The following is a 63,579-nucleotide window of genomic DNA, read 5'->3' as shown; positions in this document are numbered from 1 at the left end:
TGCGGACCTCACCGAAATGTTGGCCCGAGCTCGCAAGTACGCCAAGGCTGAGGAAGCCATGGCCTCTCGGCGGGAGGAAGCCGAACAACCTGCCAAGATGCAGAAGAAGCACCAGGAGCACTCCCAACCAAGTAGCAGATTCCCCTGGCATGAGAAAGAGCCTCCTTGGCCCAAGAGCCTAGCTCGCCCGGGGTCTCCCCTCCAAAAATTTCAGACGTACACTCCTCTCACATCCACCCGAGCAGAAATCCTCATGGAGATTGAGGGTCGGGGCTACCTCCGACCTCCATTGAGAATGCGTCCGACAGAGTCGCGGAAGCACTCGAAAAAGTACTGCCGCTTCCACCGAGATCGCGGCCATGATACGGAGGATTGTTACGAGCTTCGTGATGAGATCGAGGCACTTGTCCGCCGAGGTCGGTTGAGTTATTTTGTCCGTGATCATGCCTACAGGAGAGAGCCCGAGGAACAAAATCCAGTGCCGCATAAGGAGCAGAATGACAACTGACCTCTCACGGGCATCATCAATACCATCAGAGGGCGGGCAACTAGAGGCACCAGAAGCTCCGAGCTCGGAAAAAAGAGCTTCCTCAAAGCATCCGTGCACTGTGAAAGTCACATCTCCTTTTCTGATGAAGACCAAAAGGGTGTTGAGCCCTCTTTATGACGACGCTGTAGCTATTTCCCTCATCATTGCAAGGCTTTAAAAAAAGGATTTTAGTACATAATGAAAGCTCGGCTGATGCCTTATTTTGTATGCCTTCCAAAGGATGAGCGCTCCTCTGGCTAGATTCATAGGAGATTCTACCCCAAGAAAGTACTATGAAGCTAAATCCCTTCATGGTCCAGAAGGCTGCCGAGCTCAGAAGGCCGAGCTCCGTAGGCCGCCGAGCTCAGAAGGCCGAGCTCCGAAGGCCGCCGAGCTCAGAAGGCTGCCAAGCTCCGAAGCCCGAGCTCAGAAGCCCGAATGCAGAACACCTCCCCCAGAAAATCGAGCCAAAGAAAGCTAGTGCCAAGCTAAGTCCTAAGGGACTTCGAAGCTCGGAAGCCATCAAAATATCTCCAAAAGGTACAGGACGCCACTTTGGCTTCAAATAATTTCAATATTTTATCTATTTCCAGGTCGGAGAATCCAAAAAACGACCAAACGTCGCCCCGAATAGGGCGCACGATCGCTAAACGGACGAAGTCCGTCTCCTGTATGCGTCTCCAATGATGCTCTGGCTAAGCTCGGGACGCCGATTCGACGACACTTCGACGCCATTCGACGACACTTCGACGACATCCAACGCCATCCGACGCCATTCGACGCCACTTCGACGCCATTCGACGCCATTCGACGACACTTCGACGCCATTCGACGCCTTTCAACGCCATTCGACGCCTTTCAACGCCATTCGACGCCTCCTACGACAACACGCCCCGATCTGAGTGGGGGCACCCTGCTGAGTCGACCACAACCCAAAGAAGGCCGCTGAGTCGACCTGAAGCACTTAACTCCAACTGCATGAGAGGTACCCATTTACTTAATGTTTCTACATTAATGTCTCTACATTGTCTATCCTATTCTTGGATTTCTCTGCCAACGTCCCCAAAGAACGGATTCCGAGCAGAAAAAGCGTCTTCAGTCGCCTTGAGTAGCGGTCCTCTCTGACCGGACGAGCTCGGCTCGTGCTCCATCGACTATTGAGTAGCGGTCCTCTCTGACCGGACGAGCTCGGCTCGTGCTCCATCGACTATGAGTAGCGGTCCTCTCTGACCGGACGAGCTCGGCTCGTGCTCCATCGGTTATGAGTAGCGGTCCTCTCTGACCGGACGAGCTCGGCTCGTGCTCCATCGACTATTGAGTAGCGGTCCTCTCTGACCGGACGAGCTCGGCTCGTGCTCCATCGACTATGAGTAGCGGTCCTCTCTGACCGGACGAGCTCGGCTCGTGCTCCATCGGTTATGAGTAGCGGTCCTCTCTGACCGGACGAGCTCGGCTCGTGCTCCTACCCCGGCCTCGGCCGGGATGCCTCGAGACGTTGAGATTCCCCGATTTGCTGGGATGCCCCGATACGTTGGGATGTGGTCTTTATTGGCCAAACGAGCTCGGCTCGTTCTCCATCGTCTTCAGCCAACGAGCTTAGCCCGCTCTTCTATTTTTGGATTTCTCTGCCGACGTCCTCAAAGAACGGAGTCCGAGCAGAGAAGCGTCTTCAGTCGCTTCGGCGTAAGGACGCACACGGTACAAGGTACCCATTCATTTAATGTCTTTACATTATTTTATTCTTGGACTTTTCTCTGCCGACGTCCCTAAAGAACGGAGTCCGAGCAGAGAAGCGTCTTCAGTCGCCTCGGCACAAGGACGCACACGGTACAAGGTACCCATTCATTTAATGTCTTTACATTCTCATTTATCTTTACTTGGATTCTTCTCTGCCGACGTCCCCAAAGAACGGACTCCGAGCAGAAAAAGCGTCTTCAGTCGCCTTGAGTAGCGGTCCTCTCTGACCGGACGAGCTCGGCTCGTGCTCCTACCCCGGCCTCGGCCGGGATGCCTCGAGACGTCGAGATGCCCCGATTTGCTGGGATGCCCCGATACGTTGGGATGTGGTCTTTATTGGCCAAACGAGCTCGGCTCGTTCTCCATCGTCTTCAGCCAACGAGCTCAGCCCGCTCTTCTATTTTTGGATTTCTCTGCCGACGTCCCCAAAGAACGGAGTCCGAGCAGAGAAGCGTCTTCAGTCGCTTCGGCGTAAGGACGCACACGGTACAAGGTACCCATTCATTTAATGTCTTTACATTATTTTATTCTTGTACTTTTCTCTGCCGACGTCCCCAAAGAACGGAGTCCGAGCAGAGAAGCGTCTTCAGTCGCCTCGGCACAAGGACGCACACGGTACAAGGTACCCATTCATTTAATGTCTTTACATTCTTATTTATCTTTACTTGGATTCTTCTCTGCCGACGTCCCCAAAGAACGGACTCCGAGCAGAAAAAGCGTCTTCAGTCGCCTTGGTGTAGGAACGCTCACAGCACCAGGACGATCGATGACTGAACTACTTCCTTCGCCCGAGCCAAAAAGCAGCTCGGACTCAGAAGTCGGGGGGTAGTGTTGGTGGAAAAATGGACCACCCCACAAATGTAATTATAGCACCCAAATCCATCAGCAAGCTCGAGCTCATCCTAAGTGATCGGGCTCTTCCGCTCTCGAGCTCATCCTAAGTGATCGAGCTCTTCCGCTCTCGAGCTCATCCTAAGTGATCGGGCTCTTCCGCTCTCGAGCTCATAGACCAGAGAGCCGAGACCAGAGAGCCGAGACCAGAAGGCCGAGACCAGAGAGCCGAGACCAGAAGGCCGAGACCAGAGAGCCGAGACCAGAAGGCCGAGACCAGAGAGCCGAGACCAGAGAGCCGAGACCAGAAGGCCGAGACCAGAAGGCCGAGCACAGCAGGCCGAGCCCATGCCTTAGCCAAATATCCAATTTCCACCTAACCCTCTAAGGGACCTGACAACTCCACTATAACCTGCCACTATCTCCAAGCCATCAAGGCATAAGATCTTCGCAGGTATTCGGCACGACCTGCCATTAATGCACGAGACTCTCTCAAGTCTCCGATGCACTCAGTCATTTAATGAACACGGCCCAAGACGATCTCCGGATCACTGAACCATCAGAACGTATGGCTCTCCCTGACCGCCGGTTCATTCGGTAATAAATGCACTTACCATCCACGGACCCCAGGCCCACCACAGCCGGTGGTTCAACCACTCCAACAGGTCCGATCGACCGTGACAACTCCCTGATTCCGGTCTGATTCGGTTCCGTTCTCCACTACGCCATAAATGGGCCAAATCGTGTCCAATTATTACAGACAGGGACAAATCCCCCGGTTACCTCCCAAGTAACGTAATCCCCTCCTATAAAAGGGAACCTGGGAGAACCAAAGGGGGGGAGGGAACAGAAACGGAAACAGATCCCCGGGACCGAAAGCCCGAGAGAACCCTCCTAGGCCGGGAAGCACAGACACAATTGAGGACATCATCCTCTTCGTCTTCTTTATCTTATCCAAATGTTCTTGCTGTCTTCTCCATATACTCTCTTCCCTGCTCTCTCCACATACTTGCCCCCTCTGACTTAGGCATCGGAGGGCCGGCGCCGGGGAGCCCGGCCACCGGTTTTCCTTGTAGGACTTGCGCACCCCACAGTGGAGGACGCCACCAGCCGGCGCACCGTCGACCACCCTTCCAGCGGCGGAGCTCTGCCCCTCCAGGAGGACGCCACCAGCCGGCGCTCCGTCGACCACCTTTCCCGCCGTCGATCGCCGCCCCCGCGGCGGAAGCCCCTCCTTCCCCGGCTTCGCGGTGGCCCCCGGGTCCAATTTCCAGCAACAATTATCATAAGTAAAAATGCAATTCCAGACACATGTATGTATGTATATTGTCACGACCCCCGCCCCGTTCCCGGCGGGCCGCCGCGACGGTCCTAGGGTGCGGGTAGGCATAAGGCCACCAGCCACCGCGTAGAACCCTACTACCTATCAATCATCAATAAATCTTGAAAAATTTGGCATGATACATGCACAAAATGATCACTTTTTCTATAGTGACCTGTCAGGATTATTTCAATACATACAACAACACTACCTGTCAGAGCAGCAATCACATAATCTGTCACATAATGAACCTGGACAATATATATCAATACATCATCTCAGGCATATAACTCATCTATATAAAAATCTGGTTCCCATTCCATCCATGGTCAAACCCATATCCACAACAGGATTTATGACTGTAACTATACACTATATACAACAGAAGGTTTATAATACACCAAAAGGGTATAAACCTCTATCTACATTGTACTATACTATGGAGCGGCACAGCTAGCAGGCAATCTCTAACCCTGCTCCTCTCTATACAATACCTGCCCTGCAATCAAAAACACCAAACTGGGGAGTGAGTATATAAATACTCAGTGAGTGGAGTAGAGAGTACTATGCACATGAGACAAGATATAATCACGGCTCGAGGTAAAATCTCAAGATCAATAACAAGATGAACATGAACTCAACATAAAGAATATGGAGTAAATCATCAATATCACCACAATCAATATCAACTCATCTGAAGCATATATGGAATAATCAAGTCAACATATATGCTACTCATGAATATGCTCAACAGATCATAATGCTGGAACATACAAATCAGGTGTCAATATGCTGAAATCATCACTAGACAGCTATCGGGAGGTGGGTTTTACGCCCCAGGCGAACCAGCAACAACTCTCTACTGCCATATGCATACATCGAATATGACACCACACCAATATGTAAATCATCACTAGACAGCTGTCGGGAGGTGGGTTTTACGCCCCAGGCGAACCAGCAACAACTCCCTACTGTCACATGCATATGCAGGATAAGACACCATACCGATAACATAAATGCTAGACAGCTGTCGGGAGGTGGGTTTTACGCCCCAGGCGAACCAGCAACAACTCCCTACTGTCACATGCATATGCAGGATAAGACACCATACCGATAACATAAATGCTAGACAGCTATCAGGAGGTGGGTTTTACGCCCCAGGCGAACCAGCAACAACTCCCTACTGTCACATGCATATGCAGGATAAGACACCACACTGATCATATAAATGCCGGCCAGTATCCAGAACAGAAATCCATCTCACATCTACATACTAAACGGCACCTCGCGGGAATTCTACATCCGCGGAAAGCCATACTGCACCTCGCGGGGTCTTACTATGCCCAGCGGCAAGCAGAATATAAGTCGTAGGACCGGCCGATCCTACGCCTAGGGCCGTGTCCCCCCTAGGAAGGGACTGGGCTCCGCCCACCCAGAAGGCTACTATGTGCACAAAGGCCGATGTTCAACCCCATCGACTATAGGTGTCCTGCAGATACTGTCAAGCCATGCATAAATGCCATAATGCACCCTCCCAATACTCTACTAAAAAGGAGCATAATCAAGACTACCACTCACTCGGCCACGACCCAATTATAACTAACATCAGGGTTGGGAGTGAGGAATCACGGGAGTACAATGCAACTCAATATACCATGAGAAGGGCTCTACAAGTCTTTGAAATAGAGGAAATGAAATCAATTTATAAAAGAAGTCATTTCACAATTCAGATCCAATTTAATTACTCATAAAGGAGTATAATCAAAGCTACCACTCACAAGTCTTTGAAATAGAGGAAATGAAATCAATTTACAAAAGAAGTTATTTCACAATTCGGAATCAATTTGATTACTCATCAACCCCTCATAATTCCTCTCAATGTTCCCTCAAATGCATGTACAGAATAATCAAGCATGGAGAATCAAGATTATAGAGGAATCTACTACAATATCAATCAATATGCTCAAGTGGAATCAATTCACACTTGGCGACATTCATGAAAATGAATTAAGGATGCTCATGGTGCAAAGTACATGACTCCCACTCACAAGTCTTTGAAATAGATGAAATGAAATCACTTTACAAAAGATGTCATTTCCCAATTCAGATCCATCGTAATTCCTCTCAATGTTCCCTCGAATGCATGTACAGAATAATCAAGTATGGAGAACAAAATATAGAGGAATCTACAACAACAATTAATCAATAGGCTCAGGTGGAATCAAGTCACACTTGGCAACATTCATGAAAATGAATAAGGAATGCTCATGGTGCAAAGTACATGACTCCCACTCACCTGTCAATCTGGCACAGCCCTGATACGCCTCCAAAAATCTACAGCAGGCAGTGGGAAACTTCTTCCTCTTGTTCCCTAGCTTCTTGCCCAACTGTGACATGCATTTACAATACATTTAGTCTTGTATCAAGGGCCATAATCTACGTGCCAATTATAATATAGGGAACTTTAATTGATTCAACTCCCCCGTTCCCTAAATCTTTTCTTTTCTTTCTTCTTTTCCTTTTTAATTAATTAACTCACTATTTATGTGTATTAGGGACTCCTTTGCATGAGTACAAGGTCCCTTTTAGCTTGATCTAGGCTTAATACTCTATTATAGCATGAAATCCCCTATTTTCCATCCGGATGAACAGTAACCCGAACTGACAGTGGGTTACTTCATCCCGGTTTTGATCCACTTTCAGGACTCCAAAATTGATGAAATTTTTACCTAGCATTCTACACTCATAGAGGATTCCAAAGAGATAACATGCATCATCATCGGAGGCCGTTTGACCCCCTAAATAATTTGTCGAAGTTGGGACTTCGACACAGTTTTTCCGTAGTGCCGGAAAAATTTGTCAAAATCCGATTCTTCTTCTTTTAACCACCTCTACAACCCTTATCCGACCCCTCTAGACTATATCCACCCTTTGTATAGCCTAATGTCATCAAAAGACTAGATAGGGATGGATATTTACCTTTTTCTTTTTGGAAATCGAGGTCCTTGCGTAGAGGGGAAGGAGATCTACGTTTTTTCCTTCAGCTGGAAGTGCAACCGGGATCCCTTTCCTCCTTGAATCCCCTTCCTCTTCTTCTTTCTTCTTCTTCTTCTTCTCTTTTTCTTTCTTTCTTTCCTCTGTTTCACGCCTGAGAACCCCCTCCCTCTTTCTCTCGGTTTCACCAGCTCAAACCCTCCAATTAAATCACATCAAAACACTATTCACCCTTTGTTTAATATTATTAAATTCCCATTTTGCCCCTAACACTTCAACATATCTACCGTTATGCCATTAACTTTTGATTCCTTCCAATTTTACCCTTACCACTTCAATGCATCTACAACTATGCCATTATCTTTTGATTCCTTCCAATTTTACCCCTTATATCAATTTTAAAGGACTATTCTATCCCTTTTTATATATAAAAAAAAAAAATTTGGGGTTATTACATCCTCCCCCCCTTATATAAAATTCGTCCTCGAATTTAAAAGAGTAAATTACCTGTCATAGCTGCATTCGATGTCTGTGCCTCCTGTGGATTTACCGTGAACACCCTTCCTTGCCCTCTGCCTACTGGAGCTGACAGTTGAGATGGTCCAGCACTCTGCTGTGATGTTTGTGCTTGACCTCTACCTCTGCCTACAGGCTCCCTACTACTAGGCTTGTCCATCTGCACAGAAGGATAGGATGCCAAAGGCACAAACTGCTGGGTGGCACCCTGCGGGCATTTTCTGACAAAATGACCCGGCTGTCCACATCTGTAGCACACTCCCTGACCCATTCTGCATCTGCCAGGGTGCTGCTTCCCACATATGCCACATACTGGCCATGATTGGAACCTAGATTCAGTTCTGGCCATAGTGACTGGAGGACGAGGTACTGATGGTAGAAAAGTATCTTGTGATTGACCTCTTTCCCTCCATTTCCTCTTACGTGGGGCAGGTGGAGCTGAGCGTACAGACTGCTCCATCGGGCCCTCCGAGAGATCTACTCCCTCAGATCTATCTCTACTGCTTTGCCCTTTCCCCATGCTCATTTTCCTCTTTGTTTCTGGTCTCCCACTGTTTTGCTTTATCAATTAGCCTAGACAAGGTGGGGACCTCTACTGCCAGTACTGCATTATAAAGCGGGGAAATCAGACCCCGCCTGAATCTTTCTATCCTGGCAGCTTAAGTGGGGATGATGTAAGGAGCATACTTCCCCAATCTAGTGAACTCACGAGCGTACTCAGATACGCTCATTCCGGGCATCTGCTTCAGCCTCTCAAACTGAAGAGCCCGATTCTGCCTCTCAGCCGGAGACAAAAACTCATCCATCACTGCTTGCCTGAACTCTTCCCAGGTTGGAGGATTCCTACTGTACAATCTGTCCTCCACGTGCCTCTGGTACCAGCCCCAGGCATCTTCTTTCATTGTGAGCCCTACAAGTTCTATTGCCCTTGCATCAGAACAGGGCAGTCTCCGTATCATCTTTTCAGTCTCCTCCAGGAATCTCTGAGGATCTTCACCTTCTTCCCCCTTAAACTCGGGGGTTCTGAGCCTCAGAAATTTCTGTACAGTAATCTCCTCATCATCTAGAGCCCGCCTGGCCAAACTTCTTGGCACAGGTACAGGAGGTGGGATGGATACTACTGACGGGGCAGGAGATTTTCCCCGAGCAATCTGCTCCCTCAGAGCCTGATTCTCCGCCACTAACTGTTCCATCAATGCATCTCTACTTCTTACATCTCCTTGATCATCAACCCTCCGTCTATCAGCAGGAGGAGGTTTTTCTCTTTGGGGCTCGACATGTGCAGAACCCGCATCCAATGCTATATCTGGCTCCATCCTCCTTCCAGGACGAGCAGATCCTCTCCTTGGAGGTATTCTTTATATGTCTCTAAAAGAATCAAGAGAGATGGCAGTTATTACACACTTAGTCATAATATATTTTACTGAATTATAAATGACTCATAAATTAATATACAGAAAAATCCTATGCTCCATAGTATAATCCTATACTTAATCCTGACTCATCCTATTGCTCTGACAGGACTCTTGTTTAACCTTTGCTCTGATACCAAGCTTTGTCACGACCCCCGCCCCGTTCCCGGCGGGCCGCCGCGACGGTCCTAGGGTGCGGGTAGGCATAAGGCCACCAGCCACCGCGTAGAACCCTACTACCTATCAATCATCAATAAATCTTGAAAAATTTGGCATGATACATGCACAAAATGATCACTTTTTCTATAGTGACCTGTCAGGATTATTTCAATACATACAACAACACTACCTGTCAGAGCAGCAATCACATAATCTGTCACATAATGAACCTGGACAATATATATCAATACATCATCTCAGGCATATAACTCATCTATATAAAAATCTGGTTCCCATTCCATCCATGGTCAAACCCATATCCACAACAGGATTTATGACTGTAACTATACACTATATACAACAGAAGGTTTATAATACACCAAAAGGGTATAAACCTCTATCTACATTGTACTATACTATGGAGCGGCACAGCTAGCAGGCAATCTCTAACCCTGCTCCTCTCTATACAATACCTGCCCTGCAATCAAAAACACCAAACTGGGGAGTGAGTATATAAATACTCAGTGAGTGGAGTAGAGAGTACTATGCACATGAGACAAGATATAATCACGGCTCGAGGTAAAATCTCAAGATCAATAACAAGATGAACATGAACTCAACATAAAGAATATGGAGTAAATCATCAATATCACCACAATCAATATCAACTCATCTGAAGCATATATGGAATAATCAAGTCAACATATATGCTACTCATGAATATGCTCAACAGATCATAATGCTGGAACATACAAATCAGGTGTCAATATGCTGAAATCATCACTAGACAGCTATCGGGAGGTGGGTTTTACGCCCCAGGCGAACCAGCAACAACTCTCTACTGCCATATGCATACATCGAATATGACACCACACCAATATGTAAATCATCACTAGACAGCTGTCGGGAGGTGGGTTTTACGCCCCAGGCGAACCAGCAACAACTCCCTACTGTCACATGCATATGCAGGATAAGACACCATACCGATAACATAAATGCTAGACAGCTGTCGGGAGGTGGGTTTTACGCCCCAGGCGAACCAGCAACAACTCCCTACTGTCACATGCATATGCAGGATAAGACACCATACCGATAACATAAATGCTAGACAGCTATCAGGAGGTGGGTTTTACGCCCCAGGCGAACCAGCAACAACTCCCTACTGTCACATGCATATGCAGGATAAGACACCACACTGATCATATAAATGCCGGCCAGTATCCAGAACAGAAATCCATCTCACATCTACATACTAAACGGCACCTCGCGGGAATTCTACATCCGCGGAAAGCCATACTGCACCTCGCGGGGTCTTACTATGCCCAGCGGCAAGCAGAATATAAGTCGTAGGACCGGCCGATCCTACGCCTAGGGCCGTGTCCCCCCTAGGAAGGGACTGGGCTCCGCCCACCCAGAAGGCTACTATGTGCACAAAGGCCGATGTTCAACCCCATCGACTATAGGTGTCCTGCAGATACTGTCAAGCCATGCATAAATGCCATAATGCACCCTCCCAATACTCTACTAAAAAGGAGCATAATCAAGACTACCACTCACTCGGCCACGACCCAATTATAACTAACATCAGGGTTGGGAGTGAGGAATCACGGGAGTACAATGCAACTCAATATACCATGAGAAGGGCTCTACAAGTCTTTGAAATAGAGGAAATGAAATCAATTTATAAAAGAAGTCATTTCACAATTCAGATCCAATTTAATTACTCATAAAGGAGTATAATCAAAGCTACCACTCACAAGTCTTTGAAATAGAGGAAATGAAATCAATTTACAAAAGAAGTTATTTCACAATTCGGAATCAATTTGATTACTCATCAACCCCTCATAATTCCTCTCAATGTTCCCTCAAATGCATGTACAGAATAATCAAGCATGGAGAATCAAGATTATAGAGGAATCTACTACAATATCAATCAATATGCTCAAGTGGAATCAATTCACACTTGGCGACATTCATGAAAATGAATTAAGGATGCTCATGGTGCAAAGTACATGACTCCCACTCACAAGTCTTTGAAATAGATGAAATGAAATCACTTTACAAAAGATGTCATTTCCCAATTCAGATCCATCGTAATTCCTCTCAATGTTCCCTCGAATGCATGTACAGAATAATCAAGTATGGAGAACAAAATATAGAGGAATCTACAACAACAATTAATCAATAGGCTCAGGTGGAATCAAGTCACACTTGGCAACATTCATGAAAATGAATAAGGAATGCTCATGGTGCAAAGTACATGACTCCCACTCACCTGTCAATCTGGCACAGCCCTGATACGCCTCCAAAAATCTACAGCAGGCAGTGGGGAACTTCTTCCTCTTGTTCCCTAGCTTCTTGCCCAACTGTGACATGCATTTACAATACATTTAGTCTTGTATCAAGGGCCATAATCTACGTGCCAATTATAATATAGGGAACTTTAATTGATTCAACTCCCCCGTTCCCTAAATCTTTTCTTTTCTTTCTTCTTTTCCTTTTTAATTAATTAACTCACTATTTATGTGTATTAGGGACTCCTTTGCATGAGTACAAGGTCCCTTTTAGCTTGATCTAGGCTTAATACTCTATTATAGCATGAAATCCCCTATTTTCCATCCGGATGAACAGTAACCCGAACTGACAGTGGGTTACTTCATCCCGGTTTTGATCCACTTTCAGGACTCCAAAATTGATGAAATTTTTACCTAGCATTCTACACTCATAGAGGATTCCAAAGAGATAACATGCATCATCATCGGAGGCCGTTTGACCCCCTAAATAATTTGTCGAAGTTGGGACTTCGACACAGTTTTTCCGTAGTGCCGGAAAAATTTGTCAAAATCCGATTCTTCTTCTTTTAACCACCTCTACAACCCTTATCCGACCCCTCTAGACTATATCCACCCTTTGTATAGCCTAATGTCATCAAAAGACTAGATAGGGATGGATATTTACCTTTTTCTTTTTGGAAATCGAGGTCCTTGCGTAGAGGGGAAGGAGATCTACGTTTTTTCCTTCAGCTGGAAGTGCAACCGGGATCCCTTTCCTCCTTGAATCCCCTTCCTCTTCTTCTTTCTTCTTCTTCTTCTTCTCTTTTTCTTTCTTTCTTTCCTCTGTTTCACGCCTGAGAACCCCCTCCCTCTTTCTCTCGGTTTCACCAGCTCAAACCCTCCAATTAAATCACATCAAAACACTATTCACCCTTTGTTTAATATTATTAAATTCCCATTTTGCCCCTAACACTTCAACATATCTACCGTTATGCCATTAACTTTTGTTTCCTTCCAATTTTACCCTTACCACTTCAATGCATCTACAACTATGCCATTATCTTTTGATTCCTTCCAATTTTACCCCTTATATCAATTTTAAAGGACTATTCTATCCCTTTTTATATATAAAAAAAAAAAATTTGGGGTTATTACATATATATGTGTATGCGTGTGTAGAGAGAGAGAGTGAGTGAATGAGAGAGAGAGAGAGAGAGAGAGAAAGAGAGAAGTGTGGAAAGAGTGGAGCAATAAGTGGATTAGGATGCTGTGAAGCAATATTGGAGATATAAGGAAGAAGGGAGAGATGTGGCTTTGTTTGATATAGATTGTGTTGAAGGGCACAAAACAGGTCAATAACTGATGTAAAACAAAATATAAGCTAGGAGAATCCTAGTGAACTGTTTTAAGATTAACAAGCAAGAGCTTCTCATGAGACAGATTTTTTTTTCCAAGGATTGGGTGGGGATTCCTTAGACATTTTGATTCAGTTAATCAAACCACTCCTCAAAACATCTTGAAAGCATGTTCTGTTGCCGTTTGAAATGATGATGAGGTACCCTGCTTATCTTTGTTCAACAAGGGGAGCAGAAATCATCATAGGCCATCTGTCTATTGATTCCAATCTTGCTTCGTCGAACTCAGATATCTACAACCGCTAAGCAAAATTGACAGCCCTTGTCATGGAGGTTCACTCCATAAAATATTTGGCATAAGAAAGCCAAGGGTTTTCCACATCTTGGGTCGCCACTATAACAAACTGAACTTCTATGAAAAGACATGGAAGGAAAGCCCTGGAAGAATAATGAGTTTTTGTAGGTCAAATATAGTATAAATCAACTTATAGTATGTCAAAGTTCCACAATATTTAAATCCCAGCCAATATCATCCTATCTCTATGCTCAGCGAGTGCTGCGGTCAAGTTCAGTTCTACTTAAGAATGACTTAGCCATTGTGATTGGATAAATTCAAGGTGGCACCGGCGGTGGTGGCAAGAGTTATCTCTTGCTTCAGAATATTTGGGCCATGACGAGTGACAATGTGACCTTTCAGACTAAACATATATTCAGTGTGGCAAATGGGGTTACATGCTGAATGATTTTGTATGTGGCCAGTCACTCCGAAGATACTCTATAGGTTGGAAAAGAAGAGATATCTAGAACACTCCAGTATTTGCTATTTTCCTATTCGTACTAAAATTAAAATTATATGGATTATCCATTTTAAAATATATATATATATATCATCCCATCGCTTTTTTATTCACCGCAGCGTAGAAATAATATCCTGCACCATATGAGCCATGCCGGAATTTATTCCTACAGGTTTTATTCATCTTGTATTTATCTCGCGGTCCATAAAAAATATATCTCGATGATCAGCGTAGCGTACGGCTATGATGATGCATGAGGTGCAGAAGATACCATTTACCGCATCCACGTGTTAAGAAATGAGCATTAACTCCGCCAGTAATTTTGCCAAGAAATAAAAGACAACCCGGTAATTCCAAGTGCATATCCCATCCATTTTGATCGAGCCTCCAAACGGTAACAAATGACGGCAATATTTATGACAACTCCACGTGCGAATTCACTGAACCGCGTAACGGGCCGTACCCGGACAAATATAAAATATAAAAAATACCTTATAATAATTATTTCTATTTAGTTAGAGGCCGGGAGAGGTGAGGGAGGTAGGTGGAGAAGCGAATAAAGGTTCTGTCTTTTCTGGTCTCCTTCCCCCTCGCTCAGTGGTAAATTCTCTCTTGTCCTCCGATTTTCTCCTAAAAATTAGTGATTCCATCTATAATTCATCGGTTTGAGATCTAAGATCGTGGTTCTTGAAGCAGCCGATGGCCGCCGATCCCAAAACCTACAACTTCGATGAAGTCGCCAAGCACAACGTGACCAAAGATTGCTGGCTCATCATCTCCGGAAAGGTCTCTCTGTTCTTGGTCATCTACATTTTTTCACCTTTTTCAGTTTCAATTTTTAGATAGATCTTGCCTTCAGATACCGTTGTTTTTTCCCGTGCTTTGTTTATTTAATTTGGTAGTAGATTTGCATGCATAAGCTTTGATCAGGTTCACTGTGATGATTTCTGTGTGGTGATAGGGGAGAAGCGAGGTTCCTTTGGGACTTGAATCGGTCGAAGTAGGGTTTTTGATGAGGATTTTGGAGGGGTTCTTTTATTGACCATTGATTAATTGTGATTAAGGGTTTTTTTTGGCCCCTTCTTTTAATTTGGATTTAAGCCTTCTGAATGGAGCTTCTTGAATTTATTTGTTCTGATGTCGAGACTGGTTTTTAAAGAAACCTGGGTATGACTGATGATAGGTTAAACTGCTTCGATTTCTTTTGCCATTGCTGTTTTGATCTCAAATCTGTTCTTCTTCTTGGAAACTTCCACTTATGGTTTCCAGGACCCAGGGTTGACTGGTGAAACTGAAAAATTGGGATCTGATTATCGAGTGGTTGATTGTTTCTCTTATATATTTAGAAGGTTTGATACTTTCTATGTTGTCTGTATAAAATCTTGAAGTTTTATCATATTTTGGCATTGAAAACTAGACGGTGATTGTTGGTGGAACGGGGATCAACTCAAGAATGTTATAGAATCATGCACATATAGATATAGGACCATAGGGAGTTTGGGAGGACCGGTCGCCAGAAGATCATTAGACTGGAATGAAAATAAAGTTAGAGCTACTTTATGATCAACCTTCAATAATATAATATATAATACTAGATCTTGAATGTAGTTTTCTTTGTGGTAGGAAGTTTCCTGCCTGATTAGATTTGTATGAATGGTTTCTGATCGGGTGCTTAGTGTTATCCACTCTTATCCTTCTTCATGTTTCTGAAAAGTGAAAAAAACCCTAATATGGTCGACTAGAAAAGAATGTTGGATATAGTGATATTCCTTTTTCTGCATGTTGAAATAGTTGGATAAGATAAATGTTAAATTGGATGTGTTAAGGGACTCAACTGTATTCGCATGGATTTTTACCCTGTCCTAGAGAATTTTTCTTGTTTTGTCCCACAAGCATCACAGCTAGATGTGTGGAGTAAGCCTTAAGATTGCAGTTCTCGTTCATGATTTTTTCATTCACCTATCTTTGAAGTTTCAAGAATCCTAACAGCTGAATATGATATTAAAGGCAAGTGTACATGACTATATGTAACCCAATTCCATATTTATCCTAGAAAGCAACAATACATAAGATGGCGGCAGGACATCTACAAGCATCACATAGCATGCTTCTGTAAGAAGACCTTATCCACTTTTGATGAACACCTCAATCATCAAAGTTTCATTGAACACAATCAGCATTTACATCTTAACTTTCAATGGCTCCATCAATACTATCTCTTCTCCTTTACAATGATATGCTTTCCTAGTAGGCACTAGTTAGTATTTACTATTCTTTCTTTTATAGTTGATGTTGTCATGGAATAGTGCTATTTTTGATTGAATCATTTTGGCTTTTTTTTTAAAAAAAATGTAGTGGGTTGCCTTTTGTAGGTTGTAGTTTTCTTCTTTCTTTCTTTCTTTCTTTTTTAATTTTGTGGTTTGTGTGCCTTAAGATCTGAAGTTTCTCATCAGCATCCCAAGTATGGAAGATTGAATCTTTTCATTAAAGAACAGGACAATTTTACCGCAACATTTCATTTCTTGGGGGGTTCATATGAAAGTAACCGGAGAGCCTGACTTTTGGGAAGTCAAGTAGAAATTGGTTGTGGATTTGTATGTCATGCATAGAGTAGAGAATCCTTTCTATCAGAAAGGTATACTGTCACAAAGGGAACTCCTTTCAACCATTTATTGCTCATTCATCTGATCCATTCATTCATTCTCTTCTAGACTCTAAGTTGGTTTGTTTCGTTGTCCTATGCATGCATAAACTGGTGCATAGTGCATGATATGCCCATATATGCAGATATACTTGCGTAATCATCAAAATAGATGTCAAGTTCTATTTCATTAATTTTAGTTGCACATGACTGTACCATATCAACTGGTTTTTTCAATATTTATCCAATTATCAATGCAACAATTGAGCTTCTTTTATGCAATCATTTCCAACCTTATCCTTTTTTGCAAATAAATATCTTAATCTCCTTACTTCTACTATGCTCATTATGCACTTAAATCTTCATTCACTTCAAGATTCCGATCTGAATGAAAATTGCGTTCTTTGTGTTGTGTAGCCGAGCATTTTTTTTCTTTGTAATTTTTCAGAATTTATAAAAGAGCCAAATTTAACTTTTTCATGGAAAGTCTGCTTTGAACTTTACTTGACCATTATGCCCCTGTCATCAGATGAATGCACACATATTTATCTTAGTTGATGCCACCATATTTGATATTTCTAAGGTTGTGGATTAGTTCTTTGTGAAGTGAAAGTTAAGTTTCACCATAGTGCAGCCTGCAATATATGGCAGGCTTTGAGATTTCTAGTGTCCCATGGAACCTTTTCACTATAATGCTTATTACATGGTGGCTAATGTGGATCTCAAAGTCCACCATGTATTACACTAGGGGAAACTCAGTTTCTTCTTTGTAGTGGACCTCAGTTGCACTTACTGGTGGATGCACATACAATACAAGTTCATCCACACAAAATGTTTTTATAAGTAGTCAGAAGATCAGGGGTATAATGGCTGAGTAAAATTCAAAGTGAAGAATTTTGCAAAATAGGAAAGTGGCCTTTCTTGCAAATTTGTTGAGTATGTGGATCTTCTCTGTACTTCTTATATCCTTAACATAAAATTGGTTGTGCGTGACCAACTCCTCTCAGAAGAAAAGTGGATCTTTTCTTCTTTTTTTTTTGTTGATGGCACGGATAAATCATACTACTCTAGTATGAGTACTTCCACGTAAGTCAGAGGATACAATAATACAGAAAGAAAAAGGGGTAGCCTCAAGGCTATCCCACAAACACCCATTGAAATGCTGAGTCATATAGGAGGCAATCCAGTCGGCGCCCTGTTCGCCTTCCGATACACATGGTTGATTCAGAAGGCGGCACCAGCCATCACCATCCCGCAAATGTCTTGCAACAGTGGATGCTTACCATTAGCTCCCACTAGGTTCTGAATCTAGCCAACCACCATCGCCGAATCTCTCTCAAGTTGGATGCCGTCGGCTCTTAATATACTCATTGCAGTGGTGATGCCCTCCCATATAGCCCTCAATTCCGCTCTAGGAACAGAAGTATCATAGATGCGCCTGCCCTAGCTGCCACCAATTTAGAGTCAAAATTCTTGATTATGAATCCCACTCCACCTTTGTGTTTGTCGTCAGACACGCTCCCATCGAAGTTGACCTTGAGAAAGCTCGGAGGTGGGGACTCCTAGGTGACGAGGATCGTCCGAGTTGCTGTAGGAGCTAAACGGGAGTTCCAGATGTCCTTTGCTATCCCAAGTTCACCAATAGAATAGGGTTGGAGGATCTCGAGCGCATGAAGTAAACCTCTGCCCACCACTTGCCCAGGATGCTACCTTTTGTTTTCGAACACCTGGGCGTTCCTAGCAAGCTAGATATGGTAGGCAACATATGCTACCCTAACATCTTGAGGGACCATGGCTGGCCTTCTTAAAGTTTCCTTCAGTAATGCTAAGAAAGCTGTAGTCGGTGTCGTCTGCTGCAGAAATATTAGGTTGGTCCCAGACCACCTCCATACTTGAGCCGTCCTTGGGCACTGGAACAATACATGAGCCACAAACTCCTCCGACGAACAGTCCACACAGGAAAGGAAGAGCCTTAATCCTCTCCTACACAGAACATCCCTGGTCGGGAGGCAACCCTAAGCCACTTTCCAGAGAAAGAAAGTAATTCAAGGGTGAACACACAGCTTCCATATCGAGTCTCCATCAAGTAGTTTGGTTGGCTTGGTTCTGTAAAGATCACAAAGGTCACTGGCTTTAACCTTCGATCTGGCGGTCACCCTTCATATCCTCCTAATCGGGATCCTTGCCTAGGGATCGGCTTTGCTAGCTGATCTCCGAAAAAGTGCTGAACGACATCAGCATTCTACCTCCTCTCATCAGGAAGAAGGAGATCGCAGGCCTTGAGACCTTCCATAGACTCTGGGTTAACTGTAGTAGACCAGAGCCTTAGCGGCAAGTCTGAGAGCCAGAAGACATCCATTGCATGATCTTTTCTTCAGATACCCTTTTTCCTTTCTCTTGGTGACTTCAATACTGTTTTTTATTTAGGCACTTCAAAAGATTTGTAAAATATGTGATAGTGCTCATTCTAGCCTTATCCTTTGTAGGGAATCATGTGACATTGCTTAGAAACATATCCAATGTTTCATACCTAAACAGAATCATGAACATTACTGATCTTCCCTGTTTGCTTCCTGACATTAGCTGAGATCAACTAGTGTTTATAAAACATTAAGCCCATGCAACATTTGGCAGGTTGATCTTTATCTTGACAAGCTCCCCTTATTAACATTTGGGACAATGATCTATGAATAGTTTAAAACATTACTGGACAGTTAATATGTGTTAACTTGCAGGGACATGTTTGACCAGAACTCTAGGAGAACAATTAGAAATCTAGGTCACTATGGGCGGACATGGGTGTCATCTTCCATTACATGTGTCTTTTTTTTAATAGAGACGGCTTGGTTGGTAGTACTTCTGCTTAGGAAATAACTGTTAACTGCTTGTAAACTGTTTTGGTTATTTGTGGCTTATACTAAAAATAATTATTTGAAGCTAGTCATAGAATGCCAAAGGTCAATATACCTCAATCCGAGCTGTTGAGGAAGTAAACTATACTTACAGATGATTCCCAGTTCAGTGTTGTTTTCAAGAATTATTTTACAATTTCTTTAGAGTGATTGTTTAACTTGTAAAACTTCATATGTTAATAAGAATGTCTGTGTTTATCATTTCACATGCTTGGCACAAGGACAAGATGCTTAATGATCAACTGTTCTCTGTTTATTTCCGAGGCTTGGGTTGGACTTAATTGGTTGCTTTCATTATTTTCATGTCATGATGAATATTGTGGGAACTTTGTTTGGCAAAACTGGTACCATGTCTTATATGATCATTTATCAATCTTGTATGTCTATTCCTGAGGATCCAGATAGAAATTTGGGCATGCTAATTATGTTTTCTTCATCGCAAATTACTCACATATATTTTCAACATATATTGGTACTTCAGGTGTATGATGTTACCCCATTTATGGATGAGCATCCAGGCGGTGATGATGTCTTACTAGCAGCAACTGGTAATTATTCAATTTGGCTTTCTGTTGACCTATTCTTTTTACATGATGGTTGCCTTATGTTTTACATATTTTCCTCCACTCGTCTAAAGGAAAGCATGATTAAACCATTCAAAATCTGTGGTCCTGCATGATTGACTCTATCTGCAGCGCTGAATTTTGCATCGACTGTCTTTGCAGGGAAGGATGCAACCAATGATTTTGAAGATATTGGTCACAGTACCTCTGCTAGGGAGATGATGGCCAAGTACTGCATCGGGGATATAGATTCTTCGACTCTTCAAGCTAAGCGCACCTATGTGCCCGCACAACAAGCTCCCTACAAGGCTGATAAAACTCCAGACTTCATGATCACAATACTGCAGTTCCTCGTGCCCATCTTGATCTTGGGCTTAGCCCTTGCTGTCCGACACTTTACCAAAGTAGAGTAGCAGCTCCATTTGCCTCGATGATCCATACTCGATTGAAACTTAGCCTTAGTGGTGGATCTGATAATTTAAAGTAATTAAACTGCAACACCATTCAACCATCCTGATGGTCGCAATGAATTAGTGGTGTGCCAGTCAGAACTTCATTGTTATCTTGATTCCTTTTAATTTGCACTTTGGAGTTTCCTGTGTTAAAGCTGGAACATCTCCAAGTGAACTGAGGATGAATTTTGAGCTATTACAATTTCAGCAAGAAAAAAATATAATGAACTAATGCTGTCTAGGCTTTCTTAATCTTTCCTTCTGTTTAAGTAGTGCAGGAATTTATTTTTACATGTTGGAGATGCTTCTGGTCTCTAACTGGAGATCTAATGGCTAACCTTGTTTTCTAGGCTTTTGAAACTTTTCTTCCTCTTGTCATGTTTTTTTCGCGAGCTAGGTGTCCTTCTACGTTCTCTATTAAGTGCTTATGGAAATCTCTTAATTTGTGGTTCTGTAAACATCAAGGTGAATGGTCTTTTGTTATCTCAAAAGCCTTTGGAGCATATGGTTTAGGAGTCACTCATCTACAATTTTGCTTGAATAACATTGGCATTTAGATAGTGAATGTGTTAGGCAATAGGCTTCTGCAAGTGGACTCAGCAAGGCTACTTCCAGCTAGAAACTAGAATGCACCTTCAGAACCTTATTAAGCTAGCAAAGGCCAGAGATGGAATGTGGTTAGTGTTGCCCCCCAAAATCTGGTCGGATCATATAGAAGGTTTGAAATGTATCGATCCATCTGTTGTAGGGCATAAAATGTCAAGGGTATGAAGTATTGATTTTCTGTAGAGAAATGCTGATTAGCACACAAAAAGAAAAGAAAAAGAAGGTTGTGAGAGCTGATTTGGAAGATCCCTTTGATGATGAAGTGAGACGAGGCTTTAGGAAATAGCTGAAGAGAGAGAAGAATAGTGTAGAATATTCTGCGATGCATATGTAGACATATAGTATTCTGAGCCTCTTTTGTAGGTGGGGAGTTCTTGTCCTATTAGAATTGGACCATTCTAAATCAAGTGGAAAGCTATGTCTCGGCTTTCGTTATTTTATCTGAATCAGCTGAGGAATATGAGTTCTGATCTTTGCTATACTACATGCCAACTTGTGATAGGCTTAATTTTAGCCACAACTACTTGTTGTAAGATGTATTTCCGGTTAAGAATCTTGCACTACTATCGTCGGTGTACAACCAGGTCTCCCCTCAAATGAAGTCCCAGAGTCATGCATGCCAGTGTAGCTTTATCAGCAATAGAGATAGATGATTTTTATCATTCCTTCATTCGTGTAACCTAGAAAGTCCTTAGAGACATTGGATTTCCTGAGTTGTTAAGATCAAGTTACTGAAGTGTATTAGTTTATCTTAGTGGATTTAATGAATTATTTGCGAGTTATGACTTGAAAAATCATTTCCTTTAGAGACGAGAACTGTTAAACTATGAATCATATGTTAGCCAGCGCCCAATGGAGGCGTAATACCGGTGCCGCCGAGTCGTACTGATCCATTTTTAACGGCGACACAGCAGCTGGGCTGCACCTACTTATCGGTCGAAGGACTCGGACCGAATGGGCTGAATTTTCACTTCAGTTAATAAAACTACGTAGGAAGCAGATACAATTATGGAATAGTACGAGTGGGATATGATTAGGATCTTTCATCCAATGGTCCGTGGAAGAAAAGAAGAATGGAAATGCTCGACCTCGGCCCTCGTAAACTTTTTTCAGGCATCATCCGGCTCCAGTTTTATTGCTTGTCGCTTGGGTTTGCTTTACAAGCCTGCACGGAGCCTTCGCTGGGGATTAATTGATATCGAGACCTCCCCGCGGGAATTTTCTACTTTTCTAACTCGAGTTGTTAGGATCAAGGAAGTACATAAAATGTGGTATCATTATTCCCAGCTTACGTATATTAACATTATTTTATCCACAGGTTGATTATTCCGATCGCCGATGGTCTATTGACTACAGTTGATAGGCTTCAACTCAAGAATCTACCGACGAGCTTGGCGCTGAGCCGATGTAGAGTTAGCATTCCTCCTTTGTGCCAGTATTGTGAGGTAAATGAGTCAGTGGATCATGCACTATTCCAGTGTGTCTGGGCGAGGGGGACTTGGAGGCTGTCCAGGATTCCGGAGGTAGTTTGGAGCCGGAGGGATTATTTTCTGGAGGAGATCCAGCGTTGGTCCATTTCCTCCTAGATGAGTTCTGTGGCTATTAGGGCATCCTGCATAGCCTACCAGGTATGGATGGCCAGGAACGCTCGAGTTTTCGGCAAGCTTAGCCTGTCCCCACGGTTCGTGATGGAGCAGGCTCGGGCACAGGCAGCAGAGTTCCTTCATGCAGATCTGGATCATAGATTTTTGACAGTTCGGGACACCTGGGGCCTCTATACTGCTTCGGTAGCTTCTCATACGGTGCTTTTCACCTGGGAGCCCCCACCCCCAAGCTTCCTCAAGGTCAATTTTGATGGCTCAGTCCTGGACGGAGGCAGAAGGGGAGGAGCAGGTTTTGTTATCAGGGGTCCGAGCTCCAGCATGGTAGCAGCAGGGGTTGTCAGATTTTTGACACCTCAATCCTAGGGGCAGAGCTGCGGGCGGCTTGGATGGGATTACGGTATGCACGACATGTACTTCAGGCGAGCTCCATCCTTCTGAAAGGTGACTCGGCCACGATGATCGCTAGGTTCGGAAGGGCCCTCATAGCGATGGAGGAGTTCATCCTTTGTTCCATGATATATGGTTGATGGTGAGGGAGGGGTTTACTTTTCAGGCTATGCATGTATATCGTGAGGCAAACGGGGCGGCGGCGTATGTTGCGAGCCACTCAGAAGGCACTTTATGGGTTGGTGAGGATGACTTGTCCGGTGCATTTCGGAACCTTTTGTTTACAGATTCCGCTGGATGTATTCGTACCCATGTAGTATGAAATGCCCGTTTTTAGCCCAAAAAAAGAAAAAAAGAAGAAAAAGAAAGAAGAAGAAGAAGAACGTTTCATCATACTTGGATAGCCCCAAGCTTTCATCGTTAAATCTATTGGCCAGATGGAATAATAAATCTGTTGGGCAATGAGGAACGGCATGCACAAAAGCACCTTACTGTAGCAAAAGAATTTTAATGAAAATAATCGAAGACCGCCAATATAATTTAATCTCCAATATTCTCGAGGTTAAATGCAAAACAGCGGACATCACGTCTATCAGATCTTTGAGGCATTGAGCAGGGTCCTATCCATCTGCAATGTATCTGGGATGATACAAAGCCTATAGAATTTTTAGTAGATCAACTAGAGCTTTTGCGAAACAGGCTTAAATGACAGGGTCGCATCAATTAGATCTTCTGCAGGCTAGTTCATTCTTTAGCTGTTCTAATTGGGTGAGTCTCTACAGAGCTGTTATTTTCCCCCTTTTTCTGCGCAAAAAAAAGGGTTGTTGTTCCCCTTGATTCTGCAAATTAAGCAAAACATTATGTAAATATGCAAATTAAGCAGAATGTTGTGCTCCACATTTACTCAGCTCCTGATCTTGGAGTATTGCTGGTAAAATGTAATCCCATAGAATAAAGAAACTGATGTTGGGCACATATTTAAGAAATCTGGCAACAAAGGCAATTTACATGACAAATCTTCATTGAGTTCATTCATCTGTAGCAAATTTAGCCAACCCATTCACCTACAAGGCTTACCGAATACCAAATCGAGAGGTACAAAACAAAAAACAAGCATGCAAGAATTGGAATTGACTGCACTAGTATAAATTGGAATGATTCTTCTTAAGTATTAGAACAACATGATAGTCTCCATTGACTCCAATGTCGGGTTCTCCAAATTCTCTTTCACTACGGCATCAGTGGTATTGCTTTATCACAGCAACTGGTATTATTGACGCGAGCAAAGAGCAAAGAACCCAATAAGGGAGAGATGACTAAAACATGGTGCACAATGAATAAACACCAGGTCATTCAATTTTATCATGTAGGGTGACCACTAGATCATGGGCATCATCCAAGAGCTTCCAGACATCCAGCTGCCCTGCCATGTTGTTGCACGCTCTAATGATCTCATCCATGCTGCTGTACGTCTCTATGATCAGCTTCCTCCTCTGCAGAACACAGGCTGCAATGGCATACAGCAGCAAGTCCTCAGTGGGAGGAGCCCGCAGCCTTATCCTCCCCCATGCAGACTTCCCAATCCCTGCCCTGATTGCTGCCTGGTCTGCCCACATCACCTCCCATAAACACACAGTTTGCTCAAAAGTCAGCTCCCTGCGGAACAAAACCACCACCATTCTATAGACAAAGAAGCAGTCCTCTGCCTGAAGTTTCTCCAAGTGACGAAACAGGTGCAAGTCCTTGGACTTGATGATCTTTGATACAATGTTCAGCTGTCTCCGTATGCCAACTTCATCAAGCCTAAAGTTATGCCGGGCTTTCCTCATGAAACCCACAAAGCACCAGAATGCTTCGTAGTCCTCCTCCATGACTGCAAGTATGGGAGATAGGAGGTCGCTCATACCTTGGCAGTAGCCAATTTCTGGGTCATAGAGTGCATATGCCTCAAGAATAGCAACCAAGCGTGCAGCATGGTAGATTCTGCATGGCTCCAAGTGGTCATAGTCCTTCAAACCAACAGCAACAGCAGACTTGAGTGCCTTGTCCTCAGAGACTAAAGCTTGGGCTGGAGAGTAGATGACCCACTCCACATTAGCCCGTATTGCATCTAAACGGATGATACGCTGCCATGTGGCATAGTCCTCAGCTGTTCGACTAGATTTAGGATTATCCCCTTTAATTGAAGTAATCTTAATATACTTAGGATCAGTTTCCATGTTACCTTCTGCAGCAGAGTACATCAAATCGCTTTCAGGTTCATCTTCAGTAGAGGATTCAGTATCGGAGGATTCAGTCTCCCCTGCAGATGCATCATTGACATGAGTGATTCCACTCTTGTCTTCTTCTTCGACATTACATGAGTTGGAGGCAGAGGTCTCATCTCGTGATGGTTGCTCTGTGCCGCCATCAACTGGGCTTCCTCGATCGACAGAGGGGGACTCCCTGGCACTAAACACATCTTCAGAGCCAGGAGATTCATGGCCCTCAATAAAAATGGGGCTTTCAGCATAACTGACTTGGACTATTTCCTTCAACTCCTTGTCTCCCTCATTGCTTAGCTTTAGAAGTCGCCGGCACCGTCTCCTTAGTTTCTCATATTCTTTCCTGTATTAGAAGTCCAAACAACGGAATTTGATCTTGCCTCCAATACTGGTAGCGTATATATACTCACATTACAAACAAAACTTAGTGCAACTTTAAGTACAGCTTTGGTATGGCATAGCATCCTATGCTATTCAGACAGATGGGAAAATGGAGGAGCTGATAGGTTGAACAACAAATTGTTCATCCCCATTTTCCCTCAAGGTCATTGTGTTGCACACATTTTTTAAACACGTTATTTCTCAAATCACCTTTAATTAAACTCACAAAGAAGAAAACCATGGATTAGAAAACAGATTAGCAACCAAGTCTAAATACCTTTTCTGTTGTCTAACAGCATTTCTTTCAGCCCTTGAACTGTTTAGGTTGTAGCTGCACAATGAAATGACAGACTTATGAAATGCTTCTAGCAACTCTAGATAAACAATACTGTCTTAAAGTATTAGCACTTATATCATGCACATCACTATCAATTTACTGAAGTGCCTTGAATACAACAAAGCTTTGCATGCTGCATGCTAGGCAAAATGGAACACAGAAGTGAGTTTCTAAACGTGCCTATCAAGTCACAATGAGAACAAACGGCATGCAGCTCCCACAAATTAAACATATAACCACAAAAAGTTCAAATTTGTAGAAGATCACGTTTATAACGTCTAAAATTTGCAGAATGGCATGAAACATCACCGTGTTGTCACATTCACGAACACTGCTAATATACGCAACATATGTGAAAATGAGCTTGACAAATTAAAAAAAAAATGTGATTATTTATGATTTCTGCCACCAAGGCTTCTTTAATTAGTATCAATAGAATGTGAAACGAGACAACCTTGCAAGCATCAAAGTATCACAGCTAGAACCTTAACAAGATTATGTGTTAATTTATGAGACAATAGCTGGAGTAATCTGATCAATATATATCCGAGGATTCATGCCATTTGGCAAATGTCAAACAAGAAAAGAATGGCAAGGCTTTGGAATTGACAGAAGGAAGTTCATAAGTAACCAAATGAATAAGGTCAATAACTGTCTTTTCCAAATAAAGTTGCATAAAGTTTAATCCGGAGGAAAAGGAAAAATACAGTATGAATATCATTTTTTTATATCTTAATTGATACTTTCAAACATAAAAAAATCCACCCATAAGCTCTTCTAGCTAAATGTTCCAGTAATCTACCTCATTCAACTATAACTTTGAACAAAATGCACTTAAATAGATGAATATTTCATACTGTCTTAAAATGGAATATGGAACTCAAGCTAAACACAAGAAGTGGCATAACCATTCAGTCCACAAACACTTTTCATTTTCAATTAACTCAAGTGAAGTAAATCCAGCAATATAATTCATGTTTATCTTATTAATCTATTGAAGATGGAAGAGTACAATCTGATTCAAATTAAAAACTCACTTGCATCATTGTAAGTGTAGAATATAGACAGTTTACAATAACTTTGCCAATCAAATTTCAAGTTTTCCATCTTCTCGCCAATACTGGCGCAACAGATGTTCACAGCACAAGTGCAGAAGTCATAGACATGAGAACATACAGAAATGAGAAGTCTAACTCATATGCAATAACGTTCAGATAGTACTAAGTTCAACAGCAATTAGGTTTACATTAACAATTCCTATTTGTCAGTAGCAGCAGTGATGTACAATTTTTGACAGCAAAATATGAGAAAACCTGGACACGAGTGCAGCAGCAAGAGGGGTGATGATCGAATGGCATATTGATATCAAACTGAGAAATTAGCAAAAGAAAGATGCTTTCTTAACCTTGTTATTTGACAAATTAATAACAAAAAAAAATCCATATGTTGCTGTACAAATATGATGCAAAACAAAAAAATGGGGTGAAAAAACAGATCAATATTAACCATCAAGAAAGCAAGCTTGTTAACCAACCTATAAATTAATCAAATAAAGTGGTGATATAACATCAAAGAAGTGAAAAGGGACTCCATAAGCCATCAGACCCTCTTGTAAGAAAGTGAAAATGATTGCTGGGACAATTTTATATGAGGAGGAAAATTGGCTAATTTATTGATGTTAGTTACAGGCTTGAGTTACATATACGTTATCTGATCAACAGATTCTACATGAAATGACAAAACTATGTAGTCCTATATGCACTTGCATTTTGTATTAAATCCTAATGCAAGAGTCCGTTGGCAGTGTCCCACATGCACAAGAAATGCTGCATCTCATCTAGTTTTATCATATACCTTTCATTTTGAAAAAAATTCCTCAAATATTCAGCTTATAAACCATTACATTTGATTGATTTAGTCAATGCATAAGTCTAGAATTTACTCCTTTCAAATGACCCAACTCTGGTGATTGATACCCAATATGGTAGTGAATTTTAGGTCCTATACAATCTTAACTCTAACTATATATGTGTACTATTTATCTACTTCTAGATGCAATCAGACTCTACATGATGAAACTTTGCCCTAAGAATTTTGTTCAGAATCTCTTTAGAACTCAAGTTCTTTCCCTCCTCTTTAAACTCACATGGTACAGATATTTCAGTTATGCTGAGACGCAATGCTCCATAAACACAAGCATCCATCAGATACTCCTTCAGTATTCATTATCTACTCAAGTCCCTTTCGCCCTCCTGAAGAAGTTTCTTTTATCCTGATGATAATCTAGTTTAGTAATGTAAAGGCAACCTCATAATTCAGAAAGAACAACAACAGTGGCTAGCGACGAATATTTTATGTAACTAATTGCAATTTATCTATATGCACGAGAATGCTACACAAATGCTAGTCCTGTACATTATTTTCTAATTACAGCCTTATGAATAAAAGTAGCAACTTGTTGATCGATAAGTGCAATGCTTGCAGTATATGTATGCGAATAGTTTTCCATTATGTGTGCTCTCAGTACAGCTACTCACCAACAGAAAGATGGAATCGACAGTGCACAATAAATTGCAAAGTTGAATTTGCATTAAATGCAGATATTCCTTATTTCATGTCCATGACATAGCTTGTGCTGATATATAAACTACACCATATTATGGACAAGATGTCTAGGAAGATAGGCTATCAATAGAGCACCTTGAATATTCAAGTAAGCAGTTATAACTTTGACTATGTTACGAGAGGCTATGATCTTTAATATTACCTATCTGAAGTCCTTCCAAATTGTTAGTAAAAATCATCATAAATGAAACCTTTGTGGCCTGTTTATCTGATAGGAATTATAGGATCTTGAATAATAAAAAAAAAATCTATAACCTCCTTGCTTTTAAATTTTACTTTCCATTTTTGGTTCCATATTTGGGCCTGTCTTGGAGTTATCATAATAATTTACCATTCAAATCCAGGATTTGGATTTGCACAAATAAATTATAACCATAATAAGTGAAAACAAATAGGTTGATTAACAGATTGCAATGAAATGAAAACAACAGCCATCAAGTAAATATATAACGGGCCCTATATTTTATTAAAATGAAAATAAATAGAAGCATTTGAAAACAACAGCTGAGATAACTTACACTCCCAGAAGGAAAGGCCAAACCTCAGCTCTGATGCTTGGGTCCACTCCCTAAACCATAAATAAATGATTAGATCATTGAGGACATTTCTCGAATGATCACAAATAGCATGAAAAAGATATTATAGACAGTGCTTACTCCACTGCGGACTTTTTTTAGAAACTTCAACCCTCCATCACGAAGCTTTCCCTCTGGTGTAAAGAAACTGTACCATTGATGCCTGGTAAGTGCACGTTTTCTTTTTCGTCTAGACCATGGTGATTTAAGGGAACCTCTGCAGAAATATGCAGTCAAGTTATCAACAGATACAATATGGAATAAAAACTTAATGAAAAAGGTGAAAAACTGAAAATTCTAAAGAACTTGTTCCTACAAAATCCTATTTACACATTAAAGTTCAGAACCTTCTTAACGCATTCTAACATAGAAAAGAAATTTAAGAGCCACAATGAACTGTATGTGTATATGTTAATCGTGGTCTGACTACATAGTAGGTCACTAGTTGCTCCCAGAATTTAAACAGAGAAGGAAATGATGCTGAAGCAATCAGACATCAAAATCACAGACAATAACTGGATGAATCAGAACCAAGCACTTAAGAGAAAGCAGAAGGTTACCCCATTCAGCATATTTGGTGCATGCAAAGAATATAGAATGATACATTTGATAAACAACTCTGAGAACATCAGTTTGATGACATCATTTTGATGTCTAAGATAAGAATCACCGTTACCGGCAAAATGGAGGACCAAAAAGAACCGGTCATATTATGAAATCCATGCTCACATGCTCAGTACACCATCAAACACAATGTTGGGATTTAGGAAAGTTTTGCCAAATTGGAAACACTAAAGATGAAGTGAAGCACCGTAATGGTGCTGAAAATACTTCCCATAGATCAGATGCTCACAAGAAGGAAACAGCTTCTATAGATCTATCGGTATCATCACATCCATCCATCCACGTAATTGAACGACAGACATGATGAGAAGGTAAGCAACGCAATCTACCATAAAAGAATGTGATCCGGCACACAAACACACACCCGAATACAAAGTACTCATCAAAATTGTCACAGAGAAAGAATATAAATGATCCGAAGGTCCTAAGCCACCGAATTTAACACAGCCAGCAGCAAGCAGATCGAATACTTTGATCAAATCAGCAGAGGAAACAAAACAGATGGAAAATTAACTAGTCAAATACCCATTACTCCTATTTCTTTCGCCTCCCTTCATTACCAAAGGCTGAGGCTTTAGACTGAAGATATCAGCAAACTGATGTCCGGAACTGGAACTCCAAACAAATCGGAAAAGAAAAATTAAGCCAACGAATGAGCTACCAAGGAAAGAGGTAAAAAGAGAAGGGGACTCACCGATCGGGGACAGGTGAGGAGGCAACAATGAGAAGCGATCTCAGATGGATCCACGACGACATGGTCGACGATGAAGATGGTGAGGAAGAGGAGGAATTCGAGGTGTGAGATCTTCGGAGAGCTTTCATCTATTTTTCTTCTAAAAATTTCCGTTATTTTGTCCTACTCCTAAAAGTGGGTGGGAAAAAGAAGCGGGGAAGAAGGGGGTGGAGACTTCTCTCTCTCTCTTTTTTTCGTTCTCTTCTTTACCTACGGGAGGAGATGACGAGGGTGGCGGCCAAGGCGAGTCCGGCCATGGCCGTCACACCCAGCGCTACGCCGACATGCCACCGGCTGCCTCCCGGCCTCAAGACCCAAGCGCCGCCGTCAGCCCCCAATTTCTCCACCAAGCTGCCGATCTTGCGCTCCACCCAGCCCCACTCCCACATCGATCGCCCGCCCCAATCCCCCTTCGACCATCACCCACCGCCGCCGCCGCCCCTCCGCTCTCCACCTCCCCCCCTCTCTCTCTCTCTCTCACTGTAGAGACGAGGTTAAAAAAAAGATCGCTCTTATTCTCACCGACGACTTGTTAATCCTGAAAACGATCGATCTCAGAGACGAGATTGGGGGCTCGGGAGAGACAAAGTCACAGGAAGCCGAGGGGGAAGGAGTCGGTGTGGACCCAAGAAGTGTAGGAAAAAGATAAAGATGGGAAGATGGACGGACGGATGGATGAGAGAGAGCGAGAGAGGGGAGGCTTCGCTTTTCCTTTTGTAAAGAGGGAAACGCGGGTGGTGGCATGTGACGCACTTTAACATCTAGAAAGGGGAAAGAGTCCGGGACGGGTGGTTCTATATACACCCCCCCTATTGCTCAGGACACCCCCCAAAAATTAAAAAAAAATTAAATACTCTCTACACCCCCCCCCCATTTGCTAAGGACACCCCTAAAAAATTAAAAATTCCTAAATTACCCCCCACCCTCCCCACCCCCTCACCTAAATTGCTCTCTACACCCCCCAACCCCCCCCACCCCGCTCTTCCCCTCCAAAACACCCGCCGGCTTCTCCCTTCCGCCCAAAAAACCTCGCCTCAAGCACCTCGCCGGCGGCCAAACCCCCTCCGTCTCCCCCTTCTCCCTCTCGTCGCCGGTCGGTGCATTGCACCTCGCCAACGCCCAAAACCCCCCGTTCCCCCTTCTCCCTCTCGTCGCCGGCATTCTCCCGATCTCCGACCACCTCGCCGGCTTCTCCCGGAACCACCTCCCCGGCCATCTCCCGAGCAACGAGCACCTCGCCGGCGCCTCCACGACCACCTCGAGGTAGCTCCCCCCCGCCTCCAGTGCTCCGTTCGGCACTGGATCGCCGAACAGAACCCTTCTGTTCGGCTGAACAGTGCCGAACAGAAGCCTTCTGTTCGGCAACCCTCAACCGAACAGAAGCCTTCTGTTCGGCTGCACAGTGCCGAACAGAAGCCTTCTGTTCGGCTGCGCAGTGCCGAACAGAAGGGGGTGTATGAGAAAATTTCAAGGGCAATATGGTAATTACACTAAAGGTTAGTTTGGGTATTTTTTTTTTTTGGTTTTTAGGGGGTGTCCTGAGCAATAGGGGGGGTGTATATAGAACTACCCGTCCGGGACGCGGGACCCCCGGGCAATTATGCCCTCCTCCCTTCCAACATTTACTCCACCCACCCCTGGTGCCCCAACTCCCCCTTCCTTCCCCTCAATTGTGGGAAAATGGTAACATGCAGCATTGTCTCTATTCTTTTTTTCCTTTTTTTCTCTTCTTCTTTTAATAATAAAGAGTGCTTGTGGATTGATCTGATCAAGTTTAATTTAGGCTAGCTGAATAGATCTTGTATCAATTCTGAATCAATCATTATATATGTATTGTAGGCAATTACTAACTGGACGAATTAGTTATTTTTAGTTCAACATCGGATTAGAGTAGATGTGAACTTCTTTAATATCAATATTTATAGAATACTTTTGCTATTTAGTCATTTAAAGCCTATCCATGTTCAACTAGTTTTTTTTATCTTGGTTGATAATATTTTGTCTTATTTAACATTTGTTCAACTTTGATGAGTCTATCGTATAACTTTGGGCTATGTCCAACTTTGGTATCTCTAGACCCCACTGAGTTGGAAATGGGTCTAGTTTGGTCGATGATATTATGATTATCTCTAAGACCCGATTTGAGTCTAATAATTATCGCTTTAACTTACGAAATAATGTCAGATCAAAATCAATATCATGTAAGAGTCCATGCCCAACCTTTTAATGTGGAACTATTCTATGCTGCAAAATAAGATGCTTCAAGCTCTAATAGAAGGCTTTGTTAATATTTTATGAGGGTCCAATAAGTGAAATTTTTAAACTCTCCATAACTTGAGAAGTAATGTGAGTATATGATGCCAATAAATAATAGCATGGTTGGTTCACACTTGAACTTATCAAATAATGTTAGTTTGAAACCAAGATCATATAAGAGCCCATGTCTAACATTTCAAATGTGGAGCTATTCTATGCAGTAAAATAAGATGCTTCAAGCTCTAATAGAAAGCATTGCCAATATTTTACGGTGTCCAATAAATGGATTTTTTAAATCACTCCATAAACCTAAAAAATAATATGATTATATGTTGCCAATAACTGCTAGTATGGTTTGTTCAAATCCTTGGTATTTCTCCCCCCCAAAAAAAACATGGTTATGTGACACTTTGAAGATTCGGTAACACATTTCAGATTTGATAATTAATACTATTTCAATACAACAACTACATAGAATGCTAAATGAATTTAATAAATATTACTTCAATGTGATGTTGTTAGAAATTTTTTAGATATTCATGTTGATAGGTTATAACTTGGAAGTAGCAATAATTTAGGTCTAGTGCAAAGCTAAATTTAAACCCCTAAACACTTCGAGTGTATAATTGAAGCCCATCTACATTAATGGACTGATTTTTTTTTTTGGTTATGCATTTTGAAGAGGTCCAACCTCCTATTTTAATGCGATAACTCGAACACGATATTTAATTAATAGTATTTCAATGCAATAGTTCACATCCTATTATGGACTTTTTAAATATTCAGGTTGATGACTTATAACTTAGAGGCATCGATGATTATCAACCTGGTGCAAAGGTAAATTCAACATTGTCGAATAGTTCGAGCCTATAATTGAAGCCTATCTACATTAATGCATTATAATTTCCCGTTGTGTTATGCATTTTGAAGAGGTTGAACCAATATACGGACAAGCAAGCATGACATATACTGCAAGCTATTTGAACTTCTATCTAAATTCAAACTTAATCCAATATAACTTCGAGCCTAATTTTGGAATCCAAGCCCAACCTAATAGCTTATCGAATTTATTTTTCATGTTTGGGTCCATTTTAGATTGAATAAGTGGTTATCGGTCTTGGCCGCCACCTTTACTTGCTTTGAAAACTATGTTAACAACAATTCATGGAGGTAACTTTTTTAAAACCTATAAAGGTCCTTCAATTTTTAAGGAGACTCACCAAATACGCAAGGGATTTTAACTTTTGTGTTTATAAACTATTATCATAGGCTCAAGGTTCACGAAACTCCAAACTAGCACCATACCTATATTGACTCCTTTCACCCTAACTTTTTTCTTTCTAATGGAGCTTTACGATAATTAACTTCGATTTGGCTAATCCATTTGCATGGTAGTGTAGCAAAATTATTTATGAAAGAAGCAACATGCAAACATCAGTGCTACTAACAACTTTCTAGTAAATTTCGGCTAACTTGATTTTGGTTAAAAATATTGAGGTCCTTTGATGCTTGAATTCTCTATTCCACAGCTTTGTTCGCCCATAAGTTGTAAATAAGTAAAAGGATTTGGGATTTACTAGAATAGCAACATCATATTGCTACTCCATATAAATTGTACCATTTCTTCTGTTTAGGTTGGTATATCTTCATTCATGATAAAATGATTCCTATTGATTTATATAAAAGGAGACTCTTTAGAGGTCTCAAGTTGAATTTCTCTCTTTGTTTTGTTTTTCTACCCAGACACAACTCAAATTCAAAAATTTGCTATTGACCTCCTTCCTAAATCATGAAATCTATCAGAGACTTGAACTAATATATAAATAATTAGATGTAACTCACTTGAGCAGTGTTTGTACGTAATGTAACCATAAAGTAAGGCTTTTCTTCTATGGTTATACTACTAAACATCATTTTTGGCAGGTGAAATAGCCTTATATTGACAAGGAATAGATAGGAGAGAGTGTATAATTATATTCCATAATTTGGTGGAATAGATTTGTACCATGTAATAGAAAAAAATTACCCCCTCCAATTATATTTTTTTTATTCTTAGTCTGCTTTCTAAACACGCAAAAAAAAGTGGAAAGGTAGTTTTATTCTTTGATAAATCTACCGTCATAAAATCTAGTATACGTTAAATGCAAGCACTTATCTGTTGCACTTGTACCTAATGCATTAACTTTTTATTTCACTAATCAGATAAAATTCAAATTATTATAAAATTCAATGCTCATTAAATGCTTGCTCTTATCCCTCCAACGGAATGGATTAAAAATTTATTTCGTAACTAAACACTACCCTTTTGGGTTAAGAATAATTGCTCCTCTAGTTTTTTTGGTAAAAAATTAATGTTTGATCCACACTTCATTGATGGCCTCCTTGATATCATATGCACCTAGCCTTTCTCTATATTGTCCCCACTGACAATAACAATGTGACACAGTCATGAAGAGAAGAGTATGTGGTAGTTGATATGATGTACATGAACATTATGTGACATTAATCCTATGTAGTTGCAATGTCCCTTCCAAAATTTATAGCAAATATTTTAACATTTTTGGGTGTTTTCTAGTCATATCTAGAACTCTCGGCCACCTAGGATAACATTGTGTATTTGAAAATTACATGTACATGAATATATATTTGCAAGTTAGGAAAATACTTAATATACTGATTTGAAAATGCACTAAACTATGGATTCGTCTGTTAACAAGCACAAATCGTTCATGGCCAATAACTTGCGAGCTGTGACCTTCATCAAAGAAATGCCAAGCTAACATAAAAAAAAGGAAACAATCTTGAGAAATTAGGTTTTGCGATCGGAAACTTATGCTTCGAGGAGGACTCTTCATCCCTTGAACAGCTGCTAATCTTGATGTGTTAGAATTGTTTATTCTTTCCCCGTGTCCAAGGCCGGTGCCCTGCCTGGTATATCCATGGATTTACACCTGCTCTTGCAAACCTGCACCCACTCCATGATGCTATGTGCTCTATTAATATATGTACGCCGGTTCCAAAATCACCATCCAATTCCAAGCATGATCTGTGTCCAGTACACCAAATATTGGTGCTATTTTATTTAGCACATCGAAACAACGCCTTAGGCTGCTGGATCATAGATTCAGAGGACACAGAATGGTGACATAACCACCTCCCTTTGCTTGAGTAGTTGGCCATTTTGATGAAAAGTGGAAGAATAATGGAAAGCTCATTTAACATGATCCACAAACCCTCAAATAATTAGCTAAGAAAACCTTATCAGCAGCAGCATGGCGGTCCTATGTTGACGATTACCGACATTTTACTGAAGCAAACATTTATATTGGTATTAGTTTACCATTACCTTAATCTTTGCGTACACATCACTTGTGGCATATCTATTATCAGATCTAAAACAATGTCTCTATGGAGACCAACCAACCTAATTAGAATCTACATATAATGCTATCCTATATACACTCCAATTTTTTTTGTAGGTAGTTGTCATGCTTTTGTCAGCATCTGTCTTCAAACACATCAAGGTCATGGATCCAACGTGCATGGCGAAAACATTTATTTGCTAGCCTCATAAATCTAAGATTAGGTGACCCCATTTTACGACTTCCAAAAGCCGTTCTCCCTTGCCACTCTCATTGGTGACCCAACCTCGGCCATGTTAGTTGAACTTCCCGCCACCCACCCACCCGCCATGCCCTTCAAACCGTTTGTTTTAAAATCCCCCGATGAGAACCTCTCCCTATCTCCCACAGCACACCAACAGGAATGGGCTCCCTTGCTCTGACCGACAAAGAGAGGGAAGGCGCCGAGATCGTCTATGGACGGGAGGAGTGCCGCCGGCACTGCGTGGAGCTGCTCGAAGAGCTCGGCTTCCCGAGGGGTGTCCTCCCTCTCAAGGACCTTGAAGAATGTGGAGGGGTGAGGGAGACGGGGTTGGTGTGGATGAAGCAGAAGGGCCCCTATGAGCACTTCTTCGCAGGGACGAATACCCGAGTGAGGTACGAGGCGGTGGTGACGGCGTACGTGGAGAAGAATAGGATGAAGAAGATGACGGGGGTGAGGAGCAAGCAGATGCTGCTGTGGGTACCAATCACCGAGATGATCATGGATGACCCGGCTGGGAAGAAGATATACTTCAAGTCAGCAGTGGGGATAGGAAGGTCCTTCCCGGTCTCGGCCTTCATGGATGAGGAGCGGAAGAAGATTGAGGGAGAGATTGGTGCTTGAAACTGGCAGTTCTTTGTTATTAGTATACATGCCATTCTACGTGAGCAAATAAGTCATTGGAACTAAGAAAAGGTTCTTTTGCATTGGATATTGCGTCAAGAAGAAAAACAATGTTTATGTTTCTGTTCTGTTTTCTTTGATCAATGAGAGAAATTGTCAGCATCCCAAGTTCAAGATTTCCTGTTCTTGAGTAGCTGGCTAATAGCATATATACAATGCAAGTTTTTCTCTACTTTGTCCTCTTTGAGAAATAAAAAATAATAAAGTAAGTTATGCAACATTCATGTGGCGGGAGGCATGAAAAATTATCATGGTCAATATGCCAAGATGAGGATGTGGTTTGATCTGACGAGGTTGATTCAGATAAGAAAACATCGGCAAACATTTCTAAGAAAAAATTGCTCTTGCCATACAAAATTTTGCTTTTTCATTTAGGATGGAGACATGGAGAAAGTTCGTTGCTAACTCTGGAAGTAACATTTGTCAGTGTACCGAAGTGGTATTAGGGTACCAAATATTCGGAGTTAGTCAGGGATCGGCATGATAAATGCTAACCCACACATCAAATTACCCACTTCTGATTTAAATGTAGTTAGGCCCTATCATCGCATCAGCTTTCTTTTACATGGCATAAAAACTACTATGTATTTCATGAGTCTTATGACTCTTATCTAGTTAGCTGTAACGCAATTAATTCCGGATGGCCGCAAATATAAATGGAGTTAATAGCAGTATGATCATAAGTGCTACTTTGACATGGAGAGATTTTTTAGGGTCCTCAAATCCCAAAATTCAGAAAAACACCAACCTCACTGACTTAACAAAAGGTTGCCTCCCAACTAAATGAATATAGACTATAAGGATATACATATCTTGAGCTAGGTCAGTCACATGGCCATGTGGCTTTGCATTGCAGTTAATCATGCATGTTACAAGCACAAATTTTGGTCAGTCAATTCAATGATACATCCTTGAAATAGAAGAGTACGGGACTTTTGTTGTACCAAATTCATCATTTGTTGTTGTTCTTATTGTTGTTGTTTTGTTTTCACAAATAAAAACAAAAGGTTTTCATAATAACACTGGAGAACCTGAAGGGTACGAGGAAGTGAGGACAAACCTTCTGAGATGGAAGAATGGATAATGTGCTAAAAAAAAGCTTATCAGGAATGAGGGGGAGAAAAAAAAAAAGTCCCCACAAGAGGAGTGTACTGAATGGTGGTTAGGTGTTTTCTCGTATCAGGAAGATGGCTGAGCTGTTAGGTTCCGTCTCCACAACTGTCATACAAACAAAACCTGATATGTGAGCATCAACATGATTGATACTCCTGTTGCCCCACACTTGATATCTCAGCTCTCTCAGGTCTAGTGTTACCTATCACTTTTAGCTTGCCCAACAATATTTGCTGAAAATAATTTTATTATTAAAACATATTAAGTACATGGAATCTTTTCTAATTGTTTCTGTTGCTAAGTTTCCACTAGCTATGCATGAAATGTGATACTGAAATCATAACAAGCATAGATGATAATCATGACTAGTTTCTCTATAGATTTGATGGCTAGAGTGATGGCTTTCATTGTATTAGCTCTAGCTGATGCGAGAGGAAAAAAAAAAGAAGAAAAAGAAAACAAAAGAAATCATAATAAGCGCTATGTCCTTTGTTGAGTCTCTGGTTCCAAAACCATTCAATAGCCACGCAGTGGTCTGCATCCAGAAAAGGATTGTTGGAAGCTTAAGACAGATAACATGGCTATAGGCTTTGTTATCCTACAAATGGAAGTATTACAAATGCAATAAGGTGCATGTTATATCTAAAAAGGGGAACAGTTGTACATGCATCATTCTTCTGTTTAAGAAAGACAAGATTTTTCTGCCTGATTTATTTTCTTATAGTTGAAGAAAAATCTATAGTTGACTACATCATCAAGCATGATTTTTTCTTTTTGTTCAGTCCGCTACTTGACCTGGAGTCTGTAATGCGATCTAATCAGCTCCACAAGGGGCAGGCTGCTTTCATATAGATTTTGAGCCATGCTTAATGGGTCAGAAACTAGTATGAATACACAAAATGCATAAAAGAACATGTATTAAGGTAAATGAGATCAGGGAATTGGCTTGTTGGAGATGCTACACTGCTGGGATAGCACTACACAGCTTTAGATAGACATATGACACCAGCAAAATGAGTTGCTCCTTAAACTCTTTGTTGTGCCTACAATTGTTATGCATGCATCAGAATGATTGCATAAATGGTAGGAAAAGAAACCATGTTTATCATAGAACAGCATCGTTTACAGGTACATAGTTAAACCTTCTCCATAACATAACGAAGGTATCATAACATATTTTAAGAATAAACCTATGACCTGTGACCTTATTTAGGAGCAAACCATGCTTCCGCACTGCAATCAGAATTCCTGAACAGTAACAAAAAAAAAAAAGAAAATGTCATCAGAAAAGAAAATGACTAATGATCATGAACAATGTGGAACAAGCCCCCAGTTTTTTTGTTCAGTCATCAAGCAAGATTTTTTTTTTTTTTTGTGTTCAGTCAGCTACTTGATCTGGAGTCTGTAATGCGATCTAATCTACGAGGGGCAGGCTGCTTTCATATAGATTTTGAGCCATGCTTAATGGGTCAGAAACTAGTATGCATACACAAAATGCATAAAAGAACATGTATTAAGCTAAATGAGATCAGGGAATTGGCTTGTTGGAGATGCTACACTGCTGGGATAGCACTACACAGCTTTAGATAGACATATGACACCAGCAAAATGAGTTGCTCCTAAAATTCTTTGTTGTGCCTACAATTGTTATGCATGCATCAGAATGATTGCATGAATGGTGGGAAAAGAAACCATGTTTATCATAGAACAGCAACGGTTACAGGTACATAGTTAAACCTTCTCCATAACATAACGAGGCCATCATAATATATGTTAAGAATAAACCTATGACCTGTGACCTTATTTAGGAGCAAACCATGCTTCCGCACTGCAATCAGAATTCCTGAACAGTAACCAAAAAAAAAAGAAAATGTCATCAGAAAAGAAAAAGTCATCAGAAAAGAAAATGACTAATGATCATGGACAATGCGGAACAAGTCCCCAGTTTATTTGGGAAGCATAATATACAAATACAGATGAAAAATATCATCAAAAGATTTTGAAGATCCGCTACGATTTTTAATCGAAAACAAGAAAAATGACAGTTTATGTGAACAAAATTTTAGAGAAAGATTTTCCGAAACTTTGGCAGCAGAGAATTAAAATTGCTCATTTGGGGCAATAACATATAGCCGAGCAATTGACAGTTAAGGCATTCCCAGTATTTAGGAACTACTCAAAAAATTCTTTAATCTTGCTTTTGACCAATATGGAGTGAACTCTGATATTTTATAGGGTTGATTCTTCCACCTCATTCACTTCATTTGTGAGTAATGTACATTTCCACCAATTTTAACTCATGCTGTAGGTACTTTGCTTTATATTCACATATGTCAAGGTTCAAAAAGAAATTTGCACGGATAATAGAAAAGGAATTATCAAATGTTAGAAGTAATCTTTTGTATTCTTGTAGTGCTATATAGAATATACTTAACACCATGGTGACCCCCTGTCACTACCATATATTTATACATCTAATTAACATAGCTGCTTTCGAAATATATTAAAAGGATCCTTTCTTGCTCAAATATATTTGAAGGTAGAGTTATGGCACAAATTGACTAAGATCCGAGACAAGTTCATCAGTTGTAAGTTAAGATATAAGTGATGCTCTTCCAGTTCATATCAAACTTCTTATAAATATTTGAATTTTTCTTTTAAACTTTGGAATGCGATGTGTTGACAGTTACCACACTGGCTCAGAGTATTATTAATTCTAATTTTAATGCTCCCTCTCTGTCACCCATATTTTGGGTATTATGATGCCAATTAAATAAAAAATAAATATCAAATACTATAAAATGAAATCATAAAAATTATATGCCCCATATAGTTATTTAGACCAACAAACATCAGGAATTTATATGTATAACAGTTACCAAGATGGACAGCAGATGTAATTGTGCTGGAAACATTAACCACATATTACTAGATCAACTCTAGCAGAGTTGTCACCAGAATTATTAAGAATAGAACTATTTCCAAAACATATATGGTTCATCATGGGCTTGCCTTATTTTGCAGCTTAGAAACTGCTTCTTTATCAGTAAACCAAGTGAATTCCCCATCTTCAAGCGAAACCATTTGAACAGGCAGCAGATCAGATGAGCTATCTCTGCACCCAAGAGCCTTCTTCAATGCATCGACTTCACCAGATCCAACAACCACCATTGCAATATAGGCAGAAGCATCGATTACAGGGAATGTGAAAGTAATTCTCTGTGGCGGCGGCTTAGGGGAGTCCTTTATATAGGTAACCCACCGCTGGTTCTCCTTAAGAAGAGGGTGCCCAGGGAATAGAGAAGCTAAGTGCCCATCCGGACCCATACCCAGCAGCATTAGATCAAACCTTGGGAACCCTGTGGATGCCGAAACTTCCAACACTCCTGTCTTGACCAACTGCTTCAAACAGGCCTCATAGTCATCGGCAGCACCCTCAGCTGGGAGCGAGTCATTGATGGAATATACCTGACTTGGTGGAATTGGAACCTTCCATTTAGCAAAGAGAAAGATGGTGTCAGAAGCAGATGCTCAACATTTCTGCTATTATCGAGTGCGGACAAAGATCAGAAGCTATAAAAATTTTCAAGCAAGTATAGTCATTTTGAGAGTCAGCAACCTATGGATGCATCATCACATTCTCAACCTGGACAGCGGCAGATCCAAGAGCCAGATTTAAAAACTACTGAACTAGAGTAGAAACTAGGGATTAGTTATTGGTTAGTCCCATAATGCTATCCTTATGCTACAACACAACCCAAAAGACATGAAAATAAAAATAATATAAATGTTTTAGAGGGGGAGTTCAAATGTCTGACTCCACTTAAGATGCTGAATAGAAAGTTGATAGGTCACCTTGTTTCATTTCACAAATTGTAAAAGGAACATCCCATAAAAATTAACAGCCTAAAGCTGGGGAGCAAGTATTAGAGACTAAAAAACTCCAAAGTGGAATTCCTGGAATCGAAATCCCCAGAACATAGATAACTCATTGCAAGCCTAAACAATCACAGATTCAACTACCATCCATATAATGACCCTGTAGATTCAACTACCATCCAACTTATCGGTAATGAACCATCGCATGTAAAGATAGATGTAGAAACATTTCATATCCGCATAGATTCAGAACTAGCAAAATCTATAATTATATACCATTCAAAACAAAAGAGAGAGATCTATAGTTATACAACATGTCCTGCCATCTTGATAGTCTCTAAACTATCGACATGGCATCGAACTCCAACCCAAAAATCAACAAATCGAAAATTTCGAACCAGTTCTGCAGATTTGACAAGGAAATTTTCAACAAGAAAATCAACGTTGTAAAGATCCAAATTAACCTAATTGAAAATTTTCAACTTTTAAAGCGACAAATTCAAGAAATAGAAAAAGGAGAAGGGTTTTGATTGGTACACCTTGGAGAGAAAGCCATCATATGCGAGTTTGTAATTGCTATCAACGTGATCCTTCTTGACGACCCTCTCGTCCACCCAGAAGACGTGCCATTTGGCCCAATCCACCGATTCCTTGTACGGCGATTCCACCAGCTTCCTATAAATTTGTCTCCTTCCATTAGATCAAGAAACAAAAATCCATACGGACAAGAGAAACCATGAATTACCTGATATTGTGGATGAGATAGCCGCCGGACAAGACGACGGTGAAGGCGCCTCGCTCCCGGGCGTACTTGTCGGAGAGCTCGGCCGTGTACTTGGCCAAGGCCACGGCGAGCTCCCCCTCGGTCTCGGATACCAGCACTCTCTGCTTTCCTTTGGCGCACTCGGCGGGGTTCGCGTTGGATGCCATGCTCCGGCGAGAGTGGCGGACGCGCCTGGCCTTTGGAGTGGGGTTCTGGCTGGAAAGGTAAAGGGCCGGAGCCGCGTGAGAGCGCGAGGCGCTTTCTTTCTTTCTTTTTTTTTTTTGCTGTTGCTGGAACATCCGGGTTCACGTGCAATCCGAACGAGCACCGGATTCGGAAATGTTATAAAAACGGAAAAAGAAGACAAAAAACTCAACAGAAAATTTAAAAATATTTTTATTTTTATTAATTTTTTAAAACTAAAAAATATTTTTTTAATAAAAATAAAATTTTATATTTTATAAAAAAAATTATATGGGATATTGAAAAGTCTATTTTTAGAGGCTGAAAATTAGTATTTTTTTAAAAAATAACTTTAAACTTTTAGATAAAATTGATAATATTTTTTATTAAAAATATTACAAATGTTTTATATAATTATTTAGAAAAATATATGTGCAACTAAATATAAGTTATTTTAAAATATGTCTTTTTTTTTTATCAACTAATATACAGGATTATTTTTCCAAACATCATACGCTCTACATCAACTTTTTAAAGAAAAAATGCAAAAAAAATTTTTTGGCGAACCAAATAAGAGATTAGAACAATTCTGTACCAAATCTAGTTAGATTACATATAGACCATGGGTTCACGGGATCAAGATAAGTGTGCTGGTGAGATAGGATTTTGCGCATGAGGTTAAGTATCAATGGTCCTCATAGCATCAATAGTTATATAATTTATGTTATTAGTATTATATAACATTACATTAAAATCTTTCATGTATACTGTTCCTACAATATAAACTAAATTTACCATATTTACTCACTTGTACAGCTATCTAATATTTCCATTTATAACTAATCAAAAAAATACGACATGTTCCCTGTACAATATACTGTATATGGGTGGCCTACATTGTATCTAAACAGATAATTATTCAAGTGATTAATATATAGGAATCACTAATTGTTCTCCACCTTCATTGTATTTCGTAATATGGTACCAAAGCCAACATTTATTACTCTGGTACCATCAATCACTCTATTTCTTTGTCTCCTCCACTAGCTTATCCTACCTTCTGTTTTTTTATTTTCTCTATACCAAGGCCAACACCAAATTTATCTATGATCATCATTCTTGCTGCTATTAAATTGATTCAAATCCTATTTATTTATTTATGATGGCCATGGCAAATTCCCAACCCATTCTAGTGAAATTGGCAAGAACGGTTATAGCAATTGGGCTTTTCTTATGAACAGCTTATTGGAATGGAAGGGCCTAGCCTTTGGAAATATATCACTGGAGATAAGGCATATTCTGAAATCAAACATAACAAGATCTTGACCTGGATTTCCAACACTGTGACTCCTCCTCTCAGCATGCAATGTGGGAAGTTTGACACCACGAAAGAAGTTTGGGATTTCTTAGCTAGCAGATATAACCAAACCAACTTTGTTCACAAAAATAAGTTGGAAATGATATCTGAACTATGAAACAGCAAAAAGTGAAGTCTATTTCTGGATATTTCGTGCAGGACTTTCGACAGTGAAGCAAGTTGGGACAGGGCATAAGTTTTATTTATTCTTCATAAGCTACATGTTTTCCCTCTTTCGAGTATCCATTCTGTCACTGCTTCTACCTTTGTCATGTCTTGTTTTATGTATCCTCTGTGGGCGGAGTTCAATTTTATATCCTATTCATAGATGATTACTCTCGTTTATAGATATTTTACTTTGTTCTTGGTCTGATTTTTCTTAAAGTTTATATAAAATTTTCAAACATGAAAAAAAAAAACACAATTTTCAAAAACTATGAAGTTTTTTGTTCAAACTTTGGTGATGGATATGTTTCTGAAGCTTTCATGAATATCTTGGGACACCTAGGCAAAATAGGGATTGAACAAAAATGCCGCCATAATGTGGAAACTACTCATGCATTACTTTTGTCTTTCTTCATGCCAAAAGAATTTTGGGAAGAAACTATGAGCACAACCATTTGTCTCATTAATCATATAACCAACTGCAGAAGTAAACCAATTCAAGCATTTACATCACACTACTCCTTACTATTCTCATCCTTGCATTTTTTGGTTCAACTTGTCTTGTTTTCCTTCCAAAAAGAGAGTGCGACGACCTCAGAACTAAATCAGCTATCTCTGCATTTTTGGGCTTAAGATTCGATAAAAATGATATCGCTATTATGACCCTCTTAGAAAGAAATGGTGCATTTCATGTCATGTTACATTTTGGAAACAGAATGCCCTCTTTGTCCTCCCAAATATGTACAAAATTCCTTCTGATAACTTTCATTTTGACGATCTTTCTTTGGTTTCATCCCATTACTTCTCAAACCAGCCATTCACCTGCATATAGTATTAACCCATCTGAATCTGAGGGATTTAATCCCGAATTTGAGGTTGATCATGAAGAGACTTTCCATTTGGATGGTGCATCTCCAAAAGTCAGTATTTGTATAATCATAATACAGGTGGGTCTCTCTTCTTTTCCTTTTTCTCTCTTAATAAAAAAAAAATTATAAAAACTCCAAGAAACCGTTTGCAAAAAAGTACATGATTGCCTTAGGCATTCTGAAATTATAGAAGTTTCTGACACAACACAAAGACGACCTGCCCTTTTATCATCTTTTCTATGCTCTCACTTATAGCATTGATAGCCTGCTCATAAGTGCCAACTTCGCATGCTACATTAGTAGGCCAAAGGATCCATCTATAGGGTTAAAAGTTAAAATAGAAGAGTACCGAAGTGGTAATTGACTGTGATGAAATAAAGATCCATGCCATAAATATGGCAAGGTGCACACAACATGCCCTCCTCAAGCGATGTTTTTGTCAAATTTCCTGAAGTATAACATACATATTGGGGAATTTTAATCTCTTTATTTTCTTCAACTACAAAATCTAACTCAGTTATTTCTCGGCCGATTAGATAGGGCTAGCTCGACCTATACTCGAATTTTGAATTTCATATGATCGTTCATTAACATATCTCTCTTTGTATTCGATCGCTTGAGAAGGCATATGCATCACGACCTTTGCAGTAACGATGAATATAGGCACTCTTGGTTTGGATGAAGATCGACTCATAGCAGGCTTGACAAATATTACACACCAATCAGCTTGAACTCAAAATTATTTATGAATACAGCAAAATACTGTAGCAATACTATAGCAACAGAACTGTAGTGGTAGATGCTTATATCAAACTTCTTGAAGCATAACGTATATATTGGCGAGTTTTAATCCCTTCATTTTCTTCAACTACAAACATACAGCAGCCCACATCAGCTGAGTTTGATCTTTATGCCTTGTAAGGTATAGCATGAAGAAGAAGATTGGACTTCATACGAGTCGAAATTCCATAAGCTTCCACCATGTCTAAATCCTCTGGACTCATGTTGTTGGGCAAGTTCCAGTCAAATCTGTATAACAGATTGGCAAGAGCTAGCTCGATGGTTGAGATAGCAAAGTGCATTCCAGGACAGATTCTTCGGCCTGCACCGAATGGAATAAAGTGGAAATCATTGCCCTTGAAATCTATTAGGTTGTTTAGAAATCTCTCTGGCCTAAACTCACGGGCCTCCTCCCAAGATGTTGGATCCTGCCCAATGGACCAAGCATTAACAAGAATCCTTGTGTTTCTCGGGATTTCATAGCCTTGTAGTTTGGTTGCTTCAAGTGATTCTCGTGGCACTAGTAATGGAAGTGGAGGGTGCAAGCGCAAGCTCTCCTTGATCACTGCTTTCAAGTAGCTCATTTTACTTATGTCATCTTCCTTGACTTTGCTCTTATTTCCAAGTATCTCCCTTACCTCATCTTGCACTATCTTCAATCTTTTTGGGCTTCGAACAAGTTCTGCCATTGCCCATTCTAGGGCGATATATGATGTGTCCGTTCCTGCGACAAATAGTTCCTGCAAGGAAAGGGAAAAAAAAAATGGAGGCGATCAATACTCGTGCTAGCATCTTAAATTTCCACGGAGTCACTTATAGCTTGCTAGCTAAAAGAATCTTGAATCTATAGAAATAATTAAAATCAATTAATTGTAGTTAGCCAAATTAGGCCGTGTACTAAGTGTAGGACTTCTTTTTTTTTCTTTTTATTCGTGACACCAAGGGGATCCAATTCAATCACATCCGCCATGCATCAAACATTGGGGGTGATGAGAGGATACTACATGTAATGCAGGTGGATTATTGTTCAATCACTTGCCACTAATCAATATTCAGATGACCATGTGTGATTAAATTAACCCCCCTTTTTTTTGAGTTAGAACTAGGGTTAATGAAGTCCACTAGCGCAAAAGACTTTACTGACTCAATTAGTCGGCACCACCTTCCACAATTGACAGTGTTTTTTTGTTTTTGTTTTTTTTGACTTGCATGCTAGCTGCCCCATGAAGTGAAATAGAGAGCTACTAAAGAAAGAGGAAAGATGCAAAATTTTCCACTTCATCATTACTAATCTACTGTAGCTACAAATTTTAGGATACTTGCTAACTCTACTATTTTTTTTTTAAAAAAAAACTCGTTTTACTATGATGAAATAAATTCTGGGCGATAGATTTATTAACATCTTATAATTTGCAATCGAGTTTGTACCCATTGAAAAGTCTAATTAATTCATTTTTAATATATATGCATCTCAAAATTTGGTGTGGATTTTGATTTACTGAAGCCAATCCATACTCCTAGAACTACTGGCTAGTGTCGAAGTAAGTGGGAGAGACTACCAAAATGATTGCCTTGATCTCGTCTCTGGCGAGGGTGAAGCCTTCCGTGCGATCCTTCTGAAGTGCGAGCAAAACATCGACCAAGTCCTCATTCTGGTCAGCTCCAAACTGATCTCTTTTACGATCCTCATGGTCTCGAATCACTTCTTCAAGGAGGGCATCCCAGTTAATGAAGCATCTCTTTACCCTGCCATCCATGCCACCCAGCTTGCCCAGCCATCCAAGCCAAGGGAAGTAATCTCTCACGTAGAAGCCACCAAACAAGGCTGAGGTCTCCTCAACTAGCTCTTGCGCCTTCTTGCTCCTTTCCTCTCCAAGAAACTTCCTCCCAAAAGCGATTCTGGCGATCAAACCACTCGAAAGTGAATTCAGAATCTTGCTCAAATTCACGGGACCAACTGCTGAGCAACATGCGATCCGATCGATCACCTGCGATATTTCCTCGTCCCTAACGCCGGAAAATGACTGCACTCGTTTGGCGCTCAGCAGGTGAACGATGCACAGCTTTCTTATCTGCCTCCAGTACTCACCGTAAGGTGCAAAGGCCATGTCCCTGCAGTTGTAGAGGAGTTGTTTGGCGAGCTCCAAGGAAGGACGACTTGCGAAGATCGAATCTTGGGTCCTCATGACTTCTTGAGCCACCTCGGCGGACGAGACGATGATGGTGGGAACGGAGCCCAGTTTAAGCAGCATGAGGGGGCCATACTTTTGGGAGAGGGCATGGAGGCCACGGTGAGGACGAGTTCCCAGCTGGTGGAGGTTCCCTATGATTGGAAGCTTGGTAGGGGAGGGTGGAAGCTTAGATCTGTTTGGGGTGGCTCTTTTGTGGATTAGAAAGATGAGGAGGGCTGTTAGGAGGATAGCGATCGGCAGCGGTTCAAGGTACATCTTGTCCAGAACTTGGGTTGTTGGGTTGTAGAGAGTTCATGGAGCACTGCATCAATTCTTTTTCCACTACTTATAGTGGGAGACCTGCACTCAGGTCCTTGGCCTGACCAACTGTAATTCAAGAACTTCTGCAGCGTGCGGTTTGCATCGCAGAATGTTACACAATGTTGAGTCACGTCGATAGCTTTTTATTTTTATGATCGGATGATGTGATGGTTACCTACAGGCTGTATGGTACTCTATCGCGACATCTCTTTCGTGATGCGAGACTGGGCTCTGTCATTGAGGTCTGCGCACTTCGAATTGTATATATATATATATATATAATATTATAGCGGTATGCAAGAACTCCTAACTTGAGTACTTTTTTATATTATGTTAGAGAGGGAGTTTCGGATTTTCACATTTAGCTGGCGAGCGTTGTAGTTGAGATTCTACCTAGAGATAGAGACATCTGGCCCCTCTTTAGCTCTTGCAGCACCCATATATATATATATATATATATATATATATATATATATATATATATATATATATATATATATATATATATATATATATATATATATATATATATATATATATATATATATATATATATATAATATTATAGGGGCATGCAAGAAGTCATAACTTGAGTACTTTTTTATATTATGTTAGAGAGGGAGTTTCGGATTTGCACATTGAGCTGGAGAATATATATATATATATATATATATATATAAATAATATTATAGGGGCATGCAAGAAGTCATAACTTGAGTACTTTTTTATATTATGTTAGAGAGGGAGTTTCGGATTTGCACATTGAGCTGGAGAGCGTTGTAGTCGAGATTCTACCGAGAGATAACAGAGACATCTGGCCCCTTTTTGGCTCTTGCAGCACCCAGATATGCAATGGTATTCATGATATTCTGAGAGCCCCCATCTTCTAATTTTCTCAAGATAAACTTCGACGGCAGTATTTTAAAGAATGGTAGTAGATATGGTGTGGGCTTTGTGATCAGAAATCAGGAGTTCAGATTGATTGCAGCAGGGGAACCATGCATATTCGATGAGTTTATCCTAGTGGCAGAGCTGTGCGCGGCGTTGGAAGGCCTCGTTCATACTGGAGTGCACTTGGAGGCTCAGTGGATATTTTTGGAGGGTGATTCGGCCACGGTGATTGAGTGAATCTGGTGCGGACGTGCCAAGCCAGATCTACACTCACTAATCAGAGATGTTTGCCACCTTCTGGAGAGTCTCGACTCATTCTGGGTCGCACATGTATTTTGGGAGGTGAATGGTACGGCGGATTGAGTCGCATTCTTCGCAGCTCATCACTTTGGGGCTTTCCTATGGGATGACACTGATCCCATTCCGCAGGGCTTAGCCCATATTTTGTACTCTGACTGCTCGTGGCATACTCACATTGAGTGGAGTGAGGCGCCGGTGTACTCAAAAAAAAAAAAAAAGAGTGAGGGTTGTCAACTTAATTACCTTGGCCTTGTTCATAGATATTAGAAATAGCGGTAGATATCTTAGAGTTGTTTTATGTTGGCAAATTTTCTCTTCATGATCGTTTGCCCTTCTGGTTATAAGCGAAACTAAATTGCATTTTTGCGCAAATGAGGGCTTGCAGTCAGCTGTCTATTTTGTAGGATGTGGATTGATTCTGTTGGCCGGTGAAAGTAGTGAGTTTTCATTGCAAATGAGAGCTCCATGTCAGCTATTTACTTTCTAGGACGTACATTAATTTTCTTTTTATTTTTTTGCTAGAAAAAAGAGAAGAGGGGAGTGAGGAGAACCGCACCCGTGTAGCAACTCCCACTGGCCTCTTACCCGCTGGAGAGTGTTCGATGCGGGTCAAACATTTTTTACTCATACCCTCCCCACCAGTGGTAGAGTTCCACCAGCATGGCAGCTCTATCTCCGTATGAGTACGTCACACTAGCACCACTTAAATAATGGCAGACCAGATAGCGACTCCATCGGACAAACCAAACAGGAGCAATACAAGGCAGAGTTGACGTAGAAATCAATATCTGCCTCCTAAAGTTTTTAGCTTTTTGACTCTATTTTTACTAGTGATGTTTATTTTAGAAAAGAGAGTCCTAATAGAATTAGGAAGAGAAATCCAACTTGAATTATGTAAGAGTAGATCTCACTATTACAAATAGAAAATGTATACTATTTTTTTATCATCAATAAAAAAAAGAGGACTTAGCCCTGCTTTCATTATTTTTTTTATTTTTTTATTTTTTTTGAGAGATTTAAATTAAGCAGATGGAGGAAAATCTTTCTTCTCCTTGATCGGATCAGAAGTGATTGAATGAGCCTCCAAAATGAACAACAAACATTTGCCTAATCATCACTTTCTTTATAAAATTTTGAGGCATGACATTTGATAATGGAAAACTTCGAGTTCCACCATCAGCTAGGAATTTGAAACTTCAAGTTTCTCTCCTCTTACATTAGTGGCAATTATGAGTTCACAGGTATTGTAGGAGCTTCAAAAACTAAAGGAGAAGGTGCAAAAGTTCTTGGTGAAGAATTTAAAGGTTGGGATGTCACTACATGAATTTCTAACTTTAAATGTCTCCTTAATCGGTGCATTGCTCTTCAGTCAAGATTGATCTCGATCTTGTGATGAAGGGATAAATTTGGAGAATGAGAGCATGTCATTTGAAGAAGTTTAAGATCTATCATGTGCTGAGAAGCATGGCTCGAAGTTGCTCAAACCTTTTGTCTTGTTCTTTGAAGCCTTCATGTACTAGCCTTCCTTCCATTCGAGCTAGCGAGATCCATGTGGTCCTCAAATCTTCCTTCGAAAATCAAATGCTTAATTTTTTTATGGCTTGCTGCTCTCAACAAAGTAAACACCAGAGAAGTCATCTTTAAAAGATGTGGAAGGAGTCTGGGTGGCTGCCTTTTCTATGCTGATCACTCAGAATCCTTAAGTCGTATCCTATCTGGCTGCTCTTTTATATCTCCTATCTAGGATTGTTTTGGTTCTATTTTGGTGGTCTCAATCCCCCTGGAAACTTGCAGCATCTGTGAACCAAATGAATTCCCTCCCATTTTCATAAATGAATGCACAAAACCGTGTTAATGCTGGTGGCTACAATTCTTTGGAGTATCTGGACCGAAAAGAACTCAAGAATTTTTCTCTACAAAGAGCAACCTGCCTCAGCCATCACTCTTAAGAGGTGTTTCTCTCTTCAATGAGTGGTGTCTCACCTCTGCTCATTTAAAGACCTTCCTAGGTTTTTGTAGAGTATGGAACAAAATCAGATATATTTACTCTTGCTGCAAGCCTGCAAGTGCCTTTCGCCTCAGCCATGCTGGAATTTGCTTTCCTTAAAAGTCTTAATGAATCATTTGGAATTCCAGTGGGATGGATTCGTCTGACTGGTTTTTCTGAGCAAAAGGTGGTCCTTTGGGATCCCCCTTATCTTTCGTGCTACCTCATCATTCGGTTTTCGCTACATTTTACTGCATTTTGCGATGATGGAACCAATCTTCTTAAGCCTGTGCTGTGTTGGTCCTTCTGCCTTGTTGTTTCTGAGCCAAATCAGACTTTTCAAGGGGTGTTGGTTATGCGTCTTCCGTCCCGAAATGCTTGGAGACTCGTAAGAGTGGTATTCAAGCCCTAGTGTTGTCTCTCGTAACTCAATTCCATAGTCTCAAGGTAGTGGTTTTTCGATGAGAGCCTTCTACGATCTTTTTTTGGGGCGTTTGGTATGAGGTGGTCATCCAACGATCAAAGATGATGTGGATGGAGGTGATGAAAACACCGTGTTTGGTTACACTATGGTGATCCTGTAAAAACATCTTTATAGAGGATCATAATAGAACCAAACTTTAAGAAGCAAAGCATACCTGGATCCATTGATAGACTGATTGCTTAAAGCTTCCTTTCCTTCTGGATGATCAAATCTTTTGTTTGTATCTCCCTCTTGGCCCCTGTTCGAACATCCAGGCGATGGAGTCCTTTTTCTGTGTTCACTTGCTAGGCAGAGGGTGAGACCCGTTATGTTATCCTACCATCAAGGATAATGCGTCCACTTCTCACGGGATTGTAACTGACCACGATGTGGTCATGTGGGTCAAAACCCAACATTCTCCCACTTGACCCATATGACCATACTTTAGTTAGAAATGATATAAACATTAGGCGCGCATCATTCTAATCCATATATAGTCACTTGGGTCATCATAATACCATAATTAAACAACTTACTAATGCGAGTCAAGGCGGTTCCACATCAATATAATGACACAGTTCCTTCCAAGTACCACAACACTAGCAAATTATTTAACCATAGTCCATAAATGAGAAGTATCTTTAATGGTCAAACATTATGTCTTTGTCAAAGACAATTCCTGTAATCATACATTCAAACCCATACATGTACATATATTTGAAGAACAGGAAAAACAGAAACATAATCAATTATATCTAAGTGTCAAAGAAATAAACATAATACAATCCTCAACTAATATCATGGATTACAACTAAGACCCATTCTTTCAACATGCTCTTTAAAAGTCTTCGGTTGTAAACCTTTTGTTAAAGGATCTGCAATCATGAGCTCTGTCCTCATATTTTCTATAGACACATTTTGTTTCTGAACTTCCTCCTTGACAACAAAATATTTAAGCTCAATGTGCTTGGCACCATTAGAATATTTGTCGTTTTTGGAGAAATGGACGGCTGCAGTATTGTCACAAAAGATTCTCAGCGGCCTGGCAATAGAGTCGACAACCCCAAGTCCCGAGATAAAGTTACGCAGCCACAAACTATGAACCGTGGCCTCAAAGCATGCCACAAATTCTGCTTCCATGGTGGACGAAGCAGTGCTTGTCTGTTTGGCACTTTTCCATGAGATTGCTCCTCCAGCTAATAGGAACAAATAGCCAAACGTTGACTTTCTACTATCCACACATCCAGCAAAGTCTGAATCCGAATAGCCAATCACCTCAAGGCTATCTGACTTTCTATATGTAAGCATGTAATTCTTTGTTCCTTGCAAGTATCTCATCACCTTCTTTGCAGCTTTCCAGTGATCCATCCCTGGATTACTTTGGTATCTTCCTAGCATTCCAACTGCAAAACTGATGTCCGGTCTGGTACAGGTCTGAGCGTACATCAAGCTACCAACTGCAGAAGCATAAGGTATATTTTCCATCTGCTTACGTTCCAATTCATTCTGTGGGCATTGCATGAGACTAAATTTATCCCCTTTCTGAATTGGAACAACACTGGCTGAACAATTCTCCATACCAAATCTCTCTAGAACTCTGTCTATATATGCCTTTTGAGACAACCCTAACAATCCACGTGATCGATCACGAAATATTTCAATGCCTATCACGTAGGTTGCCTCATTCATATCTTTCATTTCAAAGTTCTTTGAGAGAAAAACCTTAGTTTCATACAATAAGCCAAGATCACTACTGGCAAGCAATATGTCATCAACATATAGGACCAAAAAGATAAACTTGCTCCCACTGACCTTCAGGTATATACACCGATCAACAGTGTTTTCCTTAAAACCGAAGGAAATGATGGTATCATTGAACTTGCGATACCATTGTCGGGAAGCTTGTTTAAGACCATATATTGACTTCTTTAATTTGCAAACCATGTGTTCTTTTCCCTTTAATGGAAAACCTTCGGGCTGGTCCATATAGACTTCTTCATCTAAACTCCCATTCAGAAAAGCAGTTTTTACATCCATTTGGTGCAACTCTAAATCATAATGTGCAACCAAAGCCATAATAATTCTAAATGAGTCCTTTTTAGATACAGGAGAAAAGGTCTCTTTATAATCAATGCCTCCTTTCTGAGTGAAACCTTTGGCCACCAGTCTGGCTTTATGTCGTTCAACATTACCCTTTGAGTCGAGCTTGGTCTTAAAGACCCACTTACACCCAACTGTCTTACAACCTTCGGGCAAATCAACGACATCCCAGACTTCATTCTGATCCATTGATTTCAACTCATCTTTCATGGCATCAATCCATTTAATAGAATCAATACTTTCTATGGCTTGTTTAAAAGAAACCGGATCTTTTCTTGTCCCTATATCAAAATCAAATTCTTGTAGATAAACCATATAATCATTCGGAATGGCAGATCTCCTTTCTCTTTGAGATCTCCTTAATGTCATCCCTTGTGGTTCTTCTACAACTTGTTCAGTGGTGATAACTTCATTATGGAGTGTTTGATCATTAATTTGTTGTTCATTGTTATTAAACTGTGTGACAACTGTAGGAACAACAATTTTCTTAGAAGTCATGGGTAAAGGGACTTGCACCCTAACTTCTTGAATTTTCACATTTTGTGGTTTATCACTCCCACTGGTTTCACCATTCTCAATGAATTTGACATTACCGGTCTCTATAATTCTTGTACTATGGTTAGGACAGTAAATCCTATACCCTTTGGATTTTTCGGGATAACCTATAAAGTATCCACTAATCGTTCTAAAATCCAATTTCTTTTCATGTGGATTATAAATTCTGGCCTCCGCCGGACAACCCAAACATGCAGGTGTCTTAAACTCGGTTTCCTTCCTGTCCATAACTCAAAAGGAGTTTTTGGAACTGCCTTACTAGGAACCCGGTTTAATATGTATACAGCGGTCTTAAGGGCTTCCATCCACAACGACATGGGTAACGGAAAATTACTTAACATACTCCTAACCATATCCATAAGAGTACGATTACGCCTTTCAGCTACTCCATTCTGCTTTGGCGTTCCCGGCATAGTGTATTGAGCACGTATGCCATGCTTTTCTAAGAGTTTAGCAAATGGGCCAGGGTGTTGTCCTGTTTCATCATACCTACCATAATATTCACCACCTCTATCAGACCTGACAATTTTCACCTTTCTATCTAATTGTCTTTCAACCTCAGTAATGTATACCTCTAGGACATCCACTGCCTGAGATTTTTCATGCAACAAATAGACATAACCATAACGTGAAAAATCATCAATAAAGGTGATAAAATACTTCTCTCCACCAAATGATGGGGAGTCAAAAGGCCCACAAATGTCTGTATGGATAATTTCAAGAAGTTCTTCACTTCTTGTGGCAACTTTCTTTGTGTGTTTGGTTTGCTTTCCCTTAATGCAGTCTACACACATACCGAGATCAGTAAAGTCTAAGTTTGACAAAATCCCATCCTTTACTAATCTCTCTAATCTTTCTTTGGATATATGACCCAATCTTTTATGCCACAAGTTAGAAGATTTTTCATTTATCAGGTTTCGTTTAATTCCAACATTATGATGCAAGGTCATAAGAGTTTCAGCAAAATGATTATCAAGATTTACTTTATATAATCCATCACACAAAACACCAGAACCAAGAAAGACATTGTCTTTGAAAAGACGCAAACTAGCATTTCCAATTTTAAAGAAATATCCTTCAATATCAAGTTTAGAAACAGAAATTAAATTTCTAGAAATAGAAGGAACATAAAGAGTCTGAAGCAAATCTAAATGACAACCAGTATTTAAAAGCAAACGATAGGTTCCAACAGCTGTTACAGGAACTCTAACCCCATTCCCCAAAAAGATAAAACTTTCATTTGGATCTTGCATCTGGGTTGTAAGGAATCCCTGCATCGTATTAGAAACATGAACATTAGAACCTGAGTCAAACCACCAAGTATTAGAAGGAACTTCAGTAAGGTTTGATTCAAAACATACATAAGCCAAAGGCTTACCTTTCTTTTCAAACCATGCCTTGCGTTTATGGCAGTCCTTCTGATAGTGTCCCAATTTTTTGCAGAAATGGCATCTATCTTTGTTTTGTTTCTTCTTATGAACCTCGGTATCATGATGAGGCTCTTTACCCTTGGATGGTCCACTCTTCATGCCCTTTCTTGGCTTCTTCCATTTCTTCCTGGCTCCATGACTTACAAGATTGACAGAATGATATCCTTGTTGCTTAAGTCTTGTCTCCTCTTGAACAAGCATACTGGTCAATTCATTCACATTCCACTTATCCTTAATAGTGTTATAGTGAATTTGAAATGATCCAAATTGAGGAGGCAAGGAGTTCAAAATAAATTGAACCAAAAAGGATTCATTCACATCCATCCCTAGAGCCTTCAGTTTAGCTGCTATATTTGTCATTTCAAGGATATGCTCATGCATCCCACAAGTACCATCAAATTTCATGGTGGTTAGTTTAGCCATTAATGTCCCAGCCAGAGACTTATCAGCAGATCGGAAACGTTCTTCCACAGTTTTCAATAATGCTTGAGCACTGTCACATTCAGGAAGCGTTGACTTGATATTATTCGCTATACTCATCCGCATAAACATAATGCTCAATCTGTTCGATCTTTCCCAAGTCTTATAAAAAGACCTTTCTTCCGAGCTGCTCAAATCAGTAATGTCAGCCGGTTTCTCAGATCGGAGTGCTAAATCAAGATCCAGAACACCTAGGTGAAACTGGACTTGTTCATTCCACTCTGAGAAATTAGTTCCATTAAAGATCGTAACAGATGAAGCTTGCGAATGAAGCGAAACAGGAATAGATACTGCAATAAGAAAATTAACAATAAGAAAATGCTTACAACATTAACACTTTGAGTTAGCAATAATGATGAATAACATAAATAGTATTACCATAATACACCTTTGGGTAGTAATCATGAAATACTAAATTACTATTATGGTGATTCCCAATTCACCTAGGAATAATTAATGATATAGGTCCAAAATTCAAATAGGTCTGTTGCCTTTGAGCATCCAAAACCTATTAAATCAAGAATACTCATTAATTATCCTAACTCAGCAAATCAATCATTTGAAAGTGGTGCACCTTTGGGCCAATCCATAATATCTCATGATTGAAAAACTGTAAGTCATAATTTGCAAAGTCATTATCTTAATACATGGGATTAGAGTATTTGATGACTTGATGTCTATTAAACATTCTAGTTGGGTTACTTTGACAACTACCAAACTATTTCATAATATAGACATCAAATTAAAATAATGACATTGCACATAATTGACAATTCATAATATGACAAATTAAAATAAAATATATATTTAATATTTTACTAATCTACACAATCAGTACATGTGTCATATCATGCTATCAAGTATGCTAAAATGTAAAATAAATGACAAAATTTTTATCACATTACCCTACAAGGACCTCTGCATAAATAATATATTTTATAGGGACTAAATTAACATATTTTGAGGACCTCTGCATAAATGATATGATTTACAGGGACTAAATTAACATATTTTGTTTCTTATAGCCCTGGAAGGATGTCAGCATAAATAAAATATTTCACAGGGGCTTAACAGAAACAATTTCATCCTTTAACAGCCCTCTAAGGACTTCACAATAAATAAAATATTTTATAGGGACTTAATAGAAACATTTTCAACTTGTAACAGCCCTCTAAGACTTCAGTATAAATGGTATGTTTCACAGGGACTTAAACAGAAACATTTCATTCTTTTATCATCCCCGGGAGGGCTGTATGAAACAATAAAATGTTTCATAAGGGCTTAACTGAAAATTTTCCCATCAATTGACTAAACGAACTCGGGTTTTGGATCGAAACCCAAAAACCCGAACCCATTATGCCTGTTATGCCCCAGACGGGTTATCTATTCCGGGTTCGGGTCGAAACTCATGCCCAAAACCCGTTATGAATAAATTATTATTTTTTTTTTTTAAAAGAACTGAAGACGGGTCGATCCCAACCCGTCTTCCTCCTCTTTTAGCGGCGGGCTAGGGTTCCGCCGAACCCAGCCCGCCAGCCTCCGGTCGCCGGGGCGGTGAGCGCGCCGCTTCCCTCCGGTGGACTCGCCGCCCGATGGCGAGCCCACCGGCGGTCGCACGCCAGCAGGCAACGCCGGCGGGTTGGGGTTCCGCCGAACCCAACCCGTCGGCTCTTAGGAGCAGCGGGAGGCGATCATGCCGCCGGACGAAGTGCCGCCCGACGGCGCCACCGAAATGGGCCCGACGCCGGACGAAACGCCGCCCGACGGCGTCACCCGCAGGAATACGCCGACCGACGGCGATCATCCGGTGAGTTTTATCTTCCGACCCGTCTCCCTTTTTTTTTTTTTTTTATGGAGTGGGAGGGAGACCATGGCCGGCGGCTACGCCGGATCTTTTGATGGCTCACGGCGGCATATGCCGGCCAGATCCGGCGTCAGCAGGGTGATTCTTCCTTTTTTTTTTTTTGGTTGTTTCTCAAATCCATGAATCCGGCCCTGGGATGGAAGCCATGGCCGAGAGTCGACGCTGGATCCCGTGTCGGCTCTCGGTGCCATGGCCGGCTAGATCCAACATTGGGATGATCCATCCCTGCGGCCGTGGAGACTATCCATGGGACTGTCAAAATAGGGGTTTTACCATTTACTGTGATCTGGTTCTAGGATGAACCAGGCTCTGATACCACATGTAAAAACATCTTTATAGAGGATCATAATAGAACCAAACTTTAAGAAGCAAAGCATACCTGGATCCATTGATAGACTGATTGCTTAAAGCTTCCTTTCCTTCTGGATGATCAAATCTTTTGTTTGTATCTCCCTCTTGGCCCCTGTTCGAACATCCAGGCGATGGAGTCCTTTTTCTGTGTTCACTTGCTAGGCAGAGGGTGAGACCCGTTATGTTATCCTACCATCAAGGATAATGCGTCCACTTCTCACGGGATTGTAACTGACCACGATGTGGTCATGTGGGTCAAAACCCAACAGATCCTACATGGCAGTAATCCAAAATTATTTTCATTCTTTACATCACCGCCTAACCAATAGTAGGATGCCTATCCTTGAGGCAGAAATGTAAGATCACCTTAGGGCAGCAATTTTAGGCTGAAAGTTGAGAAGAAAAATGTCTCTCAGTTCAGTAGAAAAAAATGGTATATCAATAGTCATGGCTGTGCAGATAATCCTATTACAACTCTCCTGGTATCGTAATTGAGCTTCTTTTTATAATGTAATAGATAGTCCAATATCTCATGTGCCTGCTCTTTATAACATAATTTTGGACTTGAATCATATCTTTTACCGTTTGATCATTTTTCAATTCATGAAGTGTCATTGTTTACCAAAAATTTCTAGACTTTTAAGCATGTTGAACACGTTGCTTTGGCATTCTCTCATACATAATCTTACAAGTTGCTATTGCATTGTTATTATATTTGTTTTTTTTTTGGTTGAAAATAGGAGGGAGGGAGAGGAAACCTTACCCACGTAGCAGCTCCCACTGGACCTCCCTTCCACCAGAAAATATTCGACGCAAGCCGCAAGTTTCCACGTACCCTCTCCGACCCGTGGGTTTTCCTCACTGGGATCCACGTCACCCTAGCGCCACCTCGGTACCAGCGGACTAGTAACGCTTCCACCAAAGGCATCCAAGAGTGGGGCATCCGATCCTCAAATGTAATCGACGCCCCCGTGTTTCGAACCTGGACCACTCCGGTGGAAACAAAGCCCTGTTCCATCTATGCTGCTACCTTGGTTGCATTATATTTGCTTGTTCAATGGTAACAAGAAGGATATTATTTGGTAGAAAAGTATTAGGATCAAGAGAGAAGACAGAGGCAAGATCTTTCCATGGATTGAAGTTCTCTTAGCTTCTTAGGTGGTTTTCTTTACTCTAATTTTAATCTGTTGGAAGCGGCATGCTACACCTTGCTCATTGTTTTGTGAATGCCACACGGGATAATACAAAATAAATAGATTGCAACAAATACAAGTAATGTGGACTCTTTCAGTTTGGGCATTAAACATAAGGGAACAAGCAATAATAGTAATTACCTGTCATGTCATATATATTGTAATAAGCAGGAGGCAAACCACTTATTAAGTCAAACAACGAATGAATTCATTGACATGGATATAAACTAGAATTCCAATTTGTATGGCTTTTTAAAAGCATCCTTTTTGGACTTATTCTACGGCACAAACATAATTCTAACTCCACCATCGACTTACAGGGCTCCCCATGGATCTTCTTTGCAAATGTCATTTGTTTAGAACCAAAATTAGGTATGATGTGACCTAAAACTAATCCGAGATTGACACATAGTGTGCATTTTGAAAAGATGTAAATTCGAAAAAAATTGAACTCTTGATGGGATCCAAACAAAAAAGAAGATTACAGTAGATTTGAGTTTAGATAAGAAAGAAGGTTACGACAATCTCTTGATTGTTGCCTTTAAATCATAACGGATTCACACTCCCCCCTTTATATATACAAAGCCAAAGAACTCTAAAGAGAGAGAGGAATGGCCAGAGGCACTCAAGTAGAACTGATCATGAGCCGGGTCTCGGGCCTAAACTACAATAATTTTTAGTTGGGCTTTGAGTTGGGCCTATTTAAAATTTGGCATTTTTTATGCCTAAGCCTGGCCCACAATCAACTGTATTCTCAAGTACAGATGGCAAGAAGCTCCCAAAGAGCTCTTATAGCATAAGGTTCCTAAAGAGAGACTCTCAAGCTCTCAAGTTCTCATAGCGAGAGGCTTCCAAAAAGAGCCTCTCATGAGAGAGAGGCTCTTATGGAGAGTAAGAGTGGCAATTTATAACCCGACCCGTCAACCCTACTCGCAAACGATCCGCTTTAAGCAAGTTTGGATTTGACATAAATGGATTTGGGTCGTAAATAGGTCAACTCATGTAAACCTATTTATTAGATGAGTTGGGTTCAAGTTTAGATCTTTGATCCGTTTAACCCATTTTGACCTGTTTAATAATTGAGTCGGATATAACCAGACCCGTTTAACCTATTTTAAACTTGTTTAACTTGTTTCTGACTTGTTTAACCGGATCTGCTTAACTTGTTTAAATCTATTTAACCCGTTAAAAATCCATCTAATCTGTTTAACCCGTTTGATAAATAAGTTATGTGGGTTGGGTCAGGTTACCTATTTAATAAACAGGTTGGATCTAGATTTAAAATTTTGACCTATTTAATAAATATGTTAGATTTGGGTTGATGAATTTTTGACCCGACCTGCATCCAACCTAACCCGTATCTGACCTAACAGAGCCTTTCAAGCTCTCATGGCGAGAGGCTTCCATAGAGAGGCTCTCAAGCTCTTATGACTACTTCTACGTCCGACTCCTCCTCTATGATTGCCCCCAAGCTCGTCATCTCTTTGCACGGGATATGCGTCCTTAAAAACTAGGATGTGAGTTTCTGGAGACTACTTTTCGTGCCACCTTAGATACAGGCACCATGGATATGGGACGCACGATCACCGACCAGAACTAGAACGAGCTCCTAGGCCAAACTCTCATGCCAAGCACTTTAGACTGGTATCCCGTGCCAAGCACTTCAGGACAAACTCCCATGACTAGCCCTCTAGGCCAAGCTCCTATGCTAAGCATTCCAGGCTGAGCTCCTAGGCGGAACTTCCACACCAAGCACTTTAAGCTGAGCTTCCATGTTGAGTACTCCAAGCTGAGCTCTTAGATCAAGGACTTCAAGTCGAGCTCCCTTGGCTAAGCTCCCATACTGAGCACTCCAAGCCAAACTCCTACATTGAGCACTTCAGGCTGAGCTCCTAGGTCGATCTCTAGTGCCGGATACTCCAGGCTAAGCATTTCAGGTTGAACTCCTACATCGAGCACTTCAGGCCGAGCTCCCATGTTGACCACTCGAGGTCGAGCTCCCAGGCCAAGTTCCTAAGCCTTACTCCCATGTTGAGCACTTCAGGCTAAGCTATCCAGGTTCAGCTCCCATACCGAGTATCCTAGGCCGAGCTGTCATGCCGAGCACTCCAAACCAAGCTCTCATCCGAGCACTCCAGGCCGAGCTTTTAGGTTAAACTCTAATGTTGAGCACTCAAAGCCAAGCTCTCATACCAAGCACTATAAGCTGAGCACTCCACACCAAGCATTCTAGACCAAGCTCCTAGGCTGAACACTCCAAACCAAGCAGCCAAGCATTGTGCCGGCCGAGCACTCCAAGCTAAACACTCCCAGGCCGAGCATCTTACATCCAAGCTACTAATAGCCAAGCCTCCAAGCTGAGCTCCCAAAAGCCAAGCACCCCAGGCCAAGCAATCAAAGCCTAATGATTCAAGGAGATCACTCTACTTTGATCCTACTTATTATATCTTCTCTTGCTATTTCTCACTGTTATTCTACAGCTCTACCCGACTTAAGCATTGGAGGAGGCTCGGCCAAAGCCATTCCGGCAGGTTTTCTCTTTTCTTTGTACATAGATCCACGATTTTCTACGGCACATCGGCTTTCCGCCTTCCACCATCATGGACCAAGCGAATTGATTGGCGCTCTCCATACCTTCGTATCATCGGAACATGGTTGGATAGAATTTAGGCATCAATTAGGAAGAATTTTACTTAGTCATTTATCAAAATCCTGGCCAAGAAGTCACTTCTATAAGATTTCCCGAATTGTAGCACGGTATTGTTTATGTTAGGGTACCATGATTGAGTCAATCAGTGGTCGCTTGGAGCAAGTTTGAAGTTTTTATTTCCCTTTTTCCCCTGTAGTCCTCTGAGGAGGACTGGGATTAGGAAGGGGAAGGGGGCTACATTTTGTTTATTCGATGAGGTCCTGACCGGCCATTTGTAGGCTATTCTACGGTGTTTTTCTTAGAAAAATAAAAAAAAACCAAAAGATACGTCTGGCCCATATTTTCTTCTCTCTTATTCTTTTTTCTTTCACTCTTATACCTTCTTCTTTATTTATGTGCCGTCTCCTAAATCTGTTTTCTCTTTCATCATTTGCAACAAGAAAAATCTTTTTAATTTAAGTTTTGCATATAATTCATTCTTAAGACTTCTATTCTCAACTATGACTGTGAAATATATTCTAATTTCTTCTTTGCTGTTCACAA

General features: G+C 40.8%; 5 protein-coding genes and 1 non-coding gene across 11 annotated transcripts; 3 read left to right on the top strand and 3 right to left on the bottom strand.

Moving 5' to 3' along the window:
- Positions 1–14,433: 14,433 nt before the first annotated feature.
- LOC103707729 (cytochrome b5-like) lies at positions 14,434–20,746 on the top strand. Of its 2 annotated transcripts, none has more exons than XM_008792338.4 (4): positions 14,434–14,524; positions 14,621–14,710; positions 19,959–20,025; positions 20,203–20,746. In XM_008792338.4, exons 2-4 carry the CDS (start codon positions 14,624–14,626, stop codon positions 20,451–20,453), a joined length of 405 nt encoding a protein of 134 aa, XP_008790560.1. In that variant the 5' UTR covers positions 14,434–14,524; positions 14,621–14,623; the 3' UTR covers positions 20,454–20,746. The 2 variants fall into 2 exon arrangements, with proteins under 2 accessions (XP_008790560.1, XP_008790561.1); XM_008792339.4 differs by having other exon boundaries at positions 14,618–14,710.
- A 3,295-nt stretch (positions 20,747–24,041) lies between these two features.
- LOC103707730 (small G protein signaling modulator 2-like) lies at positions 24,042–31,393 on the bottom strand. 4 transcript variants are annotated; one of them, XM_008792342.4, is made up of 7 exons: positions 30,590–31,393; positions 30,421–30,504; positions 29,353–29,488; positions 29,215–29,264; positions 26,012–26,065; positions 25,314–25,696; positions 24,042–25,238 (listed from the first exon to the last, which is right to left on the bottom strand). In XM_008792342.4, exons 1-7 carry the CDS (start codon positions 30,715–30,717, stop codon positions 24,439–24,441), a joined length of 1,635 nt encoding a protein of 544 aa, XP_008790564.1. In that variant the 5' UTR covers positions 30,718–31,393; the 3' UTR covers positions 24,042–24,438. The 4 variants fall into 4 exon arrangements, with proteins under 4 accessions (XP_008790564.1, XP_008790562.1, XP_008790565.1 ...); XM_008792340.4 differs by having other exon boundaries at positions 24,042–25,696; positions 30,590–31,392; XM_008792343.4 differs by lacking the exon at positions 30,421–30,504 and having other exon boundaries at positions 24,439–25,696; positions 30,590–31,392.
- A 5,240-nt stretch (positions 31,394–36,633) lies between these two features.
- On the top strand, positions 36,634–37,389 carry LOC103722061. Its single transcript, XM_008812494.4, has one exon. The coding sequence runs from the start codon at positions 36,650–36,652 to the stop codon at positions 37,109–37,111; it is 462 nt and encodes a 153-aa protein (XP_008810716.1). The 5' UTR covers positions 36,634–36,649; the 3' UTR covers positions 37,112–37,389.
- A 1,240-nt stretch (positions 37,390–38,629) lies between these two features.
- Positions 38,630–38,714, top strand: LOC113463743. Its single transcript, XR_003388529.2, has one exon. It is a non-coding gene; the product is annotated as a small nucleolar RNA Z102/R77 (small nucleolar RNA).
- A 651-nt stretch (positions 38,715–39,365) lies between these two features.
- LOC103722058 (probable 6-phosphogluconolactonase 4, chloroplastic) lies at positions 39,366–43,228 on the bottom strand. 2 transcript variants are annotated; one of them, XM_008812490.4, is made up of 5 exons: positions 42,909–43,228; positions 42,703–42,838; positions 41,297–41,773; positions 40,084–40,127; positions 39,366–39,532 (listed from the first exon to the last, which is right to left on the bottom strand). In XM_008812490.4, the coding sequence occupies exons 1-4, from the start codon at positions 43,223–43,225 to the stop codon at positions 40,119–40,121; spliced, it is 939 nt and encodes a 312-aa protein (XP_008810712.2). In that variant the 5' UTR covers positions 43,226–43,228; the 3' UTR covers positions 39,366–39,532; positions 40,084–40,118. The 2 variants fall into 2 exon arrangements, with proteins under 2 accessions (XP_008810712.2, XP_008810711.2); XM_008812489.4 differs by having other exon boundaries at positions 40,077–40,127; positions 42,909–43,227.
- Positions 43,229–46,207: 2,979 nt separating this feature from the next.
- LOC103722056 (cytochrome P450 71A1-like) lies at positions 46,208–48,752 on the bottom strand. Its single transcript, XM_008812488.4, has 2 exons — positions 47,840–48,752; positions 46,208–47,020 (listed from the first exon to the last, which is right to left on the bottom strand). The coding sequence occupies exons 1-2, from the start codon at positions 48,725–48,727 to the stop codon at positions 46,409–46,411; spliced, it is 1,500 nt and encodes a 499-aa protein (XP_008810710.2). The 5' UTR covers positions 48,728–48,752; the 3' UTR covers positions 46,208–46,408.
- Positions 48,753–63,579: the final 14,827 nt, after the last annotated feature.

Source organism: Phoenix dactylifera, chromosome 5 (genome assembly GCF_009389715.1).
Source record: "Phoenix dactylifera cultivar Barhee BC4 chromosome 5, palm_55x_up_171113_PBpolish2nd_filt_p, whole genome shotgun sequence".
Lineage (NCBI taxonomy): Eukaryota > Viridiplantae > Streptophyta > Magnoliopsida > Arecales > Arecaceae > Phoenix > Phoenix dactylifera.
Note: the sequence above shows the minus strand (reverse complement) of the source record. Positions and strands in the feature narration are given on the sequence as shown.

What these genes read in the sequence shown, in the direction of transcription:
- LOC103707729 (XM_008792338.4), top strand. Translation starts at nt 14,624, where the DNA reads ATGGCCGCCGATCCCAAAACCTACAACTTCGATGAAGTCGCCAAGCAC. An exon ending in GGCTCATCATCTCCGGAAAG is followed by an intron (nt 14,711 to 19,958) that starts GTCTCTCTGTTC and finishes TTGGTACTTCAG; the next exon opens with GTGTATGATGTTACCCCATT. An exon ending in TGTCTTACTAGCAGCAACTG is followed by an intron (nt 20,026 to 20,202) that starts GTAATTATTCAA and finishes CTGTCTTTGCAG; the next exon opens with GGAAGGATGCAACCAATGAT.
- LOC103707730 (XM_008792340.4), bottom strand. Translation starts at nt 30,717, where the DNA reads ATGAAAGCTCTCCGAAGATCTCACACCTCGAATTCCTCCTCTTCCTCA. An exon ending in GAAAGAAATAGGAGTAATGG is followed by an intron (nt 29,489 to 30,420) that starts GTATTTGACTAG and finishes ATATTTCTGCAG; the next exon opens with AGGTTCCCTTAAATCACCAT. An exon ending in TAAAAAAAGTCCGCAGTGGA is followed by an intron (nt 29,265 to 29,352) that starts GTAAGCACTGTC and finishes TTTATGGTTTAG; the next exon opens with GGAGTGGACCCAAGCATCAG.
- LOC103722061 (XM_008812494.4), top strand. Translation starts at nt 36,650, where the DNA reads ATGGGCTCCCTTGCTCTGACCGACAAAGAGAGGGAAGGCGCCGAGATC.
- LOC103722058 (XM_008812490.4), bottom strand. Translation starts at nt 43,225, where the DNA reads ATGTTCCAGCAACAGCAAAAAAAAAAAAGAAAGAAAGAAAGCGCCTCG. An exon ending in TATCTCATCCACAATATCAG is followed by an intron (nt 42,839 to 42,908) that starts GTAATTCATGGT and finishes ACAAATTTATAG; the next exon opens with GAAGCTGGTGGAATCGCCGT. An exon ending in ATGATGGCTTTCTCTCCAAG is followed by an intron (nt 41,774 to 42,702) that starts GTGTACCAATCA and finishes GCTAAATGGAAG; the next exon opens with GTTCCAATTCCACCAAGTCA.
- LOC103722056 (XM_008812488.4), bottom strand. Translation starts at nt 48,727, where the DNA reads ATGTACCTTGAACCGCTGCCGATCGCTATCCTCCTAACAGCCCTCCTC. An exon ending in AGATCAAGGCAATCATTTTG is followed by an intron (nt 47,021 to 47,839) that starts GTAGTCTCTCCC and finishes CTTTCCTTGCAG; the next exon opens with GAACTATTTGTCGCAGGAAC.